The 72,089-nt window shown below is 40.7% G+C and overlaps 2 protein-coding genes across 2 annotated transcripts; one reads left to right on the top strand and one right to left on the bottom strand.

Annotated features, from left to right (window-relative positions):
- Positions 1-9,140: 9,140 nt before the first annotated feature.
- Positions 9,141-10,013, bottom strand: LOC130140445 (uncharacterized). Its single transcript, XM_056319814.1, has 2 exons — positions 9,410-10,013; positions 9,141-9,310 (listed from the first exon to the last, which is right to left on the bottom strand). The coding sequence occupies exons 1-2, from the start codon at positions 10,011-10,013 to the stop codon at positions 9,141-9,143; spliced, it is 774 nt and encodes a 257-aa protein (XP_056175789.1).
- Positions 10,014-43,758: 33,745 nt separating this feature from the next.
- Positions 43,759-46,160, top strand: LOC115688908 (9-cis-epoxycarotenoid dioxygenase NCED2, chloroplastic). Its single transcript, XM_030614866.2, has one exon. It carries the CDS (start codon positions 43,896-43,898, stop codon positions 45,768-45,770), a length of 1,875 nt encoding a protein of 624 aa, XP_030470726.1. The 5' UTR covers positions 43,759-43,895; the 3' UTR covers positions 45,771-46,160.
- Positions 46,161-72,089: the final 25,929 nt, after the last annotated feature.

The raw sequence follows: 72,089 nt of genomic DNA, 5'->3' as shown, positions 1-72,089 counted from the left end.
TGGTTTTATATACAGCCCACCAATCGGCTTTGTCACGTTTCAAACTAGGATATGATGCATAATATACTTGAATTGCTTGTTGTGCCAAGACGAATGGTTCATATTTCATATATCTTTTCTTGTGATTTATTTCAACCAAATTAAATTTCGTATGCACATTCATTCCTTTGACGGGGTCGAACCACATGCACTTAAATAATACAACCCACATTAATGGTCCATGGTACTCTATCTCTACGATTTCATCCAACAAGCCATAAAAATCATCTTTCGAACTGCCACCATTGGATGACTGAACACACACTCCACTATTCATTGTGGCTTTTCCCATTCCATATTTTCGAGTGTAAAAATTGTACCCGTTTATGAAATATGCTGGCCAAGTTCGTACTCTTGACTTTGGACCCCACGACAGATGATATAGCAATCCTTGCTCTCCAACATAATCTTGATTACTGTGAACCTAAGGACACACAATAATATATATTTTAATATATGATGTATAAAAAATTCGAATAACTTGGATTTCGTCCATATACAACTTACATATGTTTCGAACCATGTTGCAAATTGTTCCTCGCACAAACGGTCAAACTCATTCGGTGGTAGTCCAAACATTGAATTTTGGAAAATCCTATTAACAAATACCATTTATATATTAGCAAATATTTGACACACAATACATATACTTACAAATGTACACTTACTTGAAGTATGGCTCAACTTCTGGACAGTTCAGTAAAATATATGTATGGGCTACCTTCTTTTCTTCACCTGTTAAGTGACGAAACTTATATGCGCCGCTTGGTCGACCCAAATAATTGAAAATAGAGAATGATTTGCAATTGGGATTAATGGGGCCCTCATCATTTCTTCCTGCTCTCCGCCTCTTGCACTGCACGTGCGGCTCAAAATAGTATGATGCAAATGTTGTCACTTCTTCCACAATATATGCATTACAAATTGAAGCTTCGACACATGCCTTATTCTTCATTTTTTTCTTCAAATGATATAAGAACCTAGTTGCAATATAATAAAGTTTATCGGAACATAATATATAATGAAGTAATTTCAAATTTATTTAAAATAAATGTACCTCTCAAATGGATACATCCATCGAAATTGGACAGGACCTGCAACTTTGGCCTCGTAAGGCAAGTGAACTAAGAGATGCTCCATTGAATCAAAGAACGATGGAGGAAATATTATTTCTAAGTTGCAAAGAATAATTGGAATATCTCTCTCTAGTTTCTCCATGTGTGATGCCTTCAACGCTGTTGAGCAAATATCATGCAGGAAATTACTTAACTCTGTAATGGCGCCCCAAACAAAGTTTGGTAGAAGTTCCTTGAAGGCTATTGGAATTAGTCTTTCCATAAATATGTGACAATCATGACTCTTCAGACCTGTCAACTTGCATTTATTCAAATCAACGCATCTCCTGAGATTGGAAGCATATCCATCAGGAAATCACACCGATTTCAACCATTGACAAACGACCCATCTCTGCTCCTTGTCCAATGTATAAACTGCTTTTGGTTTTTGGTCCCCTACTGCTTGCATCTACATCTAGTGTTGGCCGATCGCAAATATCCCTCATATCTTTTCTTGCGTTCAAGTTGTCTTTTGTTTTTCCAGTAACATCCATTACGGTATTTATGACATTGTCGAAAACGTTCTTCTCTATGTGCATGACGTCAAGATTATGATGAATAAGATGGGCCTTCCAATATGGTAAATCCCAAAATATACTGCGTTTAGTCCACTTATGTGTACTTCCGTACCCAATAGTTGTGCCGTCAGGGTTTTCAACAACAGTTGGAAACTCTTGCACTCGCTCCCAAATTTGATGACCGGTCAACCTCAATGGTGGATGTGTTCTTTCGATCCTATTCTTGATGAATTCTTTTTTATTCCTTCTAAATGTATGATTTAGCGGCAAAAATTGCCTGTGACAATCAAAATAGCTGGGCTTCTTACCATGTTTTAATCTGAATGCCTTCGATCTCTCCATACATATCGGACATCCTAAGATCCCAGCTGTACTCCATCCAGATAACATTCCATAAGCTGGAAAGTCATTTATCATCTAAAGAAGAGCAGCCTTCATTACAAATGTTTGATCGATAGAAACGTCATACGTAGGGACACCTTCGTCCTATAGCCATTGTAACTCTTTAATCAATGGTTGCATATAAACATCTATTAACTTTTTCGGATTTTGGGGGCCAGTCACTATCAATGTCAAAAACATATAAGGTATCTTCATGCACATACCGAGTGGAAGATTGTACGGAGTTAAGATAACTGGCCAGCATGAATAACTTTTTCCTGATTTCCCAAATGGGGCAAATCCATCAGCACACAGACCTAACCTGATGTTTCGAGGCTCTATCGCAAGCTCTGGGTATGTTCTATCAAAATGTTTCCATGCCTCTGCATCTGAAGGATGACACATTAGATCCTCTTTTGTTTCATGATTTGCATGCCAAGTCATGTGTTTAGCAGTGGCTTGAGACGCATAAAGCCTTTGCAACCTGGGGATTAAGGGCAAATAAAACATTTGCTTGTATAGTCTATGCTTTTGATTACGACCCTGCCTCCTGTTAATCTTGTACCTAGGTTGGCTATAGAATTTGCATGATTCTGCATTTTCATCGTCTCTCCAATATAACATACAACCCCTACTACATACATCAATCCTTACAACTGGAAGACCTAAGTTATCAACTAGCTTTTTCATATCGTAAAAGTCACTTGGCATGATGTTATCACGAGGTATTGTTTCCCGCATTACTTCAACAAAAGAGTTGAAGCAATCCACAGACACATTATGCTCTGCCTTGATATTTAACAGTCTTGCTGTCACTGATACCTTCGTGTGGTTGTCACAACCTGCCCATAAAGGTTCATCTGCTGTTTTCAACACTTCCCAGAACTGATTAGATTGAAAAGTTCCATCACACACATTCTCATCAAAACCTGTAACTTCTATCTCTTCCAATTGTGATGCATGACTAGTTCCCACTTGTTCAAGTGTAGGAGTAAAACTAGTACTTGCATGATTCGATTCTGAAACAAAATTATGACCGGCTTCATCAAACACCATCCCCTGATATGGGTTCAATTGGTCATAATAGCTACATTCTTCCCTAACTAAAAATTGATCGCTTCTTCGATATCTGTCATCAGATCTAAATGGTTCACCATGGCAAGTCCAATTATAATAGTTCGGAGTAAACCCAAAACTACAAAGATGTTCTCTAACTTTGTCAATGTCATGAAATTTTCCATTACTGCACTTTTTACATGGACACCTTAACTTATTTCCATCCATGAACTCATATTTATTACTAGCAAAGTCCAAAAATAGTTCCAACCCGATTCGAAACTCATCGGTCAATCCTCGACGTCCAGGTAAATTCTTATTATACATCCAACCCCTGTCTCTTTGCATTGTGTATGTATAAAAATAAAAAAATTCTCGTACAATATTAAAAATATCAAATCTATTGTTTAATATTGTTAATTAAAAACATAAATTTCTAACAATTACAATTTTGTTTTTTACGAAACAATTACTTTCAACTTGAAAAAAATGAAAAAATTACCATGTCAAGAAGACATACCAAGTATTTGACTGAAACCTTTAAAGTAGAAAGTGGTCTATTTGATGAGAATTACAACGTTCACTTGGATTGCGAGACCTTCAAATGGACACGTACCTAAAATAAAAACAAATTACTTAACATTCATTTTTTAATTATCTTTTATTTTTTTCTCTTTCTTTTTCTTTTCCTTCTTTTTCTTTTCTTCTTGGCCGGTCGCCGGTCCGGCGACCGGCGAGCTCGCCTGGGCAAGTTCTGGGCGAGTTCTGGGCGAGCTCGAGCTCGCGCCATGGCGAGCTCGGCCCTCGCCAGTGCCGGCGAGGGCCAGCCAAGCCGCGGGCGAGCTTGAGCTCGCCCAGAACTTGTGCCGGCGAGCTCGCCTCGCATTACAGTACACGCCTCAGGACGGGTTCAATTCCCCGCGTAAAACACCTCAGGTCTTATGTTATCACACGTGCACACATTTTCCATTTATTAACTGGACCCCGCGTAAAAACGCCTCAGGGTATTTAATGACCATATAACACATCGGCACCCAATCTCATGCCAATTTCATACGACCAATTCGCACACGTCATCCAACATATACAGGCTACCAGTAAGCCATGCCAACTCACAATTTTACCAATTCAATTCGCACGTGCACAATTTAACGCGATTTTTTACATTTTAAGCCAAATTTCACCACTCACGGGCGTCATACTCCTACCGACAACCCCAAACCATCACGCACGATGTCTCAAACACCAATATGCATCAATTCAGCCACAGAATGAACAGTGATTCGGCCACCATAGAAAAATCACTATAACGGCACATTTAGGCCCGTTTTTCACGCAATAAGTCACAATAATCACTCGTAATTATTCCAATCACAAAATCAATCAATTCTAACCTCCAATCCACCTCAAAAATCATCACAATTTCATCCAAATAGCTCAGCCAAAGCAGCCCAACCATTTCTCTATGAATAACCCCTAAAACTTGCTAAAACGGGCCCGAACTAACCCGAAATTATCCGTTATCCTAGGCGAGGGTTAGGATATCACTTACTTGTGATTCCACGCAAAATAAAGCCCTCAAAGGTGGCTAGACAGAGAGCAAACAGCAGCGGCAGCGGCGTCCCACGAAAAGGGGTACCGGCGTCCACGAGCGGCGGCGATGGGCGGCGATGGGCTGCTGGTTTCTCGGCTATTCTTGGTTGAAAAGGGGTGGCTGGTGATGGTGTTTCACGGTGGGAAACGAGAGAGAGAGACGGTGGTTGCAGTAGTGTGGCGAGACGAAACGGCGGCCATGGGCGTGGCCGGCTGGCCACTTCACGTGAGGGAGAGAGGGAAAAAGGGATTCGGCCGAGAGAGAGGGGAGAGGGAGAGAGACACGTGAGAATGAGGAGGAGAGAGAGAAAAGAAAATAAATACCAAGACACCAATAATTGGTACCTACCCCCCCCAAGAAAATTACCATCTTGCCCTCCTCTCTACTTTCCATCCGATGGCCACGATTCGTTCTTATCCAAAAATCGACGGCCACGATTCGTTCTTATCCAAAAATCAACGGCCAAGATTAATTCTTTCCAAAAATATCTAAGGATAAAATTGGAATTTCACAAAAAGTGCAGGGGCAAAATCATCCAAAAATTTATATATCTAAAGTGGGGGTGAAATGACCAAAATGCCCTCTCACTTTTATACTTAGCCTTAACAAAGTCCTAGGGGCAAAACGGTCATTTTCCACTTCCTGTCAAAATTTCAGTTTTCTGACGAAGCCGGACAAATCTGAGGCTAACCACGATAATAACGATGTCGTCCAATTACTCTGTCATGACTTTCAAAATTTTCGACACCCAAACTCGGTCTCCATTTAATGACCAAACTCAAATAAATGCGACTTGAGCTTATCTCAAACTAACGGGCGGCTTTCGGGAAAATTCGTATATTTGACCCGTGGTCGATACTAAATCGAGCCACGTTTAAGTTCACTTGAACCATGGTGACCTCGATTATTATATAATTGCGAGGATCAATCACTAGTTCTAGAGAATGCGATCGTTTGGAATAGGTTTGAGATTGTTTGCAAATTTCGTATTCTGGCGAGGCGGAATCACCCGTGATCCAATTATACGGCATTCGCAAATCGATCCATGACCATCCTTAAATCTGTCTATATTAGTCCAAAATATCACCTCGACAATCCTTATGGTCGAAAGTCAGTCAATGGTCAAATTCTATGATTGCACGAATCTAGATCCCTAATTAGCCTTTCCCTACTGGTTAGTGTCTCAAGAGTGATCAAGTCTGGGCGAGATTTACTACAAGTGCGTTATTGAAATTATGCATTTCATAAATACCAAGTGGGTCGAAATTTAGAATGTCACAACTCTTCCCCCCTTATAAAAATTTCGTCCTCGAAATTTACAATCAAAACCAAACTATTCAAACAACTGGGGGTAATGACGCCTCATCAATTCCTCGCTTTCCCAAGTAGCGCCTTCGGTCCCGTGATGTTCCCAAATCAACTTGACCAGCAGAATTGTCTTGCTCCTTAAGACTTGTTCCTTCCTATCCTCGATCCGTACCGGTCTTTCCACATACGACACTTTGTCATCCACTTCTATCTCCTCATAATTCAGTACATGAGCTGGATCCGGTTCATACTTCCTTAACATCGACACGTGGAATACATTGTGCACTTGAGATAAGTTTGGCGGTAAGGTGAGTCGATACGCTAAATCTCTAATCCTTTCCAACACCTCAAAAGGTCCCACAAACCATGGACTTAATTTCCCTTTCTTACCAAATCGGAACAATCCTTTTATTGGTGATACCTTGAGGAATACGTGATCCCCTACTTGAAATTCCAAAGGTCTTCGTCTTCTGTCTGCATAACCCTTTTGACGGCTTTGCGCTGTTTTCAACCTTTCGCGAATAACCTTAACCGCCTCAACTGACTATTGAAGTAATTCTGGCCCGGTTATAGTCCTTTCTCCAACTTCGTCCCAACATACGGGCGTCCTACATGCTTTTCCATACAACGCTTCAAATGGCACCATTCCGATATTCTGCTAAAAACTATTATTGTATGAGAATTCTACTAAGGGTAATTGTTCTTCCCACTTGCCTTAAAAATCCAATACACATGCTCGAAGCATATCTTCTAGAGTCTGAATTGTTCTCTCAAACTGGCCATCCGTTTGTGGATGGTAAGCTATACTAAACTGCAGTTTTGATCCTAATGCCGTCTGCAGACTTTTTCAAACGTTGGCGGTAAATCTGGAGTCACGATCCGAAGTAATCGTCACTGGTACCCCATGCAAACGAATTATCTGTTGTACATACAATTCAGCATATCGGTCCAATGAGAAGTCCTTTCGCACTGACAAGAAGTGCGCTGACCTTGTCAATCTATCAATAATGACCCAAATGGAATCATGGCCCTTTTGGCTCCTTGGTAATCCCATTATAAAATCCATAGTCACGTGCTCCCATTTCCATTCTGGAATTTCCAAAGGTCGTAACAATTCTCCGGGCTTACAATATTGTGCTTTTACCTGCTGGCAGGTCAAATACTTAGCTACGTGCTTAGCTAGGTCCACTTTTATGCCATTCCACCAATAGTACTGTCTCAAATTATGGTACATTTTCGTACTACCAGGATGGATACTATAATTACTTCGATGTGCTTCCATTAAAATCTCTTCCTTAAGTTTCGCGTCATCGGGCACACACAACCTTCCTTGAAACTTCAAGATCCCGTCTTCGAATACTTGAAAGTCAACTTTCTTCTTAGTAACATCCATTTCCAGAATTTTCTGAATTTCCTGGTCCGTAGATTATAAAGCCTTAATCTTAGTCTGGATTTCTGGTTCGATCCTTAGTGTGGCTAGTAAACTCAATACTTGACTTACTTCAAGTCTAAATTTCGAGTCTTGAACCTTTTCCAATAAGGTCCATTCCTTAACTAACAAGTATGCGATGTTCGACTTCCGACTTAACGCGTCAGCTACCCGGTTGGCATTTCCGGGATGATACAAAATATTACAATCATTGTCCTTAAGTAACTCCATCCAACGACGCTGTCTCATGTTAAGCTCCTTTTGAGAAAACAGATATTTGAGACTCTAATGATCCGTATAGATTTGAAATCTTTTCCCGCACAAGTAATGTCTCCAGATCTTAAGGGCGAAAATGATTGCGGCCAATTCCAAATCATGCGTCGGGTAATTTAACTCATGTGGCCTCAATTGCCTTAATGCATACGCTACTACTCGACCATGTCGCATAAGCACACATCCTAATCTTTTCAATGACGCATCACTATAAATCTCATACCTTCCGGCCCTAACGGAATAGTCAATACTAGCATAGTTGTCAGCCTATGCTTTAGTTCCTAAAAACTCTTTTCACATTTGTCATTCCATTGAAACTTCGTTTCTTTCTTTAGCAGACATGTTAACGGTGTCGCTATAGCTAAAAATCCTTCCACAATACGTCTATAATACCTTGCCAGACCTAAGAAGCTTTGAGCTTCGGTTACCATCATCGGTCTCGGCCATTTCATTACAGCTTCCATCTTTCCTAGATCTACTGAGATTCCTTTCTTAGAGATCACGTGTCCAAGAAATGCTACTCGATTGAGCCAGAACTCGCACTTACTAAACTTGGCGTACAATGCGTGTTCTCTTAAGGTCCGTAGAACTTTACTTAAATGTATCTTATGCTCTTCCGGGCTCTTCGAGTACACCAATATATCATCTATAAAAACTATAACACATTGATCCAAGAACTCTTTAAACACACGGTTCATCAAGTCCATAAAGGCAGCAGGGGCATTAGTTAGCCCAAACGGCATTACTATGAACTCATAGTGCCCATACCTTGTCATAAATGCCGTTTTTGGTATATCCTCCTTCTTAATCCTCAATTGGTGGTAACCAGTCCTTACATCAATCTTAGAAAATACTGACGCTCATTGTAACTGATCAAACAGGTCATCAATCCTCGGCAGGGGATATTTATTCTTGATAGTCACTTGGTTCAACTGCCTATAATCGATACACAACCTCAACGACCCATCTTTCTTCCTTACAAACAACACTGGCGCTCCCCATGGAGACGCACTTGGACGAATAAAACCTTTGTCCAACAATTCTTGCATCTGAACTTTCAATTCTTTTAACTTAGACAGTGACATCCTATAGGGTGCTTTCGAAATTGGCTCTGTCCCAGAGGCCAATTCGATTACAAACTCTACTTCTCTTTTTGGTGGCAATCCCGGCAATTCCCGAGGAAAGACATCGGGAAAGTCGCGCACCACGGCTATATCCTCTAGCCTCGGCTCCTCAATCGTCGAATCAACTACTGACGCTAGGAATCCTTGGCATCTTTCGTCCAACAACTTAGTCACTTCCAGTGACGAAATCCAAGGAATCGAGGTTCCTCCTCGACTTCCTACAAATTCAAATCTAGGATGTCCAACTGGATTAAATTGGAGCACCCTGCTACTACAATCCATTATGGCCCTCTGCTTGGTCAATCAATCCATACCCACAATCACATCGAAATCAAACATAGGTAGAACAGCCAAATCTATTCTTTCTTCTACATCACCAATCACAATTTTGCAATCCGAACAGCCTAGCGAAACTAGCATTTTATCATTCAATGGAGTAGCAACAAACGACACAACATCAAGCGGTTTCGGTTCTATTCCAGTCAATATAACGATTTGTTCAGACACAAACGAATGTGACGCCTTCGGATCAAACAAAGTATACGCAGCATGATCACAGAGAGAGACCGTACCTGTGACCACGCCTGGCGCGTCCTCAACTTCCCTTCTCGCCATTGCATATACTCGTCCTTGGGCTGCCGGCCTATTCTGATTAGTCGAAGGGGCAGCTCCAATTCGATTTCCTTGCCGGGGCGGCTGTAACTGTACAGGCGATCCAGTCTGCCTGATGTTGGGGCAATTTCTTATATGATGGACTATTCCGCCACACCCAAAACAAGCTTTACCTCTATTTGGGCAAGATCCATTGCCGTGCCTTTGTCCACACAGGCGACACGGCCTATTCTGAAAACGATTCGGTTTCCCTATATTCTTCCTAGCGGGAGGGACAAAACGCTGATTCCCCGATATCGGCCTTTTCCCAAAATTACGATTGTCCCTAACCGGAGCATATCTCGATCCAGAAGCAGCGGCTCTATCCGCGAAGTCACGCTCAATCGCCTGAGCCCGCTCATAAATCTCATTATAATCTCTTAAATTCAAAGATACCATCTGACCATGAAGGTCCGGTTTCAACCCATCTCGGAACCTTCGGGCCTTATCCCATGGATCTTCCACCATTCTCGGGGCAAACTTGGATAATCTAGAAAATTCTGCCTCGTACTGATCCACAGACATCTGTCCCTGCCGAAGTCTCATGAATTCGGCTAACTTTCTCTCTCGAGCACTCTCCGAAAAATACTTGCCATTAAAGACTTCCATAAATACAGCCCAAGTCCGAACGACATCTGCGGCGAACACTCGACCCTTGGTGGCTTTTCACCAATCACTTGCATTTCCTTGCAATTAATACACTGCTAAAGTCACTTTCTCCTCATCCATACACCCCAAAACCTCAAAAGACTTTTCTAATTCTAGCGATGCAACCTCGGGATCGCCTTTACCATCGAACTTCGGAGGTTTCAACTTCAAGAACTGCTCAACTAACTGGTGCATCTACCTATTCGCATTCACTTACTCCTGACCTTGATCCTGATTCCCATTATTGGGAACAGCAGCTGCTGCAGTAGCCTGAGCGATATTGGCAGCTCGCTCCTGAGTCTGCCTACCCATTAAAGTCCCAACCTCCTCAAGTACTCTTAAAATTCCATGAACTCTGGGATCTTCCACAACTCTAGCTCGTACACCTACTCAACCTCTTGTTCCTCTTCCTACACCCCTTCCTTGGCTGTCCATACTCACAAAATTCTATCACTCACCTACCTGCTATAATTCCACTCAGAAATTAGAGACCTAGGTCTACTACACCATTCTATAGTCCTAGGCAGTGAATTATCTCGATAATTCACTTAACAAGCAATCAACCACCACAACACGATATCACAATCAATAGGGTTCGTGCACGTACCTTAGGTCCAGACACACCTGCAACTCAACTGTTAAAGCACTCAATTCACCCATCAATCATAACAAACAATCCAGAGATACGTGTAGCGCTAGACACACCTATGGCTCACTAAGGTCTCCCTAAATAGCTACCCCGGGGTCTCCGCTCCTTATCACTTCAGGCTTCGACCAACTTGGATCGAGCTGACCTTGCTCGCCCTATAGGGGGTCCACTCAGAATCGGTCTCGTTGATGCCAGTCTGTTCCTCTGAAGGCTTGGATTCAGCATTGATCTCAATCGGATTGTCCTTGTCTCCCGACTCCGCTGGAACTTCGATCAGCTAATTGATTTTAAATAAAACCGTGAGAACACTTCTCAGCAAGCGAAAGCCCAAAACCCACCTAGGCTAACACGTATCTCTGGGCATGTTCGAGCACACAAATCACACAACTAGCAAGCCAGAACAATAGCAGGTACAAATGTCTCACCTTGATACGCACGAAATCTTACATGCGAATTCAAATATTATTATCAGAAACCGACACCATGTCGCACTCAATAATACCAATCAAACCATATTCATGCCCACATTCGCATAACAACCACAACATCATACGATTCCCATTTCACTCGAGCACACGCATCCAATTCATTTCTGACCCGCGTAATTACTCCTTAAGTCCACTTTCGATCCACTATCCACATACAACCGTCTCATATTCACAACACTCCTTAGCCCGCGTTACAGTACACGCCTCAGGCTCAACATCCTCCACCTGCGGTACAACCCACGTAACATATTCACAATACTCCTTAGCCCGCGTTACAGTACACGCCTTAGGCTATGTCTCTTGCCCGCGTTACAGTACACGCCTCAGGCTCGACATCCTCCACCTACGGCACAACCCGCGTAAACGAACACGCCTCAGATTGGCGGTCTTCCGGTAATACCGGGCATCGTCCCGTGTTACAGTACATGCCTTAGAACGGGTTCAATTCTCCGCGTAAAACGCATCAGGGATTATGTTATCACACGTGCACACATTTTCCATTTATTAACTAGACCCCGCGTAAAAACGCATCAGGGTATTTAATGACCATGTAACACATCGGCACCCAATCTCATGCCAATTTCATACGATCAATTCGCACACGTCATCCAACATATACAGGCTACCAGTAAGGCATGCCAACTCACAATTTTATTAATTCAATTCGCACGTGCACAATTTAACGAGAATTTTTGCATTTTAAGCCAAATTTCACCACTCACGGGCGTCGTACTCCTACCGACAACCCCAAACCAACACGCACTATGTCTCAAACACCAATATGTATCAATTCAGCCATAGAATGAATAGTGATTCGACCACCACAGAAAAATCACTATAACGGCACATTTAGGCCCGTTTTTCACACAATAAGTCACAATAGTCACTCGTAATTATTCCAATCACAAAATCAATCAATTCTAACCTCCAATCCACCTCAAAAATCATCACAATTTCATCCAAACAGCTCATCCAAAGAAGCCCAACCATTTCTCTACGAATAACCCCTAAAACTTGCTAAAACGGGCCCGAACTAACCCGAAATTACCCGTTATCCTAGGCGAGGGTTAGGATATCACTTACTTGTGATTCCACGCAAAATCAAGCCCTCAAAGGTGGCTGGACAGAGAGCAAACAGCAGCAGCGGCGGTGTCCCATGAAAAGGGGTATCGGCGACTCACCGGCGTCCACGAGCGGCGGCGATCGGTGGCGATGGGCTGCTGGTTTCTCGGCTGTTCTTGGCTGAAAAGGGGTGGCTGGTGATGGTGTTTCACGGTGGGAAACGAGAGAGAGAGACGGTGGTTGCGGTAGTGTGGCGAGACGGAGGGGCGAACGGTGGCTCGATGGAACGGCGGCGACGGCGGCCAAGGGCGTGGCCGGCTGGCCACTTCACGTGAGGGGGAGAGGGAAAAAGGGATTCGGCCGAGAGAAAGGGGAGAGGGAGAGAGACACGTGAGAATGAGGGGGGGAGAGAGAAAAGAAAATAAATACCAAGACACCAATAATTGGTGCCTACCCCCCAAGGAAATTACCATCTTGCCCTCCTCTCTACTTTCCATCCGACGGCCACGATTCGTTCTTATCCAAAAATCGACGGCCAAGATCAATTCTTTCCAAAAATATCCAAGGGTAAAATTGGAATTTCACAAAAAGTGCAGGGGCAAAATCGTCCAAAAATTTATATCTCTAAAGTGGGGGTGAAATGACCAACATGCCCTCCCACTTTTATACTTAGCCTTAACAAAGTCCTAGGGGTAAAACGGTCATTTTTCACTTCCTGTTAAATTTTTTTTGACGAATCTGGACAAATCTGAGGCTAACCACGATAATAACGACGTCGTCCAATTACTCTGTCATGACTTTCAAATTTTCGACACCCAAACTCAGTCTCTATTTAATGACCAAACTCAAATAAATGCGACTTGAGCTTATCTCAAACTAACGGGCGGTTTTCGGGAAAATTCATATATTCGACCCGTGGTCAATACTAAATCGAGCCACGTTTAAGTTCACTTGAGCCATGGTGACCTCGATTATTATATAATTGCGATGATCAATCACTAGTTCTAGAGAACGCGATCGTTTGGAATAGGTTTGAGATCGTTTGCAAATTTCGTATTCTGGCGAGGCGGAATCACCCGCGATCCAATTATACGGCATTCGCAAATCGATCCATGACCATCCTTAGATCCATCTATATTAGTCCAAAATATCACCTCGACAATTCTTATGGTCAAAAGTCAGTCCATGGTCAGATTATATGGTCGCACGAATCTAGATCCTTAATTAGCCTTTCCCTACTAGTTAGTGTCCTAAGAGTGATCAAGTCTGGGTGAGATTTACTACAAGTACATTTTTGAAATTATGCATTTCATAAATACCAAGTGGGTCGAAATTTAGAATGTCACAAATAATGTATGAAATCATGAACGAATTGCTTGGGAAAATCTTCCTAGGGATCAGCATGTGATATGATCATGTTTGCCCATGTGGACAAGTGGAAGCTCCACGTTCAGTTGGCTATCACAATCTATGTCGATAGAGACATATTGCAAAAAGAAATAAAATCTTTCTCAAAAAGAGGTCTCTTAGTTTCTTTGCCCCTACCGCATGCATGGGATTCGTGCATTGACCAGCATGGCGATGCTAATGATTATCTTGTTTTTAAATCACACTCTTACGTGGAACACACTGTACTTACTAAAACATATTTAAAAATTGATTTATAAAATAACGTTTTAGGCAGTTATGATTCCACTTGGTTTATAAGGATCATTTACAATCTGACACATTATTTGTTAGAAATGCGCAGCAGAAGCCCGATATCTTTACCTAAGGAGATCGCCAAGAGTGAGTTCAAGTTCGAGCCCGTCAACATATCCAGTTGGACCCACCTTCACTCAAAAGCTTAAGCCAATGAGTTATGAGCCAACTAAGATATATTAACTGCTCAACACCATATCAATTATCCAATGTGAGACTTCTTTAACACAACTCATACATGTATCTTAACAATCTCCCCTCACGTGTGAGCTCAGTGTTAGGTTTGCTCCCTCTTAATTTAGGTATTCTTCTTTATTAGTTTATCTCAACTTGAATCTCCAAGTCATTGCAATACATCTACAACTATGCACAACAACCATCATCAACTATTAACTTGGGATTGCATCACTCATAGTCTCTATTTCGCATTACCAGACTAACTATCCATGGTCACTTCTCGCCAGACCAACCGTGATAGCAATTTCCACTCGAAACAAGCATCGATCATGATATTTCTTTGTTGAGATATTCACCAAACACCGGAATAGATTAGAGGCCCACCAATCAACGATCGGCTCTGATACTATTTGTTGGGAGTACGTAACAGAAGCCTGATACCTTTACCTGGGGAGATCGCTAAGAGGGAGTTCAAGTCCGAGCCCGTTAACATATCCAGTTGGACATATCTTCACTAAAAAACTTAAGCCAATGAGTTATGGGCCAACTAGGATATATTAACTGCGGCAAAAGAACACTACAAGTGCCATAACTTGTGTACGGCTTTCACTTTAGTGCCATAACTTTTTTTTGGATCACTTTAGTGCTAAAATTTTTGAAAAACGATCACTTAAGTGCTAAAATTTTTGAAAAACGATCACTTAAGTGCCAACTCCGGTGCCGTAAACAATTTTTCGCCGGAAATCTGACGTGGCATTTTTTTATTAATTTCTGAAGCTGACGTGGCTCGCCGGAGTCTCGCCGGAGATTGGCACTTAAGTGATCGTTTTTCAAAAATTTTAGCACTTAAATGTTCGTTTTTCAAAAATTTTAGCACTTAAGTGATCGTTTTTCAAAAATTTTAACACTAAAGTGATCCAAAAAAAAGTTATGACACTTAAGTGATCGTTTTTCTTCCGACTTGGCACCAAAGTGATCCGAAAAAAAGTTATGGCACCAAAGTGAGCGCCGTACACAAGTTATGGCACTTATAGTGTCATTTTGCCTATTAACTGCTCAACACCACATCAATTATCCAATGTGAGACTTCTCTAACACAACTCACACGTGTATCTCAACATTATTTAATAAAGTAGTTTTGTAACTATCTTAGTAAGTCTGGCATTAGTCTTTTACATGACACATACACGCATTCAAGTTCGATGACACTCTCGTCGATAAACCTAATATCAATAGGCATCATCCACAATTAAAGAACCTCATCGATAAGTGAAAAGCCTCATATTCGACTTTGTCATAAAGACTTTGTAATTACCCATTCATTGGCAGCTTGCAACAAGGCTCCTTGAGATGGCCACAAGCATTAGAAATATTGTAATTTTAATAGCTTCTAGTTTCTATGTGCTTTAATAATTTATAGTTTCTAGATTTGATTTTAGTCTTTTGCTTTTCTTTTGTTTTGCTATAAAAGGCCATCAAGCCATCAAGTTTACGTAAAAGGCAGACATAATTTGATTAATGAAGTTTGCTTAGTCCAATTCTCTTGAACCTCGAAGAGTTCACACTCCTTGAAAACCTAAAAGAGTTTTCACTCCGTCCTTGAAGAGTCAGAGCTTTTAGAGACTGCATCCTTGATGAGTTGCTGCCATCAATCTAAAAGAATTGATGCCAATTTAACTTCCTGGGAGGCCTAGAAGAGCAACCATTGAAGTTCCTATCCTTTTTCTTCATTCTGTCCATTCATGTTCGTCCACTGCCTTCCAAAATCGACGACTTTACAGTGCTTATCTGAGAAAACTCAAAATATAAAAGTTGTAAATCCAGGAGTTTTCATTCTTTTGGCTTTATAATCAGGTCATTGTAATCTGAATCGACAAAGTTATGACCATTTTCCCGAACTAGCGTAGATCTGAAATTTTTGCACATTTTTGTGAAAAAATTTCCGTGTGTGCAAGTCACTCTCCCTATCCTATTGTTTAAGTTGTTGACCTTGGGCTACATCATTTGGTATTAGAACTTTGGAGGAGAAGACAATACCTCCAAGACAAGCAAGACGTCGAGGTGACAAGACCATTCCATTGAACAAAGAGCACACACTTGTTGAGAACTTACAACGGCATATGCAACAATAAATCAATGATTTGATCCTCGAAGTTCAACATTTGAGGTTGAAGCAAACAACCCTCCGCCCCGTTCTAGAACCAGAGAATCCAATGGTGGTTCCTCTTCTTCGGAAAGTGTTCAATTGTTTCCCTGAATGAGGAATCCTCTATATCACGTACAAGAAATTCGTGAAGAGGATTAGGAAAAGGAAATCAGGATAGACATTCCAAAATTTTCAGATACCGATTCTGCTGATGAAATTGTCGATTATTGTAACCGTATTCTATTTATGGTTAATCGTGCTATTTATTATTATATTAGTGATTAATCATGTTGCCGTTAGTGTACGTGAAAAAAGTGGTGGAAAAGGCATGTAAATGAAAAATTTAAAAAAAAGTAGCATTTTGGGAAATACTGTGCTAGTTTAGTGTTGAGTTGTAATTTTAAGTAATGTTTTGAGTCTATGTTCAATCCCGTATTGTTCTAGTCTAGTGTACGGTGCATCTAGTATTTTTAGTATAATGTAGCTATTAGATCATGTTATTTTGAGTAAATTTGTCACGCCCCGAACCCTACGAGCTCGCGATAATCCTACCAAGGTCTATTCAGTGCGACGTCCCAGGACGCGTCGCCGACCCAAAATCCAAAACAGAGAACAATGCACAAGCGGAAGCAACATTACACCCGTACGATAAAACACATGACCAAGGATAGCCATCGAACAACAACCATCATAAATACATGCTTGCATTAACAACAGGGATTTACAATAGCCATTGCAAAAGAGCTACACATTTAAACCAAAATGGGTCAACAGCCACTAACATCAAAAAGGGGTATGTGGCTCGGGGGTCATGGTACTAAACCTAAGAAGGGCTCTATCAAAAAGTGTCGGCCCTACCTAACCATGGTCAAGGACAAACCTTAGGGCATCCAGTCCGAGTCAAATCCTGAGGACTCGGACGAACGGTCAGCTGACTCGTACTCGGAATCCATCGAATCCTGCTCAGACTCGGCGTCCACTGACTCCTCCCCGGAATCACTCTCCGGCTCTAGCTCCTACTCCATGGGCTCCGGCTCTGGTTCGATGTCGGACTCCCAGTCCATCGGCTCCTCTCCCTCGGACTCAGTATCCATCACGATGATGACTGGCCGGGCGCTGGAATCCTTCTCGGACGAGGCAGCGGGACTCACGACCTCTCCATCGGCGGCCTGCGGATCCGGCTGGCCTAATATGTCGAACGGGATGTCGAAGGTCCTAAGAGGTCCGTGGGTACCGAACTGGTCCCGGAAATACCAGGCGAGATAAGGATGGGCCCGGAAATGTGGCTCGCCCTCGTCGACCCAAACTATATTGTAATACCTAATATAAAACTCCCCGTTCCCTACGGGGTGCTCAGTCACCGATCGCTCTATACGATACAGGATCCCAAAACGAAGCGGCGCATCTACCATCTTCAGGGTCGGGGGTCTGAAAAGTGAGGTTTAAACAACAATGAGAATAAATATTAGCGAGTAGGCCCCCTAATCAGAAACTAGGCTAACATGCACCTCCCGGACAAGTATCAACTAAACACACAATTGAGTAATCACATGACTTAGGCCCTCGGTCCAAATCCAACATCTAATTGACCCTGCAGGTTAGGCACATAATAATAATAATACTATGCCCAGCAATGCACATACACATGTCAATTGGCCACTGTCATATGCCACACACATGTTTACACTCGTTTATGCACTCTTCGCACACTTGCCAATGTCATGCTTATGCTTGCACAATTCAATGCACACTTGCACACTTGCACACTTTTCATTTATTCACCGACCCGCGTAAAACGCATTAGGTCCGACCCACGTTAAACGCATCAGGTTCATGACACAACCCGTGTGTGGAACGCCTCAGGTTGGCCATCTTCCGGTAATCCGGGCATCGTCCCGCTTAAACGCCTCAGGACGGGTTCATTACCCCGTGTAAACGACGCCTCAGGGTTTATGTGATCACACGAGCGCAATCCACCAATTATTATCTGAACCCCGCGTAAACGACGCCTCAGGGCGATTTATGTGATCACATGTTCATGCCAATCGTGCACTCTCAAATAATGCACATGTTATGTAAAAACCAATATATGCCACGACATGCTTAAATCACCTCTTAGCATGCCCAACAAATCAATGAATTCTAAACAGCCATAACACATTCTTGGCACCCGAATTCATGCGATAAATCAATATAATTGAGCACACTCATGACTCGCCATGCCCCTCAATTCTCGGTCACATCAAACACTCAACATGGCATCACACAATCAATTAACCATCACACTCAATTCAGCCACTACATAGGCAAATCAAGGTGTACTCGGCATTTTACAAATAATTCACCTATTAACCGAATAAGGCCCAATCAAATCCTCAATAGACAGCCACTTAATCAGTCCACCCTAGGTCACTAATCCACCTCCAAATCATCACCTTAGGCCATTAAAATCACCACAAATCAGCCACTACTTAGCCCACAATTGCCCACAAATTGTACCTATTTTAATCCACATAATAGCCCAAATCAAGTCCACCATAATCAACCAATGAGCAGCCCTTTCTAGGCCACCAAACCACATTTAAATCATTACACTAATCCATCAAAACAGCCACAAAATCAGCCCTAATCAGCTCACACTAATTAACCCCTAAAATACCCTAATAACCCCTAAAACTTGTCTAAAGTGCACATAATCCTAATTAAGGGTTAGGGTTTCCACTCACAAGGTTTAAGGCTTCAAAAGGTGGGCTGATCGTGAGAGAAAACGGGCCGAACAGTAGCTGGATCAAACCGGTTCAGTGGCGGCGCTCCGACGTCCTCACGGCGGCACTCGGCGGTGAACGGCGGACGGTGATGCTCCGGCTGAGCTGGGCGGCGAAGGGGGGTGATGATGCTGGTGGTGGGACGGAATGAGAGAGAGAGAGAGACGGTCGGATGGTCAGGTGAGGGTGGTGAGGCGAGACGGTGATGGTGGTGGCGCTTGTGCGGACGGACAGTGAGCGGTCCGGCGGGCGGCGGCGGCGGTGGCTGCTCCTCACGCAGCCAAGAAGGAGGAGGAATGGAGAGAGTAAGGCGTGAGAGAGGGGGAGAGTGGCCGGTTGGTGGAGAGAGAGAGAGAGAGAGAGAGAGAGAGAGAGAGAGAGAGAGAGATTTTATTCAAAATGGGTTGGTGGGAGTTGGTGAGCTACTCCCTAGCAATTACCATCTTACCCTCTCCACTCATGATTTGATCTAATGGCTAGAATCTGAAAGCCAATCACATCTATCCACTATCAAGGGTCTAGATTGAATCTCACACAAAATATCCAAGGGCACTTTGGGGAATGAGCAAGAGTGATGGGGGCACCAATGTCCATCAATTTTTTGACACTAATAGGGCTGAATAAGACTAAATTAAACCCCAATAATTCGGAATTAACACTTAGGGCTCAAGGGCAAATCGGTAATTTTTCACTCCCGGTCCGAAATTCCATTTTTCGACTATACTGATTCCAAATATAATTGGCCACATTAATACGACGTTATCCTTGCAAAATAGTCGCGTACGTCCATGAAATTCGACACTCAAGTCCGGACTCAATTTCACGATCAATTTCGCTCAAATGCGATTTTAGCGTCTCTCACTAACGGCGGCTGTTTAGGGGTTACGCGTATCGACTTATGATTACTTGAGTCGTGACGGTCTCGATTTCCAAAAGAACGCGAGGATTTATCGCTAGTCCCGGGGGTCGCGATCGTTAGGTATAAGTTCGAGATTGTTTGCCACACGTACTCTCGGCCGTGTGGAATCACCCGCGTTCTGATCGTACGTCGTTGGCCAAACCAAATCCGTTACCTTCCTTGGATCGACCCATATTGGCCCAAAATATTCTCTCGTCGTTCCTCGGAATCGGACTCGATTCAAGGTCGAGTTTTTAGGTCCACGTACCGTTTTCCTAGTTAGCCATTCCCTATTGGTCAGTATCCCAAGAAGGATCCGTTCCGGACGAGACTTACTAAAATGAAATGAGAAATAAACATCTATTTCATTGATCACGAAAGTGGATCGAATTCAGGACGTTACAAAATTAAAAAAGAAAAAAAGGTTTTTTTTTTGGTAAGTTAAAAAAAAAAAAAAGGTTGGCAAAGAGAAAAGATAAAAATTTTAGTTACTGTGGCGTTTAGTTTGGAATTACATCTAGGGGTAGGCTCAATTTGTTGATTAGAGAATTGTTGCTATTGCTTAGTTGATCGCTTCATTTAGTCTAGTTCATGGTCATTTCATGTTGTTTAGTTCAAGATACAGGCATGACTAGTTTGGGGTACCGCTTATGGGGGACTTGTCCCGAGGCGTAACAACAAAGCCATGTATATTTTTTGCCAACACCTTATTAGGTTTAGGCTGCGCATGACAACTTGCCAAACAGTGTTTGATTCTGTTCTTTTGTTCCCAGAATCAGTTTGGGAACAGAAATGCATTTGTTTAATTTTTTGATTCCGGGCACAATTTTGTCAAAAATTATTCCCAGAATCAGTTTTGGAGCAGAATCAAGAATAAAAAAAAAGTAGCTTCTTGATTCTGGGAACAATTTTGAAAATCAATTTTTTTTTCTTCTTCCTTTTCTTGGTTTTTAATTTAGCTTCTAATATCCGGCCCGAGGACCGCCCTCGCCGGATCTGACGAGAATAAAATATTTTAATAAAAAATATTTTACCGGCTATGGCCAGCGACCAGGCCATGGCCATAAAAAAGAAAAAAATTATATTTTAATAAAAAATATTATTAATAAAAAAATTATTGTACCTGCCATGGCCGGTGACCAGGCCATGGCAAAAAAAGAAAAAATATATATTTTTAATAAAAATATTTTAATAAAAAATATTATTAATAAAAAAAATATTTTACCGGCCATGGCCAGCGACCAGGCCATGGCAAAAAAAAATAAAAATGTATATTTTTAATAAAAATATTTTAATAAAAAAAATTATTAATAAAAAAAATATTTTAGAGGCCATGGCCAAAAAAAAGAAAAAAATATATTTTTAATAAAAATATTTTAATAAAAAATATATTTTATCATCCATGGCTGGCGACCAGGCCATAGCAAAAAAAATAAAAATATATATTTTTAATAAAAATATTATTAATAAAAAAATATTATACCTGCCATGGCCGGCGACCAGGCCATGGCCCAAAAAATAAAAATGTATATTTTTAATAAAAATATTTTAATAAAAAATATTATTAATAAAAAAAATATTTTACCGGCCATGGCCGGCAACCAGGCCATGGCAAAAAAAAATAAAAATATATATTTTTAATAAAAATATTTTAATAAAAAATATTATTAATAAAAAAAATATTTTACCGGTCATGGCCGACGACCAGGCCATGGCCAAAAAAAAGAAAAAATACTTTTAATAAAAATATTATTAGTAAAGAAATATTTTACCGGTCATGGCCGGCGAGCAGGCTATGGCCAAGAAGGAGGAAAAGAAAAAAAGAAAAGAAAAAAAAGAAAGAAATATTAAAATATTTAAAAATATTATTAATAAAAAGAAATTTTGTGGCGTTACCAAACGCATTTCTGTTCTTTTTCTATTCTAGGGATGAAATTTTGGGCTGTTAACAAACGCCTTAAAATGCTCAGAATCAATTCCGGGCACAGAATAAAAAAGAATCATTTCTGAGCAGAATCTGTTCCCGGGCATAGAATCGTTGTCATGCGCAGCCTTACTTTCCACACTTCCGTTCTTACTTGCCCCTTATTACTATTTTTGATGTGTTGTTTTGATTTCCTCAAATTGCTATCATGTTGTGATTCGTTTATCTCCATTTGATGGGTAGATAACCTTTTAGGATTTGAAAGAAGAAAACAACCATGCATGGACATTTATTGGGAAAGAACCCTAGGACACATAACTTGGCAAAGACCGCATGAATCACACAGTTGACAAATGATCGAATTAAGGTATCGATAGGGCACTAATTAGAAATTTAATGTAATCAAGTTCCTGAACTTAGATTTCTAGTTGTGTAGGAAGTGAGATATCTTCTCATGTCCCCAATAGACTAATGGCGACTTCGAAAATAGGATGTAATCTCATAGATAAATCAAATCAAAAGAACTTCCACATGACGCATGAAGTAAGGGTTTGGGAGAACTAGCGCCGAATGAGGCCAAGCATCTCGATATGAGGACCGTTCGTCCTTACTCGACATTACCTCCAAACCCGTTTCCCCCATATGTGAGGACCACTCCGCGAGGGTCGCGACAAATCCTAAGGTGACAAAATTAACGATATCACTTTTGGTCGACCTTAAGGTGACAAAAGTTTATTTTGTCACCAAAAAATATTATCACCTTAGGGTGATTTTCTTGTAGTGAGTGCTTGAATAATTTGAGAGTAGGTGTAATCTCTATTGTATTAGTTGATTTATAGAGGAATCTTATGCTGCTCTCTCCCTGTGGAGTAGGTCACATTGATCGAACCACATAAATTCAATGTCCAATTTATTTTTCTTATTCTATTATTATTCATGTCCGATCAATCGTTTGCGCAACACCCCACATACCCTTACCACATAGCAATTTTGTCTCCCTATCTATAGACCGTTGCGCAAGTGAAATTAAAAAAATAGAACTCACATGATTGGAATACAATGTTTCAGTGCGCTTGATAAAAGAAAGTTTCGGCCTCCCCACCTAATAACTTTGAAGATTTGATCCCACACAAATTAAAGCATGTATTTATATACTAAAGTAGATTTCTCTTTGCCAGTGTAAAAGATGCCAAAAATAAGGTTTATATAGGAAAACCATGATTGGACCATTTCAATAAATCTTCCTGGTCATATATTGAGAATCCAAATAATGATTAATAAATCACGATTAGCCTAATAAGTCATGATTAGCCACCTTGAAGGACATGTGATCGGAAGATTTGGTTGGTTGACGTTCAATAATTAGTGCAAATCTCAGTATCATTGGACTCCTAGGTAATAATTCCGGGCAGTCCAATTTAATTATGGACCATGTTGTGATCATGCACCTAGATTGCTTTCCATTTTTTTAGGCAAGAAAAGTTTCATATTTATTAGATGCTCTATCATTCGATGATTTGATATTTTCAAGTAGATCTAAATGAATCTTTGTCCGTACAATATGTCCGTCCCATACTTATCGAATAATGATCAAATATTTCGACCTGGCGAGGAGTCAAGATAGTCCTCGAGTTCATCATACTTCAAACTTATTGAGTACTTTGGAGTTTTTTCTTTTCTTTTTAAACAAGAATTAGATAGTTTGATCCTACTCTAGCATTTTTACAATTTAGGACTGAAGGCTTAGAACGTAATAAGTACACTATTGCAAAAACAAGCAATCGAACATTATAATAACACAACAAGAAAATGAATCGAAGACTGAATTTAAGTAGTTCGGTTGATGTGGCCAACTCCACGGAAAAGCACAAGATTTCACTCTAAATTAAGCGATACAATAGAGGTTATAACAATGCTCAAATCTCTCAAGTACCGTCAGTATTTTCCAAGCTCCAATTACATCTAAAGATCTCACAGTATTTAGTCTTCATAATTTCTTGTGAAATAATCTCTTAAGAAATTCACAAGTCTTAATTACCACAAGATTTCACGATTAGAAACGCTAATTCTCGGATGCGATCACGGGTAAGCCTCACTTGGATTTCACGCCACATTTCATCACATATGAAACATGGAAATTAATCACTCAAGCAGCAAAAGAAGGCATCGGAAAAAACAAAACAGCCCCAAGCTAAATATCTATATATACCAAAAATGGAAAAAATACTCAATTAGTCCTAAATCTTGTGTACATACCAATTTAGTCTTAAACTTTTCAATTTTACTAATTCAATTCTAAACTTATGTGCAAAAATTCAATGTGTCTTTCCGTTCAATTTTCATCGGAAGTCACATTGTCATGTTAGTGATTTTTGGCCCAAATTAACCGGAAAGACTACTATGTTTAGAACTAAATTTGCAAAATTAAAAAATTTAGGACTGAATTGGCATTCATACAATACGCCTAGGACTAATCGGACAATTTCCCCTACCAAATATAGGAAATCCTTAGCAACCTCCAACACGGTAAAGGAAAGGCTATTCTCTTCTTTCCAAGATCGGATGTCCACCAAGTCAAGTGCAGTCGCCTGGCTTGCATTAGGATTTCGAACATTGACATCACACCTTCCAATTTATTCAGGTCAATTCAGGCTACGTTCACGAGTTTAAACTCGGGACATAATCTCAATACAAGCTCTCCCTTTCAACTCCAAATGAGAGATAAAACCCAACATAACGAACAATAAAAATAAGTGAACGTTAAATCAATTTCCCTAAAAGGAGTGAAGTAATCCGTTTTAATCTTCTTTTAAGGACTGAACATTTGTCATGCTAACCCGGTCATTATGGAGCTGACTATGTAACAATCAAGAGTGACGTTGATTATGAACTGTGAATTTAGTGAACGACATTAAGATATACATGATTTAATGTGATGATGTACCGCTGAAATCACGTTGCAATAATAGAAACCAAGCGTCACCTCATGCTTTTGTTTCTTCGACTCCACGGACACTGCAATCGCATCCTTCTGACAATAACGTACGACCCCAGATCTATCTCAGCCTAATCGAAAGGCCACGAGATTGGTGTAGTACGTTTGCCCTCGTATCGCTAGGCCACTTAGTTGTCGATCCCTTTCAAAGAGCGAATGAGATGAGCTGTCTTTGGATATACATAATGGTCAATGGACTGTCATTTCCCACCACCAAGTGGATGAGTACCCAACTGTTTCAGACTTTGGCTTTGTAATGGAAGCATACATCCTATCGTCCTTGATACAGTCGTTGTTTCCACAATTAGAAAGAACAGTAATATTTGAAAGCGTTGGGAAGTGGTCATGTGGCCAATTTAGGAAGCCTTTGGTTCCCTCTGTTTTAACCGGTTGTGCAAGTTGGGCTACGGCTTTCAGGCGCCCACTTGATCTGTCACTGCCACTCAATAATGTCCAAAATATAGCCTTTTTTCAGAGATGGAAAAGGTTATAAGTTTTAAGTACTTTGAGGCAGGTAGGATGATATGTATACATTGTTGATTCATTTTCTTGCAGTTTAAAGTTTTTAAGGAAAAAAACAAAGATTTGTCTGGCTACATGGCATCATAGCATTGGCCAAGAGTTCAAATCCAGGCGTGCTCTCTCAATTGTCTCCAGCCTGTTATTCCTATTATTATGTCTTTCTTCATCGTGTCTGATTATCTTGTTGATGTCGTTAAGATGTTATCTGCACATCCTGTATTGTACTTGTAAGGATTGGACAAGCTAGCGGGAGTGTTTCGTAATATGTTGAGTTTGTGGCTTAAGTTCTTGCCAAATCAGAGTTTGGATTAAAGCCCAGAGATCTCAGATAAGTTTGACATGAGTTTAGTGTTAGGATAAGGCGCACAAACACAATGAAATAGAAAGTAACAGCGAGAAAGAGAAATTGAGACACAATATTTTATTCTAGTTCACTGTTAAACTAGGGCTACATCTAGCAAATGATTTCACTGTAATTAGCACTTCCCACCTCTCTAATACAACTCTCAATTATAAGAAGAAGAGATTATATATGCTCAACTAGCTATTTATGGGCTCAAGCCCAAACTATCAATAAAATACATGTCCAAATTATAAAAATCCACTAGTGTCATGGGAGCGCTGCCCCTTACAACCCCCATGCTTTTCTATTGATGGGAGTATGAACCACACCCCTACATTCTCCCACTTGGTGAATACTTCACATGTTTCTTTAGACCCAATATAGTTGCACACCATTCAAACTTTTCTAACCTCACTGCCTTGGTCAAGAAATTTGCACTATTCACCCGTGTATCAACTCTCTCCAGCACTACAACCTTTTGTTTCACTTTCTCTCGGATGAAGTGATATTGTATGCTGATGTGCTTTGTTTTTGCTTGAAATCCAGGATTCTTAGCCAATAATATAGCACTCTGGCTATTACACCCCATCTTCACTCCTACTTGTGTAAGACCAAGCTCTTTACACAATTTGCATAGCTAGATCACTTCCTTAGCAGCATGACTAAGGGCCATGTACTCTGCATCAGTAGTAGATAAAGAAATTGTGCTCTATCTCTTGTTCATCCAACTCAAAACTCTGCCGAATAAGGAAATAACATATTCGCTGGTTGACCTCTTGCTAACATAGCTCATAATCAGAGGTACCATAAAGATAACGAAGCACCCGCTTTGCTACCATCCAATGCTCTTTCCTTAAATTGGACATATATCTGCTCCATACTCTCATTGCTTAAGCAATATTTGGATGAGTACATTCCATGGCATACATCAAGCTCCCAACCGCGCTTGCATATGGGAGAGTTGCCATCTCTTAGGCTTCATCTTCAGTCTTAGGATATTGGAGCGCTAATAACTTGAAACTTGTGGACATGAGGGTCTTTACTGGTTTACAGTTTGCCATGTTGAACTTCTTCAACACACTTTCAATATATTTCTTCTGACTTAATCACAACTTTCCATTCTCACACTCCTTTTTTATCTGCATGCCCAAGATGAAGTTTACCAGCCATAGATCTTTTATCTCAAACTGTTTTTCCAATAGTCCTTTCACAGGATCATTTTCAAACCGTTCCCAACGAGCAGCATATCATCAACATATAAGGTTAAGATAACAAAATCATGCTCTAACATCTTCACATAAACCAATGATCAGCATCACAATGAACAAAGCCAAGCTTCAAGACATATGAGTTGAACTTTTGGTACCACATTCTTGGAGATTACTTCAGGCCATACAAAGACTTGTTCAGCTTGTAAAAAGAATCTTCTTTTCCTATGACCGCAAACCCTTCTAGTTGCTTCATAAAAAAATCCTCATCCACTTCACCTTGAGGAATGCTATCTTTACATCAATCTACTTTACCTCTAGATTGTGTGCAGCAACTGCGGCTAAGACAAGTCTTATTGAATTTTATTTAGCAACAGCAGAAAAAATCTCACTATAATCGACTCCCTCTATCTGCGAGTGTTCCTTGCAACCGCAAGAGTTTTGTATCGTTCTATCTCTCCATCTGTATATATTTTCTTCTTGAACACCCACTTGCAACCAATTGCCTTTCGATCTACAGGTAATTTTACTAGACTTTACGTTCCACTTTTATCCGGTGAGTCCATCTCATCTTTCATGTCTTTCTCCCATTGTTTGCCATTCTCCGCGTTTCTTGCTTCCTTGACAGTACTTGGATCATCACCTGTAACAGTCAAAGCACAATTTTCATTAACAGCAAACAAGGTGTACCTTTCAAGTGGTCTTCTCAGTCGTGTAGACCTTCTTATGACCGGTTCAGGTGGTGCTTTAACTTCAAACCCGGTTTCAAAATCTACTACATCAGCCTTGTTAGGCTCATTAGCTTCAGAATATGAATTTTCTATTTCAACTTGTGTAGCATTAGTCTCTTCCTCCAAACCAACATCTACCTCAACTGTCTGTGGTTTTTTAGAAGCTTGTGGAACAATATGATTTGTCATAGATTATCTTAACACCACAACCCTACTATAGATGATATGCTTAATATTAGGATTCCATGGCTTATACCCTTTGACACTATCCTTGTACCCAATGAAGATGCACTTCTCTAACTACTCTCAAGCTTGTTCTTTTTTTTCCTTTGGCACGTGTACATACGCTTTACAACCAAACACTCTAACATGGGATATATTTGGCTTCTTCTCGACCAGTACTTTAAATGGTATCTAATCCTTCAAAGTTGATGTGGAGGACCTGTTCTTCAGATAGCACGTGGTAGTCATTGCTTCTGCCTAAAATTCAGCTGCTGAGCCTGACCACTTAGCATACTCCTTGCCTTCTTCATGAGAGACCGATTAAGCCTGTCTGCCACCCCATTCTACAGAGGTATATAGGACGTTGTCTTGTGCATTGCAATGCCAGTGATCGCATAGAGTTGATCAAATTTCGCCGAACATAATTCTCCTCTGTTTTCATTCCACAAAACTTTGAACTCGCCAAACTTTTTGAGCACATCATCTTTCTTCTACAGGAAATATATGTACACATATATGGAAAAATCATCAGTAAAAGAAACATAGTCGGACTAAAGACGTCACTGTGGATCAGATCTAGAATCCCTTTCGCTCTTCGTCCTATGGATTCAAAAGATACCCGATTTTATTTTCCATGTAGACAATGTTCACAAAATCCGAAACCCATAAAACAGCTTGGGATTCTATCCATCATCTTCTCTAAGGTAAGGGTCACTAGCCCTTTCTCACCAATATGACCCAATCTCCAATGCCATAGCATCGAAGGATCTTCTTCCACCGGCTCGAAGATGTAATTCTCACCACTGACAACTGTACTTCCCAGTAAATTCCATAATTTTCCATATCATTTGCCTCTGGCGATCACCAAAGATCTTCGGGCTAGCTTGCATGAATACTTGTTGGTGAAAGTAATGCCAGCATCTACTACAGCATCTACTTGTCACGCCCCGTACCCTATCTCCCCGAGCCTTGGGCACGCGACACTCGCGAGGTCATTGAAATGCAACGTCCCAGGAGGCGTCGCCGACCTGTTCCTTTTATCTTTCACTTAAGCACATGTGGAAGTGTACTTGAACATCACCCAATCAACAACAACAAACGGATAGCAAGGAAAACACGTAAACAAAACACACTTCATAAATAAGCATCATGAACAATCGGAAGTTAGCTAATTACAAGCCCACTACTATGGGCCTTTTCCGATTTCAACCAAAAATGGTCGGAGTTAGTCCTAACTCCTTTATCTATGAGGGCGACTTCCAAAAAGTGGTTCCCCACGGGAGGCCGATTCTCTATGGTTTAGGTTCGGGATCATAGTCTAGGTCGGATTCGAGGTCGTTCACGACGCCATTAGGAGTATTCCGCACCATGGGCTCCATTGGGGCTCCGCCAAGGTCACTCGGGGGTTTGTCGAACCCGTGAAGAGGACCGAAGAGATCCCCGTCGAACCATACGAACCAGGCTACAAAATGATGAGGAACCAAGTGCTCTAGGCCCTCATCAACCCACATCGTAGTGGTGTACTTATAATAGATAATATCACTCCCCACTACCACGACCTCGGTAACGTCTATTTCCTTGGTTACGGGGTACCCGAAATGGACGATACGTCTATACATACCTATGAGCCTGAAAAGAAGTAAACAACAACAAATGAGTAAAACTCAATAAGTAATCGCCTAATCCTCGTATTGGAGGATGCCTCGCATTGGAAACACGCAAAACTTGGAGCTCAATATATCGATGGCGGATCAATAGCAAAGCCCTTGCTTTGCCTTATCTATGAACATAAAAGAGGTCCTCAAGTACCTACAATGCACATAATAGTCAAGAGTCCAATTCATGTCACATATGTTGCGCACAATTGCATTCACAACATCTCACGTGTGTTCCAATTATTATGATCGCAAGCGGCCCGACCGTAATCGGCCACGAACGAACCCCCGTCAGTGGTTTTCCAGCGTAACCAGGCATCATCCCGCCTCATCGGGCACGGTAAAGTCTCGACCTCACTTGACGACGGCATCCAATCAAGGATTTTGTTCCGAAATCCATCCGTGAATTGCATCTGAAATCCATTGGGCATCGCCCCGAAATCCATAGGTGATGGGTTCTGTCATGTGATCACACTCACAAATGATCACTCATACCAGTTCTTATCTTCGCTTTAAGTCCATGCAAGAGCTTTAAAGGCGTGCAACAAGTGTATATTATGATTTACCTGAACCGAGTCGATTGAGAAATGCCGAGCAACTCGGAGCGTGATTTCAAGTATCCATAATCATATATAACCAACAACACTTCATTATAAATCAATATTTGTAAGACAAGTACTAAAATCATTTATTAACGGTTTCGAGCAACCTTCTATGAACACATAACTCAACCATAATGATTTCTTGCAAAAATAGACATGCACATGGTAAAACATAATCAAATAAGAACGGTCTTTCCTAATCCGACCATCATGTGGCAATATTAGACTTTCCTTTAACTAGTCATACACGCGACTAGGATATACTAATTCCCGAACCTCGAAACCCAACCAAATTATGAGCAAACCATATAAAATTCATACACAAGCTTCCTCTTCCTAAACAAGCAAGATCAACCATGAAAATCACAAAACCGGAACCTACCCTACATCTGAACTACGCAACACAATGCCTTATCCAAGGGTTAGGGGATCTACTTACGAAACTGGGGTGAGATCTACGGACGATGATGAACGGCGAACGAACGGCGAGCGGTGGTGGCATGGATGGCGAGGGGCGATGGCGGTGTGGACGTGGATGGCAAGCGGCCGAGAGGGAGGGAGAGCGTGAGAGAGAGAGCGTGAGCATGAGAGAGAGAATGAGCAAAATGAGAGGGAAAAAGAAAGGCTTCCTTGAGTTTGAGAGAGAGCAAAAATACAAGGACACTTGAGGGCTATCCTAGGCTAGTCTAGGCTTGCAAGACTTCTACAAAATTGCTTGGATGAGAGAGGACAATAATGCAAGAGCTCATGAGTGCTAACCTAGGCTAAGATTGCAAGATGTCTTCCTTGGCAAGCTTCACCTTAGGTCATCATCATCTATCCTCTAGAGGCAATTAATGAAGGGGAGCTTGAAGAGCAAGTCTCACCTTAGCTTCATTAAAGCCTATACTTTAGGGCACTAGTTGAGCACATGTCATTAATGGACAAGCTTTCAAATGCCATTAATGAGCTTAAATTGGGCAAGACAAAGGCTCATTGGCTTCCTCCTCCTCTCTTAGGCACGTGGCTTCCTTGGGTTTCCAATAATTTGCTCACTTCCACTTGTCTAAAGATTAGGAGGCTAATGGTAATTAGGGGCTTAATTAAGCATCGCCTAAAAAAAATTATCCCTTACTAATCCAAAAATTGACATCCGTAACCGAATCGAGTCTTGTCGCTAAAATTGATTGGAAGCGGTTCTGACACGGCCTACATGAGAGGACGGCTTTGAGGGGCTTCGCGCGTGCGACCCATGTTCTAATCCCACTATCGGTGCATCGATGCTTTAGACCATTCCTTGCGTCCGAGATAGGGGTTCGAATTGAGGATGTCACACTACTTGTGAAAGTAATCCCACAGAAATAAAATTTCTAATAAGACCAAGAATATGCATCACATCCGGAAGATTCTTGATTATCCCATTTTTCATCTTCAACTTCACCTTTCCACAACCAACAATATCAAGCGTCGTACTATCTCCCATTCGCACTGTACCTCCCTAATGTGGCACATAACAATATAACCAATCTCTATGAGGTGTCACGTGGAAAGACACTCTAATATAAATTATTATTGCATTGCGTTCACCCTGAGATGAATTGCGGATGAGATACATGTCTCCTGTGCCAACGGAACTTACACCAGTGCCAATGGAAACAATTATATCTTCCCATGAATTCGGTAGAGAATACACTAAGGTACATGTTTTATCTTCCTCATCTAGATTAACATCAATAGATGCAAGTTGCCCACAAATAGTGATGTGGGAGCATCTAACTTAATTCCAATGACAAATTTAGCACAATTTATGTTTATTCAAGCCCAGACAGAATTCGGTCATAACTTGCTTCGATGGGTCGAGAATGATGTTGTCGATAAGAAAAATATCGACCAAGTTATCGATTGAGGAGTTGTCGGTTCTTCCTTACCGTTCAAGTATTAAGCTACTGATTCACTAGTTTAGTTACTGATTTCAACACTAATCAACTGCATATCGACGGGAGGCTGTTCTAAGTGATTTTCTTGGTTATTTAATGAAGCTCTAATATAGTTATTTTCTAGTTAAGGCTGGTGGATGAATTTTGGAAGAAGAATAGCAATGTTGAAGAGTCAAGATTTCAAGTCTCCATATCTATTGCATTTCATAGTCATTATGAGTGTTAAATGCATTTTCTAGTTATTAAGTGTTTTATTGCTTTCTAGTTCCTATGTTTTCAATATTTGGGTAGTTCCCATGTCTCTTTAATGTTTGTCTATTTCCTACATCGTGGACCTCTATAAATAGAGGAGAGTTCTCCATTGTAAAGCAGACTTTGATGAATATATGAGAATTCCTCTATGTGAGTTGAACTATTTATCTGATTCTTTATCCAAGTTCCTTAGTGGTGCATCAAATAGTTCTTTATCCTTGGCCAGTGGAGTAATCCTTTACGCCTTGGTGGTGAGCTGTCATCTATCTCAATTCTTTATCCTTTGCTAGTGGCTTATGCCTTTAAGCATCGGTGGTGAACCCTTAATATCCTTCATCCTAGTACCCATTGTCCTATTGTCAGTCCACACATCGATCCATACATTTAACAAGATAATTTCCCAATTTGCGAAATCACTCACCCACTCATGCATCAAGTTGGTATCAAAACTCAAGGTTGAATTCGTTTGAGTGATTCCTTATATTGTCCATCTTCTTCTAAACATGGATGACTCAGTTCCAAGAGGCTTGACTTTGGAGCAAACACAAATTGAAAGGCAAGATCGTACTATATAGAATCTCCAGCAACAAATGGAGCGAGTTCTCAATCTTCTGGAAGATCTGGTGAGATAAAGACAACCAACAAAACTTCATAATGATCGACATCAACCTGACGATTTAGATTCTTGTCGAAGTTTTTGTGACGAATCTGATTCCATTAGGGTAACTCTAGTGATTCAGAGTACCAAGTCCGAAGGAGAAGAGAGAGGCATAAGGAGAATGATCACGAAATAAAAGTGAAGGCGCCTGAATTTGAAGGTAGTCTCAATTCAGGAATTTGTCAATTGGTTGCACGTTATCGAAAGAGTTTTTGACTTCAACTCCTACTCAGATGAGAAGAGATGTTATGTTGCTATCGTGAAATTGACAAAATATGCTTCTCTTTGGTGGGAGTGTAAAGCATCAGCAACCCAGGGAAGGAAAATGAAAGATTAAGTCTTGGGAAAAACTCAAGAAACTTATCAGAAAGAGGTTCTTGATTGACAACTATCCTCCAATTGAATTCTCTAAAACAATAAAAGATGAGCATTGAAAGAATCCATTAGCGTGTTTGACAACTCAAGATGAGGTGTGAAGTTTCATAAGTTTTGGAGCAAACCATTGATCGATTCCTCGACAGAATGAATTGGGAAATTGTTGAATTGGTTGAACTTTAACCTTATTGGTCCTTTGAATATGTATGCAAACTGGCGATGAAGGTTGAGAAGCAATTGAAGAGCAGCAAGACGTTTTCCACCAGAACCTCAACAAAGGGAACATCCAACTTTATGGGTGTTTCCTCAAGTAAGGCCGAGAGCATGTTGACAAAAGACAAAGGCAAGGAGAAGTCTGCGGGGCCTGCCAAAAGAATTCCACAAGAAAACTGATAATGAAGTAGGGAAATGTTCTAAGTGCCATGGCTTTGAGCATTTACAAACTAATTTTCTTAATCAAAGAGTTATGACTCTTGAAGAAATTAAGAAGATCAATTTAGAACATCCAAAGTCTGAAAATGATTCTGACCAGAATGGTTCTGATTCGAAAGAACAAGAGCAAGTTGTGGAGAAAGACGATGATGGAGAGCTATTGGTTATCTAGAGAGCATTATACATCGTAATTTCTTCGAAAGCGAATGAGCAAAGGGAAAACATCTTTCACACCTATTGCACAATTAACAAGGTGTGTACGATGATTATTAATGGCGGAAGCTGCATCAACGTTGTATCGGCAACCTTGATCGACAAACTGAAGCTACCTACGTCGAAGTATCCTCAACAATAAAAATAGTAAAGGGAGTGATCTTAAGGTAATCAAAGTAGCTCTCATATCATTTTCGATTGGTAAGAATTGTTAGGATCGGGTTCTGTGTGATGCCATTCCCATGGATGCATATCATTTATTGTTGGGGAGGCCTTGGCAATATGATAAGAACACTATGCATGATGGTTGTTAAAACACGTACTCTTTTCACAAGGAACAAAAATGGATCACTCTTGTACCCTTGAATCTGTCCATGATCAACAAAAATCAACCTAGGTCGGAAAACACGATTAAGGAAATCCTTTTCTTGAGTGAAACACGCGTTGAAACATTATCAAACATAAAAATATATTAGCTTTGCTTATGGTTGAGAAAAAGAGTGAGATAGAAAAGTTCCTTACATCCAAAAATGCATTCCCTATTGAAAGAATTTGTAAATGTATTTCCGGAGGAATTGCAACATGGATTATCTCCCATAAAAGGCATCGAACATCACATCAATTTGCTTCCTGGTGTTTCTCTACTGAACAAAGTAGCTTATCGATGCAACTTGGAAGAAACAAAAGAGTTGCAAAGACAAGTCGAAGAACTTATCAACAAAGGATATGTCTGAGAAAGCATGAACCCATGTTCCGTTCCAGCTCTACTCGTGCCCATAAAAGAGGCAAAAGAACACTATTAGTGCCATAACTTGTGTACGGAGGTCACTTTGGTGCCAACTTTTTTGAAAAACGATCATTTTAGTGCCAATGCTGACATGGCTTGTCGGAAATCCTACGTGGCGCTGACATGGCTCACCGGAGAGGTCCATGGCTCGCCGGAGAGGTCCAGTCAGCATTAAAAATAAAAAACGACGCCGTTTAGTCCGCTGACGTATACTTTTTTAGAAAAATAAAATTTATTAATTTTTTTTGTTTTTTCTTTCTTTTTTTTTCTTCATCTTCAACCTCTGGCCGGTCGCCGGACCGCCAATCGGCCAGAGGTGGAAACCGGCGAGGTCAGCCCCGCCGGCTGCTGGCGAGGGCCGCCCTCATCGGCGGCGGGCGAGGGCAACCCTCGCTTGAGTCGGGCAAGGACAGCCCTCGCCCGACTCAGGCGAGGGTCGCCCTCGCCTGGGCGGGCGAGGACAGCTCTCGCCCGACGCCGGTGAGGGTTGTCCTCGCCCGCCCAGACGAGGGCGACCCTCGGCCGACGCCGGCGGGCAGCCCTCGCTGAGTCGGGCGAGGGCCGACCTCGCTGGGCGGCGAGGCAGCCTCGCGATGCGGCGAGTCGGCCTCACCTTTGCCGGGCGGCGAGACCTCGCCGTCGCGACTCGAGGCGACGGCGAGGTCGGCCTCGCCGAGTCTGGCGAAGCTTCTTGGTGGCCGGCGGGGCGAGCTTCTCCCGGATCTGGCGAGGCCGACCTCGCCGTCGCCTAGGTCGCGACGGCGAGGTCTCCCCTCGCCCGGCAAAGGCAAGGCCAACCTTGCCGTCGCTTCGACCCAGGCGACGGCGAGGTCGGCCTTGCCTTTGCTGGGCGAGGCGACCTCGCCCAGCCAGGGGCCGGCGGGGCGAGCTTCGTCAGAGGCCGGCGAGGTTGGCCTCGCCGGCCCTCCCCTTTGGCCGGGTCCGGCGACCGGGAAAAAATTAGGAAAAAAAAAGATTAAAAAATTCTAAAAAAAGCCATATAATTTTCACGTGTACAAGTCAGATCATTTTTTCAAATATAAATGCCACATCAGCTTTTTGGCCGAAATTTTGGCCAGAGTCACTAAAGTGATCTATTTTCCTCCGATTTGGCACCAAAGTGATCCGAAAAAAAGTTTTGGCACCAAAGTGACCTCCGTACATAACTTATGGCATTTCTGGTGTCCTTTTGCCCCACAAAAAGATGGTTCATTTATGATATGTGTCAATAGCTGAGCCAACAACATCACCATTAAGTATAGGTACCCCATACTTGGACTTTATGATATGCTGGATGAGTTATATGGTTCTACTATGTTTTCCAAGATAGACTTGAGGAGTGGCTATCACCAGATCAAGATGAGAGAAGGAGACGAAAGGAAGATAGCTTTCAAAAATAAAATGGGCCTCTATGAGTGGTTGATTATGCCATTCAGACTATCTAATGCTTCGAGCACCTTCAAAAGACTCATGAACGAGGTTTTTCGTTTCTTTATTGGTCAATTTGTTGCTGTATATTTCGATGATATTCTTGTTTACAATAAGAACGAAGAAGAGCATATATCTCATTTGAAGTGGTTTTTGAAGTCCTGAGAGAACAGAAACTCTATGCTAAAATGGAGAAATACCTTCTTTTCTCTTCAATTGTGTATTCCTTGGGTATGTTGTTTCAAAAGATGGGATCTCCGTCAATTCCAAATGGAATAAATGAAAACATGGTTGATTTTAAAGTCCAATTCTGATGTGAGAAGTATTCATGGACTCGTTTCATTAATCGGCGGTTCATGAACGATTTTAGTACCATCATGGCTTCTGTCACCGAGTGCATGAAGGGATCTTTTGAATGGACAAATGCTGCTCACAACTCTTTTAAATAATCAAACATGAACTTGTGAGTCCCTTATTCTTGCGCTTCCAGATTTTGATAAAGTTGTTGAAGTTGAGTGCGATGCAAGTGGAGTTGGCATTAGAGCTATTCTTGTCCAAGCCCAAAAGCCGTATGCCTTTTTCATTGAGAATTTGACAAATTCAAAGAACTATTCAAATTATGATAAGGAGTTCTACGCCATTGTGAGAGCTCTTGATCATTGGAGTCATTACTTGAGACCAAATAGTTTATTCTTCATTATGATCATGAGGCTCTCAAGTTTATTAGCGACAAACACGACATGCCAAATGGGTAGAATTTCTTCAATCCTTTTCTTTGGCTTTTACTTAGGTATCTCTAGCTTGTAGACAACTTCACGGCCAATGCCTTGTTCACCATTGATAGAATAGTATACTCCTCATCTTTAGATGATCCTATTAGGACATTATCTGCATAACGGCTTTTGCATTTTTCACATGGTTTACTCAACCATTAAAACACATTAGTAGCCTTTGATTATTTTTTCATCTTCAAAACATCATAAGGGATTTTTCCCAACACCAGGCATCATGAACTTTCTTAATTTTCTCTAAATCAATAATATTTAGTTCGTTGTGATTGACATGAGCGGACGAGAACAAGTCATCCTCCCGAACAACTAAAAATCAATCTCTCCATTCTTAGGGAGCAAATTCCCTTTTTTTCATGAGAGAGATTGACATATTTGAGCTGGCAACTTGCATGAGAGAACATGAATTGCTTCTTTACTTAGCGAAAATTGTCACGTTTGAGATAATATTTCTCGTTTATAGTCGGTTGAAGGAGCCATCTCTGAAAGCAAAGAGCAGTAGGTTTCATTTGAGATTGGATTGCTTGGAAATGAGCTCCTCAAAGAGTAACCATATGCTTGCGATTTCAAATGTAAATATCTACTAAAATAAACTTTGCCAACTGTGCATCGGTATAACTAAATGAGTAGGAGAGATTGCTTTTAAATCAAATAAGCATTAAGGTTATGGTGAAGATACGTACGTGTGTGTGTGTGTGTGTGTGTGTATATAATGGCTTTTGCATTCAAAGTAAGTTGTCGTGTTTGTTTTTCTGGTGTTCTGTTTGCTGGAGGTGGAGCTACTGGAACAACGACAGTAGTTTGTGCATCAGCAATTGCTTCCACATGCACGGGAGGACCTGGATTTCTCTGTGTTAAAACGTATAGTTCATTTTCTATCACAATTCTAAGATCATAAATCGTGAAGTGCACAAAGACTTTGATCCTGCGTTTCCAATAGATGTAATTGGGTCCATCAAACATGGGAGGTCTAGAGATACATTGTCTCCCACTAAACGATGCTCCTATAATGCTGGCCATATGGATCTTTTACTCCGAAATGTAACACTTCAAAACTGAGTAACCTGGTTTGATACCAATTGAAATGACTAAGCTCAAAAACCAATAGGGTGGTGAATCGGTTATCTTTATCTTGAAGGACTTGAAGATAAGAGTGTAGAAATACTACTGAAATGAGAAGAGTTATGCAGAAGTAGAATTTTCTATCAAACTGATACTGAAGGAGTTAAAGAGACAGAAGAGATCCAATTCAAATTAATAGTAGTTCAACCTTCCACTTGGCCTACTCCACTCTACCAACTGTAATAGCCTCAACAGGTAAAAATACATTATATAATCCATGAGATTTTACAACTTGAAGTGCTGCTTCTACTCGAAGCTTTGGAAGCTGCATCTAGAAACTCAAGCACCTCTAACAACGCTATATCGCTCTCTTTCCAAATTACAAGTACTCACATCCTCAACAGAAATTTACAATTAGGAATCACTCAATTTTGCACAATGGAAGCTAGACAATTTGATGCAACCGAGAGAGAGAAAGTTCTTGAACTTTGTCGATCTTTCACAACCAACTTTAATATGTTTAAACAGACTTCCAAGCCTCAAAGGTATCCATTGGAAGCTTTCCTAGTCAAAGGGCCGTTGATTGACCTTCTTGATCATTAGAGCTGCTTTCTATGCAATCCGAACGACAGTCTACGGGCAATGCGGGTCATTTCCCAAAGTAGAACTCTCTGCTTCAATAGTTTGCCTAACATCCCTTTCTGCCTTCACAAAAATGGCAAATCTATTCTGATATACTCCTGGTTGCTTTTGATGGATTCTAGGATTTGAAGACAGCTATGAAACACCAATTTGAATACAAATCAAACTGATAGAGTCTAGGTCTTCCCACCAAGATTGTAGAGGCTCGAATGTCACACTTCTGCAAAGTGGTCCTTCCAGACTTTTCTCGAACTTTCGCTGAATAGTCTGTTCACCTTCTCTACAGGCAGGTATTTCCAAGCATGTTGACGTCCTCATGTTTTATAAGCTATTCACATTCTATTAGTCAGCCAAACTTTAACGAACCATCATTTTACAGCTTATTTACCTTCTATAAAGGTCCTTCCCAACTTAGACACATTTGTCCTCTAATGATTGTTCTCCTTTGGAGAACCAAAGCCTTTCCATGCCTTTAGACGTCCTGTTCCAATGCCATTTGAATATGGCTTGTGTACATAGAAGTTGTTCTATAAATTCAAATGAAAACATTAACAACCTTCGATCATTTTGTAATTTTCAAAACATCATAGTGAATTTCTTAAAAAGAAGTCTGTTGCTCAATCGTTAATTCATTTTCTTGGAGTTTACAGCGAAATTGATTAATCCCTAGGAATTGACAATGAGGGTGTATGATGTATTGACAAACTTACATTGAAAAGAATTATGTGGGGGAGTCCCCTAGAGTAGGGAATCTTCATAGACCAACGAAGTCATCCTAATTAATAATTTAAAATGATAAAGCATTGAGATGAAAACAGAAAATTGTAAAAGAGTAGAAATTCCTCGTTTAAATATAAAATCCTGGATCTACCGCTTGATTTGGAAAGGGTGTATTATTCAAATGGGGCAAGTTATAGCTTGCAGAAGATCTTCAACATCCATGCTTGGTTTCAATGTGAAATCATCGTAACATAAGATTTCATTTTTCCATACCTCCAACATAAGTATAAATGTGCAAATACTATATATCTTTATCAAATATTGTAAAATTACAACATTTATTATTCGAGGGATCTAAACCAAAGCTAGAATGTTCTATCATTTAATTAAACAATATTAAAGTACTGCACCCATCAGTGGGTCCAACATATGCTCGCAACAAATTTTCTATTCTTTTAGTCATTTTGTATACTAACTCTCCAAAAGCACCCGACATGTGGACGAACTTTGGGTCGCCGATGATCGCAAGAAATGTATCGGATGGCAATAAATGGGGAAAAGTGCCAAAAAAGTCTTAAACCTTTTGCATTAGAGCCAATTTAGTCCTAAACCTTTTTTTGGTGCCAATTCAGTCCTAAACCTTTTGCATTGGTGCCAATTTAGTCCTAAACCTTTTTTTGGTGCCAATTAAGTCCTAAACCTTTTAAATTGGTGCCAATTCAGTCCTAAACCTTTTGTTTTTGTGCCAATTTAGTCCTTCCGGTCAATTTAGACCGGAATTTGCCTACGTGGACGCCTGCCGGCCGACTCGACCTCGCTAGATCCGGCGAGGTCGGGCCTCGCCCGACCATGGCGAGGCTCGCCCTCGCCGCGGCCTCCTGCGAGGGCTCGAGCCTTGCCTTGGTCGGGCGAGGCTTGCCCTCGCCGCGGCCTCCGGCGAGGGCTCGAGCCTCGCCCGACCAAGGTGAGGCTCGCCCTCGCCGGGCGAGGCCGTCCTCGCCAGTGGCCGGCGAGCTCGAGCTCGCCGGCCTCTGGCCTCTGGCCGATCGCCGGACCGGCGACTGGCCAGAGGAAGGAGGAAGACAACCAAAAAAAAAGTGGAAAAAAAAATAAAAAAAAAAGGAAAAAAAAATAAAAATTCAAAAAAATATTAAAAAAATATTAAAGTTGTCTACGTCGGCGCCGGTGACCGACCGCCGGCCGGCAGGCATCCACGTAGGCAAATTCTGGTCTAAATTGACCGGAAGGACTAAATTGGCACAAAAACAAAAGGTTTAGGACTAAATTGGCACTAATTTAAAAGATTTAGGACTTAATTGGCACCAAAAAAAGGTTTAGGACTAAATTGGCACCAATGCAAAAAGTTTAGGATTAATTGGCACCAAAAAAAGGTTTAGGACTGAATTGGCACTAATGCAAAAGGTTTAGGACTTTTTTGGCACTCCTTCTCACAAATCTATTAATCTCAAGCTCTTTTGATTAAATAATTCCACGCTCACTAGCACTTCGTTCTTTTCTTGAGTCATCCATGACATTGGATTGAAGCTAGCTAGGGTTCGTGTGTAAGTTGATGATTGGTCAGTAGAGACTCTCACTCATCTATAGCAGAAATTGAAATTATTAAATGACCCTTTTTTTTTAATTAAAGCAACAGAAAAAAAAATATCTCCACACTAGAGATCTGCTCACGAAAAATGTCAGCGTGAACAGATGTTTCAATATGCTGTGCTCACCACACAATTTGTAATCTTCAATTGATGGTCATTGCGCAGGTCAGATATTTTCCTCTAAAGAGCTTTTAAAAAGATAAAAATCTCGTACTTCTTTTAGATTATTAATTATTCAAGAATAGATTAGTATTAATTCTCTAATGGTTCTGCGCCCTCCATCCGGCTTGTCCTAAAGATATCATGCTTTTTGGCTCCTCGTTTGATTAGGACGAAAGCAACAAGGATAAAAAGTGTAATTTTCTTTTAAGATGTGGTAATGAGTTACATCGTCGAAAGCGAAGCAAAAAACCACTTTTCGAGCGTCGATATCTAAAGCTTGTGACATACACCGGCAATGGGAAACATTGAAGAGACTCTGCGATATAGATCCATCGAAACTCGTCGCTCTCATCCCTCTCCTTTTCCGGTGGCCCTCGACAGCACCGTCTCCGCAATTGGGTCATTCCAAGAGGACCACAACTAGAAGTCCGAAACCACCATGGCCACAAAGATCCAAGGAAAAAACACAGCAGCTAAAGTTTAGTCATTGGTTATCTTCTCAAAGATGGTAGAAGGTACGAAGCCGCCATCATTTTTTCAATAGACGAAATATGCTACAAGTCGAGTGCAAGTGCATTGAATTGTTCACAATTGGGGGACCTCCAACAAGATGCTATGGCGCTAATTCTGGGTAAAGGGCAAAAACTATAATGTTGCTTTCGTAGCTGCTTCCGTAGAAAAACTTTATGTGTTTGGGAAATTACATGGATAATCCCAACACGTAACTGCCAGGGTTCTCTGTTGTTTCCATCAAATGATATTGAGAGTACACATTAAATAATTTAAACAGAAGTTAGACTATCATCGTGGCTAAAAAGTTTCAATAGATATGATTTTGCTCCTTCCACATGGGTTATAAAAAAGTCGAGTTTTATCTTAAACAAATATTAGGTATGCAGTCAATGGTCCTCTCCAAATGACAAAAAGAAATAATAATCAAGCACCATTCGTATAATAATCTCATTAACTGCTGCTTAACTTCTGCTTGTTGAACTTTGACCGCTAGAAGCCATTCTAGCCAGGTATGACCAGCCATTTAGGAAATTAGGGACTTGTCTATGTTAAAAAATGACCCAACTAATCAAAGCTATTAATTGTCGTGCCGCTGAGGATGTTGGCTTATATGGGAACGGGTGAGCCGCTTTCCGTGAGATCATTAGTTCAATTTACTTGATGAATGTACCTCTTAACCGCTCTTGATGCATTACCTAGTTATAACATTGTTGAGTATCATGATAAACTGGAAACCCCATAAACTAGTGTTTTGAGATAACTAAAACACCCACCCTCGCTTTACTATCAGAAATAAAATCGCGGGCCTAAAGAACAAGGAATAAGATAAGTAAGAATTCATAATGTGAAATATAATAGCAAAAATGGGACAATGCTTGATAGAAACTTGACTACGATATGACCTTAAAACGATGCAATCCAAAGCTTTTATCATCGAGTGGATGAAATAATATCTTATCCCGTAAACTAGCGATGTGATATATAAAAATCGTGACATTATAAGGTTACGAAAAGAGGTGTGACCTTTTTGTCGTCATTATTTTTTTGTTTTTTGTTTTATTTTTTAGCTGTGGTTTTACAGTATGGGGACAAGTGATTGGAATGGGGCTATTCATGTGGACAGCAAACGGGGCCTATTGAAAACGTTGATAGAGAAAGAGGCCATTTCTTATGTCCATAGCCGAGGCTGCGTTCGAGGGTGTGTAGGGGCGTGTGGGGTCAGTGATGTGACCAAGATTTCGTGGTTGAAACAGACTAGAAAAAGGCCCATGTGAGCATCCATTCGAAGCAAATTTCTTTAAAAAAAAAAAGAACCCCCAAAAAAAAAAAACAAATTGAAGAAGGAGAGACGGAGAGTTCGATGTCAAATGAATAAAATATTATAACATGTAGATAATGTAAATCGAGTCCATCTCAACTATCGAAATATGAATATCACGATTTATAGACTATGCAATAACTTTTTTATTTGAAGAGATAAAGAAACGATACTCATTAGATTGAATAACTTCGATTTGAAAAACGGATTTTGACTATAATCCTCGTTCTTATTGGCCCATAATTTTAGGATGCCCTCCAATCATAGCTCTTTTTCTCTCTCTCCCGTCCTCTCCCCTTTATGTGTCAATGGTTGTGACTTATATATTGGTAATGTTTCAACCTATTTATTACCAGGCAATTTCAAAGTTCCTCACCCACGCCATGTTTTGGTATCACCACATTTTTCCACATTTTTCTTCTTTTTACTAATGTGTCGATTCATTTTTTTATATCTAAATATAATTTAAGCCCCTTCGAATGTCAATCCTCAACCTCAAGTGCCCTCCCCACAAATCTACCACGTGGTTTTCTCCTAAATGTCTGAGGTGGACCTCCTCACACACACAATGCCTCCTCTCTCTCTCTCTCTCTCTCTCTCTCTCTCTCTCTCTCCACCGCTTATCTCTATTTATACCCATTTTCCCTCATTTCTTCTCCCCCAAATCTCTCTCTCTCTCTCTCTAGTCTTCATTATTGTTTCTCTCCTTATTCTTCTGGCACCATTTCTAGACCAAACCCAGAAAAGGGAAGGTGGGGAAGCAACAAAACCAAGAAAAGAGAAGAGAAAAGAAAAGCCATGGCTCTTCCCACGATATCACCCAACTCTAGTAGTAGTAGTTGGGCTACGTATGATCACCTATCTTCTTCATCTTCTTCTGCTTCTTCTTCTTCTTCTTCACTAGTGGACTTGGGCCTCTTGCGCATGGCCAAGAACAAGAAGAACAAGCCCACCAACATCAAATTCACAATAAATGGTGCTTTGCAGTCTCCTCCCATGCTCCACTTCCCAAAGCAATCCCACCAACAACCACCACCTGCAATCACTACTAAAGAACCCACAAGCACCTCCACCTCCACCACCACCACCACCACCAAGAAAACCCACCACCACCACCACCTTCCACAGTGGAATTTCCTACAAAAGGCCGCCGCCACCACCTTAGACTTCGTCGAGAGCGCGCTGATTTCGCGGGAGCTCCACCACCCTCTCCCCAAGAATGCCGACCCCGACGTTCAAATTGCGGGGAACTTCGCCCCGGTTCCCGAGCAGCCCATCTGCCACCACCTCGCGGTGGCCGGCAAGATCCCCGATTGCATAAACGGAGTCTATGTACGGAACGGCGCTAACCCGCTGCACGAGCCCATGGCGGGGCACCACTTGTTCGACGGCGATGGCATGGTCCACGCGGTGACGATTGGCGGAGGTTGCGCCAGCTATGCCTGCCGGTTTACGGAGACACAGCGGCTGGTCCAGGAACGGGAGCTGGGCCGGCCCGTGTTCCCGAAGGCTATCGGTGAGCTGCACGGCCACTCCGGTATCGCCCGCCTCCTCCTCTTCTACGCAAGGGGGGCGTTCGGCCTCCTCGACCACAGCTGCGGGAGCGGCGTCGCCAACGCCGGCCTTGTCTACTTCAATAACCGCCTGCTGGCGATGTCCGAGGATGACCTGCCGTACCAGGTGAGGGTCAAGCACTCCGGCGACCTCGAGACGGTGGGTCGGTACGACTTTGACGGCCAGCTCGACTCCACCATGATCGCCCACCCCAAGGTGGACCCCATCACGAAGGAGCTCTTTGCCCTGAGCTACGACGTTGTCAACAAGCCTTACCTCAAGTACTTCAGGTTCTCGCCGGACGGCGAGAAGTCGCCGGACGTCGAGATCCCCTTGCCGGTCCCGACCATGATGCACGACTTCGCCATCACCGAGAACTTTGTCGTGATCCCAGACCATCAGGTCGTGTTCAAGCTCCAGGAGATGCTATGCGGTGGCTCGCCGGTGATCTACGACAAGGAGAAGACGTCCCGCTTTGGGATCCTCGACAAGAGGGCGAGCGACGGGTCGGGGATCCGGTGGGTTGAGGTACCGGCCACGTTCTGCTTCCACCTGTGGAACGCGTGGGAGGAGCCGGAGCGGGGCGAGGTGGTGGTGATCGGATCGTGCATGACGCCGGCAGACAAAATCTTCAACGAGTGCGACGAGAGCCTCCAGAGCGTGCTCTCCGAAATTCGCCTAAATCCGACGACCGGAAAGTCCACCCGCCGACCCATAATTCACCCCTCCGAGCAAGTGAACTTGGAGGCCGGCATGGTGAACCGGAACCTCCTGGGCCGGAAAACAAAATACGCATACCTCGCCATCGCCGAGCCGTGGCCAAAGGTCTCCGGCTTCGCCAAGGTCGACCTCGAGACGGGCGAGGTCAAGAAGCACTTCTACGGCGACAACAGATACGGCGGCGAACCCTTCTTCTTGCCGGCCGAACAAGACCCCGCGTGCGAAGACCACGGCCACATTCTCGCCTTCGTGCACGACGAGACGATGTGGACATCGGAGCTCCAGATCGTGAACGCCGCGAACCTGGAGCTCGAGGCCACGGTCGAGTTGCCGTCCCGGGTCCCCTACGGCTTTCATGGGACGTTCATCGAGTCCAAAGACCTAGCGAGCCAAGTATGAGTGATATAAACCTTTAGTTTCGTTCTATTTCTGGGGTTTTGGTCTTTCTTCGGGTTGGTGTAGTGTACGTGTGATTATAGAGTGAAGCAGCAGAGGAGGAGGACGAGGAGGAGGAGGTTGTGGAGGTTTTTACCGGAGAGACAGTTCATCCGGTTCCTCGTGGAAGATGAAACCTGAAACGCAAGCACAAGCCAGACTTTCTGGTTCTGTTTGTTTGTTTAAGGTTTTTCGTTGGGAAAAAAGGAAATGTTTGAGCAGAGACCAGCTCGTAGCTTTTGGACAGTGTAGTTTTTGAGCTCAGCTGGTTTCTGTTTTATCTCTCTTTTTTCTGCTTTTCCTTCTTTCATTATCCTGTAATGTTATTATTAGTTAATTTTTTTATGTCTGCAATCTGTAAATTTCCCTCTTCCTTCTCCAATTGCAATTCTAGTATGCGTGGAGGAACTATGTTTTCCTTTCTTCTTTTGCCTTTTGTTTCGGTTGAATGGACTACACAAGAATTCTGGAGTAAAATATAGTTTTTTTTTATTATAGAGTATTGCCTATTTGGCGTTGTTTTAGAGCTACGTATGCATATCATAGGCTCAAGACATCACTTGTACATTCGAAACGTCACGTTATCATTGTTGACCAAAATTAGGTATCAAGTCGCTGCCCTATATTCTGAACAAGAATGCAATTGAGTTGCTCGACTTTACGAATCAAATGATACTTGATAATAACGTTAGGGAAAATGACACAAATAGTTCATGAACTTTGACTCAATATATAATTTGATCCATGAACTTTTAATTTGTTCAATGTAGTTCCTGAATTTTAGCATAATATTTAATTTGGTCCCTGAACTTTTAATTTGTTCAATATGGTCTATGAACTTTTAGTACATGTTAATTTAGTCCCTGAACTATTTGAAAATGTTCAATGTAGTCTTTCCATTAATTTAAGTTAAGGACTACATTAAACATTTTCAGATAGTTTTGGAACTAAATTAAACATGTACTAAAAGTTTAGGGACCGCATTGAACATTAGGCTAAAGTTCAGAAACTACATTAAACAAATTAAAAGTTCAGGGACGAAATTGCACATTTGCCCAAAGTTCAGGGACTGTTTGTGTCATTATCCCATAATGTTATTACCGTCATCGACTGATGGTAAGTGATAATCGCTAATAAGATTTAACATTTTTATTTTATGACCATTTATTCTACCATGTGTACTACTATAACCTTTGAAGATCGAGTGTGGCCAGTTCAATTAGGCTGCCAGTACTCTGTATTGTATATAGAGAATTATTATAAAATTCCTAGACAAAATTACTTATTCTATTTTTTCTTTTTTCTTTTTGAAAATTAGGGCCATAGTGGAATCTATGCGAACTTAAGTCTTCATGTGAATGCAAACCGCAGGAAGCCAGGGAATTCCCTAGCCTCCAAAACTATTGGGAAATTGCCCCACGACCCCCTAAGATTTGGCTAATTCGGTATGAGTCCGACCACCAAAAGATACAATTAAATATTATTATAGCAACCATACCCTACCATACTAAATTACTATTCGTATAATAGAATTACGCTAAATCATTATCAGAAAAGATAAAAGAACATAGTGAAAAAACTTTTATTAACTATATGGGAAGCATTTTGTGAGAAAAACCATGTTTAATTGCAGACCGCCTTGACGACAAGTGTTTATGGAGTAGCTATGACTTAATTTTATTTGGTGAACAAATTAAATGTGATCAATCTATTTTGGAAACAACTAACTTCACTAATTGGCCACTATCTTCGTTGAAGACCACTAATTCATTGATTAATGATCTCTACGTGTAATCCATTCTAAGTTCGACTTTTTTTCTTGGTCACAAATGTGGTCATTTAAGTTTGAAAAGCAACTTACTTCATAAATTGGCAACTATCTTCGAGAAAATCTCATTAACTATTAATATATAAATCTAATCTATTCTATTCCAAGAAAATGGTTGGGTCTTTTCACAATAAAGGTAGTCGCTAAATTTGAATGAAATTCCAAGAAAATGGTTGGGTCTTTTCACAATAAAGGTAGTCGCTAAATTTGAATGAATCTGGAAATATTGTGATTAACTAGCATGATGATTTTGCACAATAGTAAAAAATTTGACATTTATGATATAACTTATATCGTTTCATCGCTTTTCATAAATGTTTTTAATACTCAAACTTAAATAATATAAATTAAGAAATTTAACTTAAAGTTTTCAAAAGATAATATAATAATCAAACTGCTCATCAGAGCCCATTCATACCTTGGGAACAGATAGTCCCAAGCTTGCTAAACTATTTTCTAACTCTGAACCATGGATGGCATATGGTGGAATTAACTAAAGGTTGCATGCTCCAATCCCATAACCTAAGTAGATCACCCTAAGCCATGATCACCTGTCAAAAGCTTATACTCAACCAGTATCACGAGATTTGTAGGATGTTCATGGGTTTCCAAATAGTTTAACCTCTACACTCACGCCCTAAAGTATAAAAAAATTTCTAACTCCGGACCTCTTATGAAGTACGGGAGAAAAGTGTCAGAAAAGTCCTAAACCTATTGCATTTGTGCCAATTTACTCATAAACCTTTTTATGGTGCCAATTTAGTAATAAACTTTTGAACTAGTGCCAATTCAGTCCTTTCGGCTAATTTTGGCTGGATTTTGCTGACGTGGACGCCAGTCGGCCTACATGGCACCACCGGCGCTAACGTAGATAATTTTTAATAATATTTTAATATTTTTTCGATTTTTTAATTATTTTTTCTGAATTTTTTTCTTTCTTCCTCCCTCCCTTTGCCGGTGACCGGCCACTAGCCACAGGCGATGGCTGGGTGAGGCCCGGTATGGCCTGGGCGAGCCTTGGCTAGGGCCGGCCTTGCCAGATCTGGCCTAGGCGAGGCCAACCACTGCCCACATGAGGGCGGGCTCCGGCAAGGGCTTGAGCCTTGCGCTGGCCTGGGCGAGGCTCTCCCTTGCCGGATCTGGTGAGGGCTCGAGCCTCGCGTTGGTCGACGAGGCTCGACCGTCGCCAGATCCAGCGAGGGCAAGCCTCGCCCAGCCGTTGGTGAGGGTTGCCCTCGCTAGTGGTCGGCGGGGCTCGCTAGAGGCCCTTTGGCCTCCAGCGAGCCTCACGCTAGTCGGCGAGGCTCGACCCTCGCGCTAGTCAACGAGGCTCGACCCTCGCCTAGCTGCTGGTGAGGATGAGCCTCGCCAGTGGCCGGCATGACTCACCAGAGGCCTCCTGGCCTCCAACCAGTTATTGGTTCGGTGACCGGCTGGACGAAGAAGAAAGGAAAAAAAATTAAAAAAAATTAAAATATTATTAAAAATTATCCACGTCATCACCGACGGTGCCGCGTAGGCCAACCGGCATCCACTTCAGCAAAATCCTGCTAAAATTAGCTAGAAAGACTAAATTGACACAAAAATAAAATGTTTAGAACTGAATTGGCAAAAAAAAAAATTTAGAACTAAATTGGCACCAATATAAAATGTTTAGGACTTTTCTGACACTTTTATCTGAAGTACAGTATCAATTAAGCAATTCACCAAGGAAAGCCCAATCTAACTTATGTGTAAAGTGATTTTTCATTTTTAACTTTTTTTGGTTTCTAGCAGTTGAATCTAAATTGATTTACATTTACTTTTGAAAACCTCAAATCGACGGAAATGTATACGTATTAATGATAAATTTGAAATATTTTATTTTATTTTTTGGTAGGAAAGTCAATTAAGTATTATTTGCTTAAAATGGATCTAAGAAAATGGCCCCTCGATCTTTAATTTAGCTAAATTTACGTCCACAAAACATCTCGTTCAGTCTAATCACATTGATATAATATTTGATTAAAGAAGATCGATCGACTCATTGCTTTTCTTTTCTCTCTTTTCTTTTTTTGTACGCATATTAGCAAAATTCAAGCACATCAAATCCAATATCAATTCACTTTCCCATTCCCACCGATCTAGGTTTCTTTTCTCAGTACGCGCGGACTTTTTGTCCCCTCACGGTGGCCAGAAAAAAACATATGATGGACATGGAACAACGAGGAACGCGGAGCAGTTCATTGGATTATTGGACAATGACAAGCAAATCCACGTCTTAATTGCTCGAACATTTTCGAATTCTTTTGCTATTTTGCCGCGGATTGAATGCTGGCCATAACTTAGGGTAGGAAAAGGTATTTTATGGACACTGACAGAGAGAGAGAGAGAGAGAGAGAGAGACTTAGCAAAGGCAGAGGAAGTCCCAACTAAAGTTTTGTCTTGTTAGAGGTTAAAAAAGTCCAGTCTTCTGTTTAGAAGAAGGCATTTCCTTCGTTTTTTTCTCCTTCTATCACAGTAAAATCAAAGAAAGTTTGACCAACAACTAAAGTTACCCACTTCTTGCTTTTTTATTTTTTTATTTTTCCTTGGGTTTAGTGAAGTACATATTCACAATTCAAAGTTCTTGGAATTCACCAAGATAACCCTTACGATTTGCATTAATAAAATTTATTTTATACCTTTTCAAATTTATTACTTGACCTTTTAGGTCCAAGATCCTATGTTTTGCACAGATTAAATTGGAAAAGATAGGTGAATTTTGTGCCACCCAAAATTTAATAGTTTATTAATTTTTATTAATTGTGTTAGTGCCCCCAAGGAATTAAGTGTTGTTTCTTTTGAAACATCATCATGCGAATTATTAAACATTAACTAAGTGGGTGCACACTATAGGTAAAGGGGTAATATATAAAGCAGATAGTAATTATTTACTAAAGTAATTTGGGTAATTTGTTTAGTAAGTATTGTTTTTTTTAACCTTCCTTAGCACGACGAAAATAGAAGGGGGTATTAAAAAAATGGAATTGTATGACAATAGATGCTTACACATTCAATTAGAGAAATAAATAACATTTTTTTACAAATTTTTTCGGGATGTGTATTTCTAGCAATTTGGTTGGTTTATGTACTGCAAGTCATTGGTTCGACAAATAATAAGACAAAAATGTATTTTTCCTTTTATGTAATAATTCACTTTTATTGCTTAACTATGAGACGAATATGCGATGGTAACTCGCCGACTTACCTAATTTCTTTCTCCACACGCATGCATGCTTGATCAGTTTACATCCATGGAAAGTTGAGCTTGGAAACGAGTAAGTGTCACTAGATGGACAGTCGGAAATCATGAATTTATCAAGTGCAAGTTAGAAAAAAAAAGTGCTATTTTATATCCTTAGTCAAAGGCAAAATGCATGGACAGTTAGGGTATCAAAAACAATGTAAAGAACGAGTCAAAGATTCCAAAGTTGCCAAATCTTGCTAAGATTATACCAATCCATACCTACATGTACCGGAAAGAGATTATTATTAATTTTTCTTTGATTTGATTATTGTGTTGGCACTAAAATTTGACACGGCCGACATGATGAACATGTCCTGCCAAACCTCCACAATGCCAACCCGGTAGCCGGCGAAAGATTGAGGAGTAGGAAAACTATTCATCAAGCGATATGGCATGTGGCAATCGCCTATGGCATGGCAACCAAGGAAAAAAATGGTATAAAATATAGATCTCAGAATTAGGTATATGGTGCGCCATCAGAATTAGGTACATGGTGTGCAATGTAGCTCTCAATATAATTTGCACAATATAGCTCTCGTTTGATTTCAATAAGGGGTACAAAAGCTTCTTTGGCCAGAAAGAAAGGTCTATACAAAATCTTTTGACTAAGTTTTCTTGAGAAGATTAATTGGTATATATGTATTTTATTCGCGATGGGTACTTACTAAATAAAGCCAAGACCAAGTGGATGTTGATTTTGATATTAACAAGCAAGAGTTTTGCTTGGTGGAACAGAGCCTACTTTCTCCATCAAGCAAGTGGGCAGAATCAAGAATTGGTCAAAGATTCTGAACTTGCCGACTCTTAAGAAGATTTTGAAAAGAAAATACAGCTATTTCTGGAGAAACACTTTCTTTTGAGAAAGAAAGAAAAGATTAGTTCTGCTCTTCTAAATTGGAATGATTTCGTTTCCTAAAAAATTGTTAGGTACTCGTACATCGGGAATCCTCAAATATCTTGGAGTAGGACATGCCTCATGTTTCTCTTTTCTGGTTTTTTTAGCCTAATTTTTCTACTCGACCACATATTCATGGATAAATCGGTTGATCTACTTGCACGAATAAGGCTTCATTTAGGGGATGGCGTGCGTGATCATCAAGTTTACCCAAAATGGTAAACTCAATGAGGTTCATAAGAGGAACTACATCAAATCAAATGAACGTGATCATGGAAGTTTAACATGATCATGAGCCCACGTTTTCCTCCATCTTGAGTTGGAGACGGAATTTCCTTTAACCATGCATTTTATTGGCGGGTTACAAATATGGATATTACCCACTTTAAATTTTAGTTGTCTTTTCACGTGAATGATGTCCATAACTTGTGACCAACTGATCAAAAGAACGGTGGGAGAAAACTTCATCAAATCGGAGATGGAAGAAAACATAACCCCTTATCGAAAATGGGTTAATATTTCTAATTTTGGTTGCAATCCTTGGCAGAAATTTGAAAAAGAATGAGATAGTTTCTGAGGTGGGTGGAAAAGATTAGAAGAGAAGAGATTTTTTATGGGAAAATGAGCAAGACAATTGTTCCCAAGAAACGGAAGACACATTCAATTCTAGGAACTTACTCATAATCGCTTTTCAAGCATTAGCGACGCCGACTATAGAATGGTCGCGAGGGGGGACCACGACTGAGGCAGTCGCCATTACGGACGGGAATGAACAGGAGGTGCCAAAGCAAACAGCCAAATATGGGAGACACCCAAGAACCGGGCACAGACACACATGCAAGTGCTCCTTTGCCACGGTCAAATTGGCCTCTCTCATAAATGTATGGTCCATTTTCCTTCTGATTAGTCTCTCGCAGCCTTTTGATTTGAAAATTTTGTACCCACGCCTTGAATTTTCACGTGCTTGTTGTTTTTCCCACCCTGACCTTCCTCGTCAAGCTAAAATTTATTTTAATGGAATTTTAGTTGGTTCTTTCTTTTGTCTTGGCTTTTCTAAGGACTTGTTGCTTCTATATATCATAAGTTTGTTACATTTTTTTATCATTTTTTTTCTTTCATTTTATTCCCCCAAAACGTGGTTTTATTTTGTAACTATGGTGTATCATAAGTTTCACCAATATTTTCTCTTAAAGGTTTGGCTGAATTGTTAAACACTTGATTTGGATCTATTATATAGATATTATAATTCAAATCATAGCATTGCTTACTCATATTAAACTTGCTTAATGGCCCACTCTATTCCGTTTATGATGATTAGAAGATTTAATTTTAAATGGAAAAAAATATAGAAATTGTTTACATGTATTTATGAGGATTGGTTGAGCAGTAAGGTTCCGATAACCATGTTAAAAAAAGTTCATTTTTGGTCCGACAATTAATAAAACCAATCAAACATGAAAAGATATCCACAAAGTTTGGTTTTCTTCTTATTTCAACCGGAAATGAGAAATTTGGGAAAAGGTCGATTTCCTATTTTCTCTTGATGTAAATTAAAATTTCTGATAAATCAAAGAGTTGAAGGATCGACATGGAATGATTTCCCATAACCTAATAAGACAACCTTACACGGAAAAAACCGTCATACGCAAACCCATAATTATAAAACTGATTACAATGTAGAATATGTAGGTATTTCATATATTATTAGTAAGCCATTTAAGTTTGTCCATAATATATAGTCACGTTCGAATTAAAATCATAATGAACGAGCTTAGTTCATATTTTTGACGTTGTTGTCCTTAAAGTGTACCAAGGACATCTCTTTCACATGTAGAAGAAAGGGCAAAGGTGATATTTCGAGCACTATTTTCCTTGTGAAACTTTTGGAGCAATTTTTCTTGTGGAAACTTGAAACACGTTCAATAACTTTTCTGACCAAGTTTGTCGCATTGGACAGAAATCTCCGCCGACCACCAGTCCTACGTCCCCACAAAGCCACCGTCTGTCTCTAGGTGCCTTCAAACAATCAATCAAAGAATCTCTCTCTCTCTCTCTTTCTCCAGTCCAACATCCCAACATCCCCACAAAGCCACCGTCTGTCTCTGAGAGCCTACATCTCTCTCTCTCTCTCTCCGGGAAAAGTAGTTGCCTATTTGGAGGTACAACGTGGGTTTATTAATTAGAGGAATTCAAGAAGCTTTTTGGTTTTCGGTTTTCTATAGGATACGCAAAAGTGGAGGGGAAAAGGTGAGCCGCTGTTTGTTCTCATGCAGTCCTGCATGCGTCTCTCTCTCTCTCTCTCTCTCCGGGAAAAGTAGTTGCCTGTTTGGAGATACAACGTGGGTTTATTGATTAGAGGAATTCAAGAAGCTTTTTGGTTTTCGGTTTTCTATAGGATACGCAAAAGTGGAGGGGAAAAGGTGAGCCGCTGTTTGTTCTCATGCAGTCCTGCATGCGTGCGGACTAATGGCAGTCAAGAAAACCCAGTTGAAAAGGCCAAGCACTGAGATCAGTTGAGAGTGATTTGTCATGTTTTGATCGGCATCTGAAAAAGCTCCACCACTAGCTGACAGCCAACCAAAACTCCAGATTTAATGCTCGCTCTCTCTCTCTCTCTAGGTTTTAGTGTTATCTTAAAGCCTTCCATTGTGTTGTTTTTATTCCGCTCTTTAATTCTTGCGGTACTTTTTATCTAATGTTATATAGATAGCAGACTCGTCTTCTAAATTCACCGAACTATCAATGCAATACATGATTCTTAGCCATAGTCATCTCATTAGTCCTTCAGCTTAAAGTAGTTTTATTCTAAATTATGTGAAATCTCTTGCGTGTCTATCTTTGACAACTTCAATTTTTTTAGGTTTATTTCTTAATTATAGTCTTCTTTGAGACTGTAAACAACACGCTACATGAGGAGGTGCTATCTTTTGTTTAGAACGCACGATAGAAGTTTGAATACTCATCACGGAGAGATCTTTAGGAGGTCACCCAGATTTGAGCCGATTAACTTATGTATTTGGATCCTTCTTAGCTCAAAAATAATTTAAAGCATCGCATTAGTATCTAGTTAGATATATTAAATGCTCAACCCCACATTAATTAATGGGAAAATTATCAAAAAAGTCATAAACCTATTATACTTGTGCCAAATTCAGTCCTAAACCTTTCAATTTGATCAATTTTTTTTTTTTTTTTTTGGTAACCCAGGGAACCCCCGCACGGCCGACAGCCGGGAGGTAAACCCTGGGGGCGACACGTGCTAGCCACCACACACGTGCACCGGTTAAGTCACCCTGCGACGCCCGGGATTCGAACACTCAACCTTTTGCGAGATGAAGAGTGCCCTTTCCAGCAGCGCCACCCAGGCGGGTGGTTTTCAATTTGATCAATTTAGTCCTAAATATTTTAATAATTTGCCAATTTAGTTCTAAACTTTTTAATTGTGCCAATTCAATCCTAAATCTTTGACGATTTGCCAATAATTGGCTAGAGATGGTGGTTTAGTCAGAGCTGGCTATCATATGTGGTATGGACGGTGCTGATATAGACAATTTTTGTAATTTTTTAAATTATTATTTTTTCCTTTTTCCTTTTGTTTTTTTTTTCTTTTCTTTTTCCTTTTCTCTTTTTTTTTTTCCAATCCTGCGCCGGTGAGGTTTCTGACCAACCCTCGCATAGTTTAGGTGAGGGTGTTGCAAAGAATAATCTTGTACTGCTATCACTCTTGTACACTTGCTCTTATCACGATTTCGTAGCAGTACAAACACTAGACATAGAATAATTAGCATTACACATCAACAAGAACAAAGCAAAGAAGCACACTCAAAAGCACTAGACTAGATTTGTTCGTTTTCACCCGATTTTACTATGTCTCTTGGATTGAATATATAGCCATCCAACCTCAAATGATTGTTTCCAACTCAAATTCTTCAAGTAGCCATTGCAAAACGTTTCTCTGCCGCTCGTAATCATTAGAACATCTCTTTGACATTGGCAGTTTCCCAACATAGTTAGTCTGCTTTTGTTAGAGTTTGCCTCTGCTCATAATTAGGAATACTGCTAATTCAACTCTAGTTCTCCTGATACGAATTTTGAGCTTTAGCAACGGCTATTTTCGTTGCGATCAACGTTCTAATCATAAGAGTAAGTGACCAGCACCTTCCAAGACTTGATATCAGCACAATGCATTACCCATAATCTGGACCTGTTCATTATCATCAGTCGATTAGTGCTATCCACGGTCAAACCATATGGAATGACTTGCGATCAATCATCCAATGATTCTTCTGACTATGTACTTCTAAAGACTTCAAGTTGATGAAAGATTGATCATAATACATCAAAGTCTTCATGAAATTCTCATCATATTTGACTTGTTCTCCTCTTGTCGATATCTTCATCAATCTTCACTAAACTCGTACAGGTCATCGATATTATCATAGTCTTCCACCTCATCTGATAGAGAGAAAGATGCTCCTACAAATCCGCTACACTTGATAATGATATGCTGCCTTTGATAATGATTATAGCTTATCTCTTCTGGCCCTTCCATGCTTATTGGTGACTATTATTTTATCAAGTTGTTCACCTTCCATAATTCTTTGAAGCTTTACCAAATATCCTTGTTCCAGGCTTGTTCACCCTCATTAGGTCAATATAACTATTCACCAGATCTTGATACCTCCCAGTCATTGTGAACATCTTCGTTTTTCTTGACTTGTTCAGCCAAAATGTATATAGGAGTGCCTCTTTTGATCATCATTGTTCTTGCCATCTCTTGGAGAGATATATTCTTTTGTTCAACAATGCCATTCTACTGTGGAGTCTAAGGAGAAGAGAAATGCTCAAACCCATTTTCCTCACAACAGTTTGAGAAGCTTTGATTCTAAAACTCTCCACCATGATCAGTTCGTATGGATGTAATGCTGTATCCCTTTTCATTTTGGACTTTTCGCGCAAATTTCACAAACGATTGAAACGCTTCATCCTTGTGGGCTAAGAACATCACCCATGTGAAACTAGAATAAATCATCCACTATCACCCAATAGTATCTTTTACCTCCAAGTTTGGTACTCCTTGATGGTCCAAATAGATCCATGTGAAGAAGTTGCAATGCTATGTTAATAGCAATAAGATTTACAGAATTGAAAGTATTCTTTACTTGCTTACCTAATGAGCAAGCATCGCATAACTCATTCTTCTCATACCTGATATTGGGAAGGTCACGAACCAGATCTTTGGCTGCTTATTTCGAGATTTGTTTTATACTTATGTGACCTAGCTTTCTATGCGAAAGTTCTTGTTTCTCTTTTATAGAGATTAGACAGCGAGCAGTATCACAGCAATGTTAAGCGAGTAAATATTGCTATGTTTCTTACATGTGAATGTCTGAGATTGGTCTTTTTTACACCTATACACTCACCATCTTCAAAGCTGATTTCCTAACCTTTGTCACAAAGTTGGCTGATGCTTATTAGATTGTGTCTGAGTCCTTTGACTAGTGCTACATCTTCCTTGATTAGATCTTCCAACTTGATGTTGCCTTTTTCTAATAATTCTTCCTTTGTCTTTTCCATCGAAGGTAACTATTCCACCATCAAATAGGGTTAAGGACATGAATTTGTCAGCATTAGCAGTCATGTGTCGCGAGCATCAGCTGTCCAAATACCATTTGTTTTTCATTTTTTTCCTACATCGAAGAAGAGTTTCATTGTTTCTTTAGTACCTAGACTAATTTGGTTCGTTTTTTATTAGTAGGATTGAACTTCTAGTTGATCCTCTTTGGTTTGGCATATTCATTTGGACATTTTTATCTTAAATGACCATCCTCATTGCAGTTAGAACGGTTAAAAAGCTTTCCACCAACATATCCAATGAAGTTTCTAGCAAAATAATTTTTATAAACATGAACAAGCGGTTTCCATCTAACCCTTTCTTTTGTGCTTGCATGTGAAATTCTGAAATTCAACCCATTTTCAGGATTTATGAAATAAATATATATCTTCGATGCACTTCTAGTTGAATCTCACTCGGAATTGATCACTCTTGAGAAGACTAACCGTTGGAGAATGGCTAGTTAGGAATCAAGTACGTGGACTTAAGAACTTGATCACGGATTGACACTTCGACCACAAGGATTGACGAGGAGATATTTTGGGCCATTATAAACCGATCCAAGGATGGCTATGGAACAATTTGCAAATGTTATACGATAGAATCGTGGGTGATTCGGCTTGACCATTATGTGAATTTCGAACGATCCTAAACCTAATTCGAATGATCATGTCAATTGGAACTAGTGATTGACCCTCGCAATTACATGACAACCGAGGTTGCCATGGCTCGAGTAAGCTTAGATGTGGCTCGATATTGAATCGCCCACGGGTCGATACGCGTAACTCCTAAAAGCCACATATTAGTTTGAGATACACTAAAGTCGCGATTGATTGGCTTTAGCCACGAATTAGAATCCGGAATGGGATGTCGAACTTTCAAGATTCCACGAAAATTTATTGGACATCGTCTCATCAAGCGTGGCCAACTATTAGATTGCTCGGAATTATCAGAAAAGTATAATTTGGACCGGGTATGGGAAAAAGACCATTTTACCCCCGAGGATATTTGAATTCATTTGAAAGGTTGAAGGGCAACTTAGACATTTATATTTTCCCTCCTTTGGCCAAAACTAGTGGACTATTCTACCCCTCCTCTCCTTGCTTATTTATTTTACTTGCCATTTGTTATTTTTGGGTAATTAGTGAGACGGATTTTGTGAGCCATTGGATCTTGGCTTGGAGAAGGGGAAGGATTCTTGACCCTTGGATGTTAGTGGGGTTGATAATGGGGTTTTGTAAGTGAGTGGGGTTAGTAGAAGATCAAGTCTCTCTCTCTCTCTCCTTCATTCTCTCCCTCACTCTCTCCTCCCTTGTTCTCTCCCCCCTTTGGCTGAACTTCCCTCTCCACCTTGCCAGACCAGCCCAGCCATTCCAGCCACCGTCTAGCCGCCGTACAGCCGCCAGAGACACGCCGGAATAGCTGCCGGCCGTCGTCGCCGCTGCTCACGCCACCACCATTTTCTTTCTCCCTCTTTCTTTCCCATTTTCCATCACCACCAGCCCCAACCGAGACCAACACCACCCCTCACCGTCACCATCCCATGTTCATCCTAGCCGTGGCTCGTCGTGACCAGCGTCGCCACCGAGCCTCCCGTCCGACCGCCAGAACAGCTGCTGCTTGGCTTGGCCTGCTTGTATTGGCTTATGATTCCTAGTAAGTACTCCCTAAACCTTGGTTAGGACAATGGATTGCCAATGACATGTGTAAGGGCTGATTAGAGATGGTTTAGTGGCTGATTGAGTTTGGTTGTTGGTTGGTTCTACTTGGTTGATTCTCGATTTGGTTGCTGCTGTGCTCTTGTATTTTGTTATTTTTGTGGAGACTTGTGTGGGCTGAATATCAGGTGGTGTTCTTCATGAAAGTTGTCCCTGACATCTTGACGTATAACATATATTAAATTTGGAATTTTTAGAGATCATTTGGGGGCATTCGGAGGTCCATTTTCGGACCATCTCAAATCTATCGGATTTACTGTTTACCCGACCTTCGTGTCTTTCCGATTTTTTTTAATAAATTTGTCTAGGTCTCTTTTCAAAAATCTTGCTTCACTAAAATTGTTAAGGACACTTATTTCTATGATATATAAAAATTTCAAAGCTTCTAAAGAGAATTAGGTACTGATTGAGGTGCATTTTGAAGGCCAAACGGTCTGTCTTGATGGACTGATTTTCGTCTGACTTCGAGCGACAAAAAGAGGTATTTACAGTTGGAATTGGATTTCATGTTCTCATGAAAAATGTTTACCAAGATGTTTCCTATGACATATACAAAATTCATAATTTTTGGAGTTCAATTGCTATTTATTTTGAAAGGATTTTGGTTACTGCGCAATTGCCCAGATTAGCCCCGATTTCGTGCAATTCGGTTTTCTCTCTCTTGGGGACTATTTGGTGTTATTATTGTATGTGAGAGGCACGGCTGATTGTTAGTTGAATAGATTGAGTGGTATTTGACTAATTGAAAAGATGAGAATTGGTTTGAGTGTTTGAATGCTCATGTGATCATATAATGCCCTGAGGCGTATTACGTGTAGATGTAACTCGTATTGATGCGTTTTACGTGAGACGATGCCCGATTTATCGAATGCCCGGCGGGGGCCCGGATGCCAATCGTGGTGGAGGCCAGATTAATGCTCCTCATGGAATGCCGTCTTGATGCGTGTGACGCGGGACGTTACTGTCGTCGACGTAGCGGGACGATGCCCTATTACACTGGAAGCCCGACAACCTGATGCGTTTTACGCGGGTTCGAGGGAGCCCGAGGGGCCGTTAATAATCTGGACTTAGTGAGTGCGATATGCATTATGGAATGCCATGTTTGAGACTAATGTTGGGCATATCTATATTATTAAGTGTGATATGCATGTTCATGCCTCGATTTCGGGTTGTTATGTTCGATGAGTGATTGCTATGTTGTGACAGTTTACTAACGTGCAGGGCTTGTGTATGTGCCAAGACGATGTAAAGACGCCTATGATTGATGTGCACGCTGATTGATAGAATTACATGTTTAGAATCGTCTGGAGGTACGCGTTAGCCTAAGCGAGGCTTAGGTGGTTACTTATTGAGATTTATTCTCATTGTTATATCCCAAACCTTTCAGACCCCCGACCATGAACTTGAATGGTTCACCGCAACGTTTTCGGGTACTAATGGATATGGATCATATGTTGATGGAGTACCCAGTGGGAAAAGATAGGGTTTATGTTAGGCATGCTAGTACTGTGTGGGTAGACAAGGACGAGACTGTTTGGAAACCCCATTTGGCTTGGTTCTACTGGGACGGAGATGCGTTGCTTGGTCTACTTTGCAGATTTGATGGTCCCCTTGACGACGGAGTAGAAGGGTGGGACCCCATGGAGATCCTCCCACCAGACGGAGTTGTTAGTAGTCCGGACACTGGTCCTGAAGATTCGGACCCTGAACCGAGCCTGTTGAATCCGAACCCGAGCCGTCCGACGACATAGCTGATCCGGGTTTCCCAAAGTACTTCGAGTTTGATCCGAATACACCGCTTGGGCATCATGGGGGAGACTGATAGGTTTAGTATCCCGACTTTTGAGAAGCCCTCTTTTGGTAGAGAAGTTAGGCTAACCTAACCACCCGATCTTTTTTGAATGTGTGTGGTTTGTAGGGAGACCTCTAGTAAGGCTTGTATTTTGTGCAGTTGTAAGTAATGCTATGTTTATAAAGTGGTTTGTTGTTGTGTTTCGATTGTCTCTTTATTACCCTGTTTGATTGTATGTTATATGGAGAGTTCGAGTTGCTTTCGCGTGTGTTGCTCTTTAGTTCGTTCATTTGGGTCGGCGACCAGTCCTGGGATGTCGCATTCTTATCGACCGAGGCCGGATGTTGCAAGCTCTTGGGGATTGGGGTGTGACATCCTCATTTAATTAGTATCAGAGCAAGGTTAACTCGATCCGAGTTTGGTCGAGATTTGGAGTGATAAGGAGCGATTACCTTTGGGGTAGTTGATTAAGAAGACCAGTCGTGATCACAAGTTAGAATGTTTCATGTATGCTTAAAGATCGTATGTTTGTGATTGCTGGATGGTTTGTTATTAGTATGCTAACTTGCAGGTGCTACAAGGATTAAGGTAAAATTGAAACTCCGTTAATTACGTGTTCCTCATGCTTGCTCTGTGGTTGCTTGCTTTAAGATTGTTGTTGCGATTTACTGCTTAGGAATGTTAGACTTGAGTAGATGACTTAGGTCTTTAATTCCTAGATGGAATTATAGCAGGTTTCGGTGTGTTGTGAGAACGCTGTGAGGATGAGCAGGCGAGGAATGGAGACAAGGGGCTAGTCTAGTTCTCAGGCCGGAGTGGCGGAAGACCTGCAAGTGGACGGGGCCATAAGAGCTTTAAAGGACATTGGGAATCTGATGGGAAAGCAGGCTCAAGAGCAAGCTGCCACTGTTGCTTAGGTTGTTGAGGCCGTAGTTGCCGCCGCTAATGGGGCTAATGGGAACAATGGTAATCAAGGGAATGGAAATCGCAAAATGCATCAACTGGTGGAGCAATTCTTAAAGCTTAAACTGCCCATGTTCGATGGAAATGGTGACCCCGAGGCTGCCACCCTTTGGGTTGAGGAATTGGAAAAAGATTTTGAACTTCTAGGGTGCACGAAGGAGGAATAGGTGACCCTAGCAGTGTATCAATTTCAAGGTAACGCAAGTGATTGGTGGAAGGCCACCGGAGGTAGAATTTTTCCAGAAGGCACGGCTCCGAACTGGAATGCTTTTTTCAAAGCCTTCAATGGGAAGTATTTTTCTGAGAGTGTACAAGAGCAGAAAATGGCAGAATTTCTACGGCTTTGCCAGAATCATATGACCGTGGATCAGTACAAGGCGAAATTTGCAAGACTGTCTAAGTTCGCACCGAGGATGGTCGAGAACCCTTTGGATAGGGCGAGGAAGTTCCGGGATGGTCTGAAACCAAAACTCTGTAGTCAGTTGATACTTCTGAACTTGAAAGATTACAATGAACTTTACAAGAGGGCTCAAAAGTTTGAGCGGGACATGACAGAAAGGGCTGTCGCTTTTGGATCGCGGTACGCGCCGGTTAGGGATAATTGGAACTTTGGAAAGAAGCCTATGACCAGGAATAAGAGATTTGTGCCCCCGATAAGAAAGAACTTTGGAAAGCCGAACCAATACTCCAATGCCGCATGTCGGTCTTGTAGAAGGAGGCACGGGAATGGTCCTTGCCCAAGTGGGCCTGTAGCGTGTTTTGGATGTGGCCAACATGGTCACCAAGTGAGAAACTGTCCAAATCGCCAAGTGAGGCCACCAGTACAATTGCAACCACCCCGAGTAGGAAATCAGGCTGGAGCCGCCTCGCAGAGTAATCTGAACCGACCCCCAACTCAAGGAAGGATTTACGCTATGGCTTGCAAAGAGGTGGAGGATGCACCTGGCCTGATCACAGGTATGGTTTCTTTATGTGATCATGCTACTTATGCCTTATTTGATCCCGGAGCGTCGCATTTGTTTGTGTCTGAGCTGGTATTGAGTCGAAATCGCTAGAAGTATTGTTGTGTGTTACCTCCCTTCTTATGGATAAAGTGCTGATTTCGTTAGGGTGCCCAGACTGTAAAATTGTTATTGCTGGTAGGGAGAATTTGATTGACCTGGCTGTCTTGGTTATGTTTGATTTCAATGTTATTATTAGTATGGATTGGCTGGTTAGACAGAGGGCTATGTTGGATTGTGGTAGCAAAGTGATTCAATTTAATCCGATTGGTCACTCTATATATGAGTTTATGGGAAATCGAGGAGGAACCCCGATCCCTTAGATTTCGTCGCTTGAGGTGACTAAGTTGTCAGATGAAGGATGTCAAGGTTACCTGGCGACTGTGGTTAATTCGTCAATCGAGGAGCCGAGGCTAGAGGACATAGCCGAGGTGTGCAATTCCCCTATGTCTTTCCTCAAGATTGCCAGGATTGCCGCCTGAAAGGGAAGTGGAATTTGTAATTGAGCTAGCCCCTGGGACGGAGTCGATATCTAGAGCGCCCTACAGAATGGTATTATCAGTGTTGAAAGAATTGAAGGTTCAGATGCAAGAACTACTAGATAAGGGGTTTATTTGTTCGAGTGTGTCACCATGGGGAGCACCAGTGTCGTTCGTGAGGAAAAAGGATGGGTCATTGTGTTTATGCATTGACTATCGGCAGTTGAATCAAGTGACTGTCAAGAATAAGTATCCATTAGCAAGAATAGATGACTTGTTCGATCAACTGCAAGGGGCATCGCTATTCTCCAAGATAGACTTAAAAACGGGCTACCATCAGGTAAGGATCAAGAAGGAGGACATACCGAAGATGGCATTTCGTACAAGATATGGACGTTACGAGTTTACCATCATGCCGTTTGGATTGACTAACGCCCTAACCGCCTTTATGGATTTGATGAATCGGGTATTCAAGGAGTTCTTGGATCAGTTTGTTATAGTATTCATAGACGACATCTTGGTGTATTCGAAGAGCCTTGAGGAATATGAACAATATCTAATGATGGTTCTATGGACCTTAAGAGAACACGCACTTTATGCTAAGTTTAGTAAGTGCGAGTTCTGGCTGAATTGAGTGGCATTTCTTGGACATGTGATCGCCGGGGATGGAATTTCAATGGATCCGACTAAGATCGAAACAGTCACGAATTGGCCAAGACCTATGACCGTGATGGAGGTTCGAAGCTTTCTAGGACTTGCGGGTTATTATAGAAGATTCATGAAAAGGTTCTCCGCGATAGCCACTCCTTTGACGCGTATACTAAATAAGGAAACAAGGTTCGAATGGACAGACAAGTGTGAAAGGAGTTTCCAAGAGCTTAAGCATAAGTTGACTACCGCTCTTGTGTTGACAATACCACTAGGTCCCGGAAGATATGAGATCTATAGTGATGCGTCGCCAAAGGGATTAGGATGTGTTCTAATGCAACATGGAAGAGTGGTTGCACGCACATCGTGACAATTAAGGCCTCACGAGCTAAGCTACCCAACGCATGATTTGAAACTTGCAGCTATCATCTTTGTGTTAAACATTTGGAGGCACTATCTTTGTGGAGAAATGTTTCAAATCTAAACGGACCATTAGAGTTTAAAATACTTGTTTTCCCAAAAGGAAATAAACATGAGACAACGCCGTTGGATGGAACTTCTTAAAGATTATGACTGCGACATCTTGTACAACCCTGGGAAAGCTAATAAAGTAGTTGATGCACTTAGTCGGAAGTTGAGCATCGCACATATGATGATTAAAGAGTGGACTCTACTCGAAGGAATACGTGATTCGAAATTTAAATTTGAGGTAGGTCACATCTCGAGTCTATTGGCTACTTTGAGGATCGACCCGGAGATTCAGGCAAGGATTAAGGTATCGCAATCTATGGACCCTGAGATGCAAAAGATTTTGAGTATGGATGAAACTAAGAGGAAAACCAACTTTCAAGTCTCCGAGGACGAAATCTTAAAGTTTCGTGGACGACTATGCGTGCCAAATGATGCGGAGCTTAAGGAGGAAATCTTAGCAGAAGTTCATCGCAGTAACTATAGTATTCATCCAGGCAGTACGAAGATGTGTCAGAACCTACGTCAACATTACTAGTGGAACGGAATGAAAGTGGATATAGCCAAACACGTGGCAAAGTGCCTAACGTATCAACAAGTGAAGGTGTCGCATTGCAAGCCTGGTGGACTGTTGCGACCGTTGGAAATCCCAGAATGGAAATGTGAGCATATCACCATGGACTTTGTCATGAGTTTGCCGAGGAGTCAGGGAGGCCACGACTCAATTTGGGTTATCGTCAACAGATTAACTAAGTCATCACATTTTCTAGCAGTGCGAAAAGACTTCGCAATGGATAGGTTCGCCGAGCTGTATATGCGACAAATAGTCCATCTCCATGGAGTGCCAATAACGATTACGTCAAATATGTTGAGGAAAACTCCTATTAATTTTGAAGTTGACAAAACCTTCTATGTTATTGTAAATCTGATACTTATTCTGAATTATTCCAGGTCTGTATATTCTGGAAGCTCAGAAGAAGAAAGTTATTCAGACTTTACAAGCTGTCAAGTATATTTTTGAAGACCCACATAATCGAAGTTCTGAGATTCAGAAGCAGAAGATATTCAGATGCAGATGCAGAAGTTATTCAGATGCAAATGCAGACGAAGAAATTATTCAGACGAAGAAATTCGTCAGACGCAGAAGAAATTATTCAGACGTAGAAATTCTTCAGACGCAGACGCAGAATATCTTCTGATGACGCAGAATTCAGAACGTAACACAACAGCTAGTGATCTGGCATGGATTTCACAGAAGGAATGTTCTGATTGTCTCAATCTGAATCAAACTGATTGACAATCAAACATCATGACAAGAATGCATTACAACGGACAAAGTTCTACTTATGGAAACCAAGATTCTGATTGTATGGGCGACCAGAATCAGCGGGATTCAGAATCTGTCAACCAACGGCTACTCAATTTCTTACTATACAAATCTGTCCAAGGTAAAGATTGGAAGATGATCCTCCGAAAGCTGTCCAACGGCTAGTTTGGAAGCGAGAGGAGTATTTAAGGAGATCAACGAGCAGCGGAAGGCGATGCGGAATAAAGAATCAACAAGTCCAAAGTCCGAGCTTAATCCAATCATTTTTCTCTTGTCATTCTGAGCCAAATATTAAGATCTTGAGGGACACTTTGTAAGAGTGATTGTGTGAGATAGAGAGTCCTATCATACACAAGAGTGTTAACACTCGAAGTTGTAATCCCTCTTGATTACATAGTGAAATCCAAAAGTAGGTCAGTAAGCGTGGGAGAGTGGACGTAGGCTTGCTATAAGCCGAACCACTATAAACTTGTGTGCGAGATTCTCTTTCCCTTATCTCTTACTTTACATTCCGCACATCAAGAGCACCGTCTATATAATCTGTCTTGAATCTGAACTTTATTCAGACTCTTCTGTGATTTATTTCGTTTCCGCATAAATTACTAAAAATTGTTTTAGATCACCTATTCACCCCCCTCTAGGTGATCCTTGCTAGCTACATCAATTGGTATCAGAGCAGGTTGCTCATTTATTGAAGTGTCTTACTTCTGAGCTAACGATCTATATGGCTAGCTATGGTGCTCCAGGGCTCATTGAAGGACAGAGCAACAACAGACCACCATATTTCGATGGCAAGGAATATAGTGTCGGAAGAATAAGATGAAGGCATTCATAAAGTCAATTGATCACATGCAATGGGATGTCATCATCGAGGTGTCAATCCAAAGTCTTCGATTCAAAAGAAAAGGCGGATGCAAGCAAAGCGAACAGATCCTCCATTATCTCAAACTCGAGATATCCAAAAGAGAAACCTTAGATTCCAAAGCAATTTATTCTCTTTATTGTGCCTTATCACCTATTGAATATAAAAAAATTGCTGCTTGTGAATCAGCTAAGGAAATCTGGGATACTCTTCTTATTACTTATGAAGGAACAGATCGAGCCAAGGAAACTCAAATTAATCTTCTGCTTGGTCAATATGAATCTTTCAAAATGAAGCCTGGAGAATCAATTGCTGATTTATATGACAGGTTTACTGATATAGTAAACGGTCTTGCTTATCAAGGACAACCGGGCCGATGCAATGAAAGTCAACAAACTTCCGAGAGGACCGACAAATCGGTGGGACAACATCAAAACATCTCTTCGAGAGACACAAAGGATCAAGCCTCTATCAGTGAATGAGTTAATTGGAACTCTTCAATCATATGAGACTGAGAAACGAAATGAGGAGATTGAATCCAAAGGTAATAAATCAATTGCTTTGAAGACTAACATTGATTCTGATGCAGATTCTGAAGATGAAGACGTTGATGATGAAGAACTAGCTCTATTTATAAAGAAGTATAAGAAAATGAAGATCAAAGGAAGAAACCTCAGGGGAAAGAAGCCTTTTGAAAAGAAGAAATCTTTCGATGAGACAGAAAGATCGAAGGATGTTATATGCTTTCACTGTAAGAAACGTGGACATATCAAGCCAAATTGTCCACTTCTGAAAAAGAAGACCAAGTTTGAGAAAGTAAAGAAGGCCTTAAAAGCGAAAACACGGAGTGACACGGAATGTGAAGACAAGTGATGAAGATTTACGTCTAATGGCTAAGTCGACTCGGACTCGATTCGATTCGATCCCAAAGTGGAAATTGAGGTAAAACATTCGACATGCCTATTGAGGTATCAAATTACATTGATGAATTATGCTTTGAATTCAAGACTGCTCTTAAATGCATCTCTTCTTTGAAAAAGGAAAATTCATCACTGAGGCAACAGGATGTTTCACAAAAAAAAAAAATCGATTTCCTTCAAAAAGAATTTCATCAAGTTAAGGAAAGTCGAGATTTTCTTTCCAAAGAAAATGCAGTTTTGAAAAAGCAAGTTTCAGAAATTACTTCCAAATTTTCAAAGGGTTCAGAAACCTTGAAGCATATCCTTTCTATCCAAATTCCTTACTACAACAAATCTGGTCTCGGACTTGTGAAGGAAAGTGATAGCTTGATTGATTTTCCAAAGGTCAAGGAGAGATTAAAACAAAGACCTCCTCGACAAGCTTATAAAAATCATTTCAAAAGGAATTTTGTAAAACCTGTTGGTCGAAGTGCACTCAAGTGCTCAAAATGTGGAGATCCACAACATTTTGAGAATGAATGTCCTAAGGTCTGGAGACCTGTTAGAAGAGATTTTGTTAAGACAGCCTATACTAATGCTCAAGGACCCAAACAAATTTGGGTACCAAAGAAAACTTGAGATGTTGTGTTTTTTGCAGGTTACCACAAAGAGAAAAAGGAAGTGGTACCTAGACAGTGGATGCTCTAGACATATGACAGGAGATCCAAGTATATTCGTTGATCTACACAATCTGAATGGTGGAAAAGTATCCTTTGGAGGAAATACCAAAGGAAAAATCGTTGGCAAAGGAACAGTTGAAATTGGAGGACTTACAATCAATGATGTCTCGTTGGTAAAAGGACTCAACTACAACTTGATAAGCATAAGCCAACTATGTGATACAGGTTTCAGAATCAACTTTCAAGAAGATACATGCTCAGGGACAAGCAAAGATTCTTCTCAAACATTTACAGGGAGAAGACATGGCAATATCTATCTTCTAGATGTCAATCCAAACTCCACTCATTGCTTGATCTCAATCAAAGAGGATGAAGATCTATGGCATAGAAGACCTTGGGGCATATCAGTATGAAACAAATCTCAAAGATCTCAAACAAGAAATTGGTTCGAGGTCTACCAGATTTGAAATACAAGAAAACAGAGTTATGCAATGCCTGCACTCTAGGAAAACAAGTAAGAAGTTCTTTCAAGTCTATACATCATGTTTCCACAGATCGTGCTTTGCAGCTTCTTCATATGGACCTATTTGGACCAACCAGAACACAAAGTATTGGTGGTAAGTAATATTGTTTAGTCATTGTTGATGACTTCACAAGATTTACTTGGGTGTTCTTTCTTGCTCATAAAAATGAAACATTTTCATATTTTTCAAAATTTGCAAAAAGAGTTCAGAATGAAATGGGCTATTCCACTTCCTGCATTAAAACTGATCATGGGGGAGAATTTGAAAATCAAAGTTTTTCAGATTTTTGTGAGGAAAATGGCTTTCAGCACAATTTTTCTACTCCTTATACACCAGAACAAAATGGTGTTGTGGAAAGGAAAAATCGTTCTTTGCAAGAAATGGCAAGAACTTTGCTGATTGAAAGCAAAATTCCTTTTTATTTCTGGGCAGATGCAGTTTTTACAGCATGCTATATCATTAACAGAGCTTTTCTCAGACCCATTCTTGAGAAAACCCCCTATGAGCTTTACAAAGGTAGAAAGCCCAACATTTCATATTTTCGAGTGTTTGGTTGTAAATGCTATATCCTGAAAAATCCAAATGACCGCACTGGAAAGTTTGATGAGAAAGCAGATGAAGGATTTTTCCTTGGATACTCAACTTCAAGTAAAGCATACAGAGTCTACAACAAGAACTCTCAGACTGTTGAAGAATCAATGAATGTGAGGTTTGAAGAAAACATTCAGACTCACAGAGATGAATCTGAACCATCTCCCAACATTCAAGAATTATCAGAAGCTTCAAAAGGCAAAGAAGATATAATACAGACTCAACCAGAAAGTTCAGAGTCTACAGATTTTCAGAAGGAAAAATATGACAAAAACTGGAAACATAAATCCAGTCATCCGAAGAACCTCGTTATTGGAGAAATAGAAGATGGTATCAAGACAAGATCCAAACACAAAGAGAACATCAGCAACTTGGCTTTGATATCAGAAATAGAGCCAAAAGGAGTTGGTGAAGCTTTATCAGATGAAAGCTGGATCGATGCTATGCAGGAGGAACTTCAGCAGTTCAGAATCAATAAAGTATGGGAGCTTGTGCCAAGACCCAAAAATCATCCAGTAATTGGAACAAAATGGGTATTCATAAACAAACTGGATGACAAAGGGAAAGTTACAAGAAACAAAGCAAGACTGGTTGCAAAAGGCTATTCTCAAGAAGAAGGCATAGACTATGATGAAACATATGCACCAGTTGCAAGGTTAGAAGCCATTCGGCTACTACTAGCTTATGCTTGTTTCCATAACTTTACATTATTTCAGATGGACGTGAAAAGTGCCTTTCTGAATGGATATATCAAAGAAGAAGTATATGTGGAACAACCACCTGGTTTCGAAGAACCAAGAAAGAGTGATCATGTCTACAGACTCAAGAAGGCTCTTTACGGATCTGAAACAAGCACCAAGAGCTTGGTATGAAAGGTTAAGTAACTTCCTTCTGCAAAATGGTTTTACCAAAGGTAAAGTTGATACAACTTTATTTGTTAAGAAAAAGGGTCAGGATTTCTTAATTGTTCAAATTTATGTTGATGATATAATCTTTGGATCTTCTAACGAATTGCTATGCAAGGAATTCTCAAAGAATATGCAGAATGAATTCGAGATGAGTATGATGGGAGAATTATCATTCTTTCTTGGCCTTCAAGTGAAACAAACCAAAGATGGTACATTCATTTGCCAAGAGAAGTATGCAAAGGAGATTATCAAGAAATTTGGATTACAGAATTGCAAGAAGACAGACATTCCCATGTCTCATTCATCCAAACTGGACAAAGATGAAAATGGTAAAAAGGTTGATCAGAAGGTATATAGAAGCATGATAGGCTCTTTATTATATCTAACTGCTTCTAGACCTGACATTCTTTTTAGTGTCTGTATGTGTGCAAGATTTCAATCAGACCCAAGGGAATCTCATTTCTCTGCAGTAAAAAGAATAATCAAATACATTGGAACATATCCAATGTTAGGTCTTTGGTATTCCAAAGATTCAGATTTTACTCTTACTGGATATTCTGATGCTGATTTAGCTGGATGTAAAGTGGATAGGAAAAGTACTTCCGGTACATGTCAACTGTTTGGGAATATGTTGGTATCCTGGTACTCAAAGAAGGAGAGTACAGTTGCACTTTCTACAGCAGAAGCAGAATATGTAGCATTAGGAAGTTCTTTGTGCACGCATTACGTGGATGAAGCGAAGAATTACAAGACTTTGATATTGAAGAATCAAGTGTTGCAATCAAATGTGACAACACAAGTGCAATCAATTTGACAAAGAACCCAATTCTTCATTCTCGTGCTAAGCATATTGAAATCAAGCATCACTTTATTCGAGATCATATTCAAAATGGTGATGTAAATATTCAATTTATTGATTCTAAGAATCAATTAACTGATATATTTACAAAACCTCTTGATAAATCTTCATTTGAATTCATCAGAGAAAAACTGTGCATTACTTATCCATTTTCTTGAAGTGTTTGATAGACAGGAAATTGTTCAGACTCAAGTATTCTCAGTCTGAACATTTTTCAGACTCACAAAGACAGGTACGTTCCTTATTCAAATTTTGGCGGGTATATAATTGACATTTTTGGCAGGATACTTTTATAATTCGTTATACTTGGAAGCAAATCAGGTATGCATTCTATTTTATCTGATAAAATCTGCCTAATATATTGATATGTTTGGTTAAGTTTTAGAGAGTATATTTTCTTCCTACTTGTTTAGGATATCTCTTAATTTCTAAAAGTACTTTTTCCTTCCAAAAAGTTATCAACCTCCTTTTTAAACCCGTCCTTCTCTTTTCCAAACCCTATCAGTACGATCTTTTTCTCTCAAAAACCTTCCGATATACAGAGACTCTCCTCTTCTTCTTCCAAAAGATCGAAACTTTCGTCTTCAAAGGTGATCATAATGCCGGTCAAGATGGTGGCCCACAGAAGATCTTCTCGTATTCTTAATCAAGACTCAAAATCTACCGCACCGGCGGAATTTTTAGAAGTTTCAGACTCAGAATCCGATCATCATGCCGACCCTTCTGAAGCGTCAACCCCTCAGCGTTCGTCTCCACCGAAATCGTCTGGTAAAACTGATTTTCGGTTCATAAACATTAAACGTGTGTGGGAGAATTATCAAAGGCTGAAAAGGAATAATGCCTCTGAGTCAGCTCTTCGTGCTTGTCTGAAAGACAACGATCTTCGCTCTGAAACTCACCTTGTGAAAATCTATTCTGAATACTGCACTAAATCAGGGCAAGTTCCAACCAGCACTACT

This window comes from Syzygium oleosum, unplaced genomic scaffold, assembly GCF_021117445.2.
Source record: "Syzygium oleosum isolate NSW1041296 unplaced genomic scaffold, Sole_v2.1 Sole_v2.18, whole genome shotgun sequence".
NCBI lineage: Eukaryota > Viridiplantae > Streptophyta > Magnoliopsida > Myrtales > Myrtaceae > Syzygium > Syzygium oleosum.
Note: the sequence above shows the minus strand (reverse complement) of the source record. Positions and strands in the feature narration are given on the sequence as shown.

What these genes read in the sequence shown, in the direction of transcription:
- LOC130140445 (XM_056319814.1), bottom strand. Translation starts at nt 10,013, where the DNA reads ATGTCTGTGGATCAGTACGAGGCAGAATTTTCTAGATTATCCAAGTTT. An exon ending in CGCGCCAGGCGTGGTCACAG is followed by an intron (nt 9,311 to 9,409) that starts GTACGGTCTCTC and finishes TGACTGGAATAG; the next exon opens with AACCGAAACCGCTTGATGTT.
- LOC115688908 (XM_030614866.2), top strand. Translation starts at nt 43,896, where the DNA reads ATGGCTCTTCCCACGATATCACCCAACTCTAGTAGTAGTAGTTGGGCT.